A 70,457-nucleotide genomic window follows, 5' to 3' on the forward strand; every position below is an offset into this window, starting at 1 on the left:
GTGAGAGTTTTGAGTGTTCAAGGCAATTATATGTGTGTGTCTATGATAAATATATAACACATATATACGAGACATAGATATATCAATGGTATATGTGTGTACATATAAATTATATATAAATATAAAAATACATTAAAAATATAGAAAACATATAGGAAACCCCCTGCCCCCTACCTCAGGTGTGTGCACAAGACACCAAGGCCGGGTTACAAACACTCTGCACTTTATTTCCACACTCCTGGGGCCCAAAGGGGGCCTTCCTGCCCATTCCCACCCGCTGGAGTCCGTGTGAATCCCATGGGAAGGGCTCTGTGAATCCCATGGGAAAGGTTCCATGAATCCTTGGAGAAGGGCTCCATGAATGCCACAGAAAGGGCTCCCTGAATGCCATGGAAGGGCTCCCTGAATGCCATGGAAGGGCTCCCTGAATGCCATGGAAGGGCTGTGGGCCCTCACAAGGCGTCGTAGTCGTCGTCGTCCTCGTGCTTCCTCTTGAGCGGGTTGGGGTCGGCGGCGCCGGGCGGGACCATGTTGGTGGTGATCAGGATGTTCTTGGGGCCGATCAGGGACGGGTTGATCAGGACGTTCTGCACCGTGGGAGTGGTGGGAGTGGCTGTGGGAATCATGGAAAGGGTTCACTGAAAGCTTGGAGCAACCCCTGTGCGATTCCAGGCTCATCCCAAGAGGGAGGATGGGGCAAGGACACAAGGGAGAGAGAGAAGCAGGAGCCAGGGTGGGAGGGAGCTGCCCAGGATGGCGATGTTCTGGCTGTCACTGCTGTGCTGGGAATGGGAATTAACTCTGGAAGTTCCTGGAACGAGGGAGAGCGGGAGAAACTTCCCCCATCAGCTTGGCCAGAGCAGCTGTGGCTGCCCCAGCCCTGGAAGTGTTCCAGGCCAGCTTGGAGCAGCACGGAAGGTGTCTGTGTCCTTGGCAGAGGGTGGGACTGGATGAGCTTGTCCCTCCCAGCCCAAGCAGGCTGTGGCTGTGTGGTTATCCCTGTTTCCAGCCCCAGGGAGCCCAGGAGTACCTGACTTCCCAGCGGGCTGCGAGGACGGGATCTGGACAGTGAAGCGCTGCCCCGCCAGCGACACCGGCGCTCCCACCTTGGCTGACACCGACACGGTCTGGGCTGAGGGGGTACCTGCATTCCACACAACCCCACCACAAGAAATCAGAATAAATCCATAAACACTCCTAAAACTCCCTCCCTGTTATTAGACACAGTGGGAATGCACAGGAACACAAGGATACCTGATTTAAGGAGTCAGATTCCCAGGCAGAGCTGCACATTTGCTCATTTTCCCACATTTACCCCAGCCCTACAGCACTCCAGACTATAAACACACACTAATTTTTAGGGCACAGTTCTAAATTTTAGGATCCATTTAAAAATGGATCTTTCCTAGTGCTATTTAATTCAGCATCATACTGCCATTGAGGAAAATAACCCTAAATTTAAGTAAAGTTCTTGAATAAAGAAGTAAAGTTCTTAAATAGAGAATTTATCACAAATACAGAACATATGTAATGCATTTATGTTTAAATGTTATTGTAATAATAAAGATTAATTAATGAAATTAACTTTCTGATGCTGTCAAACAATATAAGGTTAGGCAGTCCCTGACACTCCCTCAGGGGCTGAGAAGTGTTTTAGATTATTCCTCTTTTATTTTCCTTCCTAAAATAAAGGTGGGAGTCCCCTGTGGAGCTGTTCCCTACCCAAAGTGGGAGTGCTGGGCCTGCTGCTCACGGCGCCCACGCTCAGGCGAGGGACTGTGATCCTGCCTGCTGTGGAGGAGACCTGTGGGGAGAGAACCAGGGAATCAGGGAATGGCCTGGAATGAACAGCAAAGTCCCCCCACACTGAGGCATTCAGGCCTTCCCAGCAAAGGAAATATTTTCCCTCTAAAGCAGAAACAACTAAGGTAGAAGTAAAAAATACTCTTTAATATCTACACCAAAGCCTGACCTGTGGCTCTGACAACCTGACATTAAACCTGACAGTTTCTCCTGGACATGAGGAGGAATTTCTTCAGGGAAAGGGTGGGCAGGCACTGGAAGGGGCTGCCCAGGGAGGTGCTGGAGTCCCCATCCCTGGAGGTGTCCAGGGAATGACTGGACATGGCCCTCAGTGCTCTGCGGGGGATCAGGCACAGGTTGGATTTGATGATCCTGGAAGGCTTTTCCAGCCTCACTGATTCTGGGATTCTGCAGTATTTCTTTAACACTACAATATTCCCAATACCTTCAAATTTCCCATATTTCAAAATTTCCATTTAAAATCAACCAACAACAATTTGCAAAGCCAGCCTGGAGACCTCCGAGCTGACGTGCACAGGCCAATATTCACCCACACCTTTCAGAGCTGAGGAAAACTGCAATTTAACACCACCCCCAACCTGCCAGGGGTGAATCCCCAATCCCTGAGCAATCCTTACCTTCTTCTGCAGGGATTTCAGGCGGTAGTTGGGGGCAGTCAGGCAGTACCTGTCGGGCGGCAGCCGCGGGCCCGAGTACGGCTTGATCAGCGGCAGCGGCGTCTGGTTCTTCTGGCGGGCAATGTCCAGCAGGAACTGCAGGGACACGGCCACATCCCCGTGTCTGGTGACATCCCTGTGTCCTGGTGACATCCCAGTGTCCCACTGACATCCCCATGTCCAGGCCACATCCCCGTGTCTGGTCAGATCCCTGTGTCCTGGTGACACCCTTGTGTCTGGTCACAACCCAGTGTTCCAGTGACATCCCAGTGTCCCAGCCTCATCCCCATGTCTGGTCACATTCCTGTGCCCCAGACACATCCCTGTGTCCTGGTGATGTCCCCGTGTCCAGGCCTCATCCCCGTGTCTCGGTCACATGCCAGTGTCCCAACTTCATCCCCACGTCCAGGCCACATCCCTGTGTCTGGTCATATTCCTGTGTCCCGGTGACATCCCAGTGTCCCAGTGACATCCCCATGTCCTGGTGACATCCCAGGGTTCTGGCCTCATCCCTGTGTCCAGGCCACATTCCTGTGTCCCAGTGACATCCCTGTCCTCAACGCCATGTCCTGGACACATGCCAGTGTCCTGCCCTCATCCCCGTGTCTGGCTCCCCTTCTTTGTGTCCCACTGACATCCCCCTTTCCCAGTGACATCCCTGTGTCCCGGCCTTATCCCCATGTCCCAGTGACGCCCTCATATCCTGGTGACACCTCCATGGCCTGGTGACAGCCCCGTGTCCCGGTGACAGCCCCATGTTCCTGAGCCCAGCCCCGTGTCCCTGTGACAGCCCCGTGTTCCTGAGCCCAGCCCCGTGTCCCTGTGACAGCCCCGTGTCCCTGTGACAGCCCCGTGTCCCGGTGACAGCCCCGTGTCCCTGTGACAGCCCCGTGTCCCTGTGACAGCCCCGTGTCCCTGTGACAGCCCCGTGTCCCGAGCCCAGCCCCGTGTCCCTGTGACAGCCCCGTGTCCCGAGCCCAGCCCCGTGTCCCTGTGACAGCCCCGTGTCCCTGTGCCCAGCCCCGTGTCCTGTGCCCAGCCCCGTGTCCCTGTGCCCAGCCCCGTGTCCCGAGCCCAGTCCTGTGTCCCGTGCCCAGCCCCGTGTCCCATGGCCAGCCCCATGTCCCAGTGACACCCCCATGTCCCGAGCCCAGCCCCGTGTCCCGAGCCCAGCCCCGTGTCCCGAGCCCAGCCCCGTGTCCCATGGCCAGCCCCATGTCCCAGTGACACCCCCATGTCCCGAGCCCAGCCCCGTGTCCCTGTGCCCAGCCCCGTGTCCCTGTGACACCCCCGTGTCCCGAGCCCAGCCCCGTGTCCCGTGCCCAGCCCCGTGTCCCGAGCCCAGCCCCGTGTCCCGGGGCAGCCGCGCTGCGCTCACATCCCGCGGCGGGGGCGATGTGAACGACTGGTCCGTGCGGCACTGGATCGCCAGGCGCACGTCGTCCGCGTCCACGCTCGACTTCTTGGCGTGGCTCGAGTAGATCTTGGCGTCCTCCAGGATGGTGGTGACGTATCCTGGGGGAAACGGGCTCCGGGTTCAGTGAAATGCTGCCCAGCCCCGTCCTGGGCCCTGAAAACTCTGCGGCCCGCGGTGCCGCTCAGACTGCCCGAGGGCGGCGCCGGGCGGGATAACGGGAAGCGATTCCTGCCTGTCAGCCCTGGCACAGGTGCCCAGAGCAGCTGTGGCTGCCCCTGCATCCCTGGCAGTGTCCAAGGCCAGGCTGGACGCGGCTCGGAGCACCCTGGCACAGTGGAAGGTGCCCCTGCCCAAACCACCCTGGGATGTGCGATTCTGTGATTAAAGAGTGATAGAATTGCAGCTGGAAAAGATCTCCGCGGTCACCGAGTCTGACAGGGGAGCTCCCGCGGCAACACGGATTCACAGAGCACCCCTGCTCCGGACAACACTGCCCGGCTCCGGACAACCTTCCCTGCTCCGGACAACCTTCCCTGCTCCGGACAACCTTCCCTGCTCCACCCGGGGCTTCCCCGCGCACTTCCCGCCCGGCCCCGCTTACTGTAGGCGAACTCCAGCATCTGGTTGATGACGCGCGGCTCGTACTCGGTGATGCCCATGTCCTTGAGGATCTGCGCCATCACCTGAGGGGGGACACAGGCACCGCTCAGCGCCCCGAGCCCCCCGGTACCCCCCGGTCCCGCCCGGATCCCCCCGGTACCTGCGCGTCTTTAGGGGCGCTCTTGGGAGACGCCATCTTGGCCGCCTCCATTGTTTCCGGTCATGTGACACAAGGGGCGCGGCTACGGCGGCCGGGAGGGCGGCGTTGCTATGGAGACGCGGCCTAGCGGGGTTGCCATGGAGACGCGGCCTAGCGGGGTTGCCATGGAGACGCGGCCTAGCGGGGTTGCCATGGAGATACGGCCTGGCAAAGCAGAAATTGATTTTACAGTAAATATTCATGAGAGCAAACTGATGCACAGACCAAATCTGCTGGATTCGAGTGACTGTTTTCCCACTCCCCCTGCTGCAGACAGCCCAGTGCCCTCCATCTGCCCTGAGGTGATGTTTTGTTATTTCATTAATAGCTCTGAAGTCATTTTTTAAATTGCCAGCAAACCCAGGATTAACTAAAAATGACAGTGTGTTCCCACTTTTCTGAAAATAACAGGTTCCACTTTGGAAGCAAATTTAAAAGCTTTTTAAAGCAGGTTTTCATGGCAGCTGACTGGATTTGGAAGCCACTTAGAGCACATGCCATGTGAGTTTTGTCAAAGTTTCTCATTTTCTGAGGCAAAACAGAACATCAAGCTTTGCTGTGCTTTTGTCACGCAGGCGATCAGCAACGTTCCCGGAGCAGTTGCAATGTGTTGTTATAAGCCAGGACGGTCCGACTGCAGCCAGGTCCGGAGGATGTGCTGGGGACTCATCCCAGCTCCCCAGAGACAGGGACAAAGCAAGAGCTGCTCTCTCTGTGGAACATTCCAGCAGCAGCTCTGGTGCTCCCCACGCACACCCAGGCAGGTGTTCCGCACCTGGATCAGCCAGCCTGGCTGCAGACGCCTCCCAAGCCTGCCCTGGGCTCGGGATCAGCCTGGGGGAGCAGGAGCAGCCCCAGGGCTCCGGCAGCGCCCAGAGCTGGAAAAGCCTCACGCAGCACAAGGGGCAGGCACGGGATCCCTGTGCCAGGATCCTGTGCTGAGGCAGCTCTGAGGCCAAGTCATTTGACTTCCATGAGTCAGAGCGTGTTACACAAAAACATCCTGGGAGGAGGGAGGGAGGAGGAATTCCAGACACTGACCTTAGACAACAAACTTAATCCACTTTTCTTTTCCCTTGTTTTAGGGAAGAGGGGGAGAACAGCTCTTCCATGGGCTGGGATCAGGCTGGAGCTCAGCACATGGAGCTGACACCATTTATTCCTGAGGCAAGAAAGAAAACGATGGTTTGCACTTCTGCGGGGCTCAGGATTTCTCCTTAAACCCAGTGCAGGACTCCTCTGCCCCCTCTGTGCCACCTTCTCCACTCACCACAGGTGACTTGCCACGCTGGGAAGCACAACCAGGAGCTCCCTGCAGGATTTCTGTGAGGAAAGCAGCAGGAGAAGACAGAAAGAACCAATTCCCACAGGGCAGCCATCTGTCCCCAGGGCCACAAACGTCTTCCTGGCCATGGATGCTTCTCCCTGTGGACACTGCTGTGGGGCACAGCCATGCTGGGAGTCATGGGCTTGGAAAAGCCCTCCAAGACCATCGAATCCAACCTGTGCCTGGTGTCCATCTTGTCACCAGCCCTGAGCACCGAGTGCCACCTCCAGTCCTTCACTGGACACCTCCAGGGATGGGCACTCCAAACCTCCCCGGGCAGTTCCGATGTTTAACAACCTTTCCCATGAAGAAATTCCTGCTGATGTCCAGCCTGACCCTCCCCTGGCACAGCTTGAGGCCATTTCCTCTCCTCCTGTCCCTGTTCCCTGGGAGCAGAGCCTCCCTGGCTGTCCCCTCCTGCCAGGAGTTGTGCAGAGCCACAAGGTCCCTCCCGAGCCTCCTTTTCTCCAGGATAAACGCAGAAAGACAAATTCCATGGGCACCACACGCTGGCCCAATGGAAGAGCAGCCACCCTCCCCTCTGCTCAGGCACGGGGGTTGTTTTCAGTGCTGGAAAACAGGAAATGGGGTCATGGTGTGTCCTGGCCCGGCGCCGACTCCTCCGTCTGCCGCGGGTCGTTCCTCCCGGGCAGCTGCCGGCCAGCTGGGAATCATCTGTTGGAGAAATCGGGAGCACAGCCCGGGCACGTGGCTCTGCTCAGGGTGCAGGATTTAAAATCCCATAAATTTGAAATCCCTGGAAGTGTTCAAGGCCAGGATGGATGGGGTTTGGAGCAACCTGGGATAGGGGAAGGTGTCCCTGTCTGGCAGGAAGTGGAACAAGGATGAGCTTTAAGGTCCCTCCCAACCCAACCCATTCCATCATTCTATGAAATTTCACTGGGATTTTCTTCCCAGACAGGACTTGTTGAGGTGTTCACGGTGCAGCCATGCAGAGCCCTAGCACAAGGGCAGTTTTTCTTGTTGGGAGTTGTCCAAATCTGCAAGAACAACCCCAGCCAGAGCTTCTGCCTCTTGTAAAGGGCAGCAGGAATCTCCCTAACATCAGCTCTGGGATTTGCTGGACAATGCAGTGCCTGTGCTCAGCTCTGACCTTTCCAGCACTAATCCCACACTATTTGGCTCCACAAAACTCCGGCTTTTGAGCAGTCCTTGGGAGCAGAAGAGCTGCAAAGAGCCAAGCTCCGAGGAGGGGGAGGAGGTTTGTTTTGTAGCTGATCCCTCTCTCATTTCTGCTGGAGCCCCATTCCCAGGTTCTGGAGGAATTCTAAGGACTTTGAGGACACATCCTGCTGCTGGGTGTCCCTGCTCCCTTTGGCCTTGTGCTTCCAGCTTCCCAGAGCCTTCCCTTGGGATCCCCTCACGCTGGCCCCCACTCCCCTTGCCTCCTCCACCCCAGAGTTTTCCAGCTCCTCACCCCTGATTGTTCCTCAAGTGGAAAGTTTACCCAGGCTGAGTGTCCAGCTGTCTCTTTGGGAATGATGGTCAAATAAAGCCTTTCCCATCTTATCAGATCATAAAGGCACTGTCAGGAAAAATTCTGCACTCAGCAGCAAATGCTGGGGAAGAGCTCAAGGGGGAAAAGCCCTGAGTCAACACAAAATGATGGAAAATTGGCAATCAGCCCCAAATGATTCAATTTCCAGCATCAAAGAACTGTTCTACCTCACCTGGGAACTGCAGGTCCTCCCTGCAGTGCGAGGAGAAATGGAAGTGATATTCCAAGGGTCCCAAGTTAACTCAGTTCTTAATGACACTGAAAATTAAATTGAAATTACACATGACACGAGTGACACCAAATCCTACAAAACCACAGGAGCTCCGAGTCAAATTTGAATACATTTGTATTATTTATTGGCTGTATTAAATATATTATCTATTTGATAGTTACAATTTAGTAATACAATGCATGGCAGCTTTAACATACATTTGAGATACCTCAAAAATGACAATACAAGAAAACCAAAGATACCTAAAATACATTAATGCCACGAGGGTACATCCTTCTGGAATGGACAACAGCTGATGGAAAATCTGTATTGCAGTATAAATCCCAGATATTTTCTGGGAATATGAGCATTTTTGTGGCAATCACAAAAGGATTCGATTTCATTTTTTAGCAGTGGTGACTTGTTAGTATTTACTCTGCGATCCTAATTTCAGGACTACTATTGCCAAATAAACCTCTACAAGTTGGTTCTAAGGAGTTAAAAAAGAACCCTTTGGCAATGGAGATTTGCTGCAGGCAGTTTATCTGCTAAAGGGAGACTATGAGGAAAATAAAGACAGATTGTAAACTCTTCTGCAAACTAGAGAGACTAATATCTGTATAAAACTCTGACACTGGAGGGAGAGATTCTATGATATAATAAATGATTAACTTAAAGTTCTGCTACAAGTAGAACAATACATTCAAACATACATTTTTTTTTCTTTCCAGGACTTTTAATCAAAATAAATAGAGTACAAAAATGAAGAGTACGTTTTGAAAAGATTAATTTCAGATTGCACCATCAATCTACTATGAAGAGGATTAAGTGATACTAGATCATAATTTAGGTTTTCCACATCTGAAATACAACACAATGCCTCAAACTCTAACACAACGTTATTCCTCAACTGCTGTAGGAGAAAGACCCTTAAAAGTGATTAATTAATTACTGGAAACACATTGCCTGTAGCTCTGTCACATCCACCCTCCCACCCACAAGTGCATTGCTCTGATGGCCGAAGTGGAGCCACAGACTTTGCAAAATACCCTAAATCTACCGTTCTGTGACATGTTCCAAATGCTGTTGGCAAGACCCATCCTGAAACACTGGAAATTTGTGAGTTCCAGCTTTCAAAAGCTTTGATCTAACGGAGCCAGGAGCTGCCAGGCTCCTCCTCAGGGATTCACAAGCAGATGGAACACAACAGTCAAATGTAGTGCACAGTGTCCACAAAAATATCCCCCAGCCGATCAGGACGAGTTTCAGACAAGTTCATAGCAGGTTGAACATTCCCAACAGGAAAACCATGGAATGTGAAGCTGCTACCACTGGGATAGCAAGTTTAAAACATTGTATAAAGGTTATCTAAAAAGAGTTCTCTCACGTACAATTTGCTTGTTGGGGTTAAGTTAGAAGGGCACCCAAAGCAGGCTGAACTTTTTATTTTTTAGGTTAATAATAGTACAAAAACATTTGCTCAGTTTGAGCCAAATAGTGTAACATTTATCATAAATGCACTCTTTCTCCTTAAAGACAACTCCTGTGCTGTTCTGAGCACGCTGCACAGGGAATTACTTTTCTCTCAGGCACTGAGAGCGAAATGTGGATTGGGCCAAAGCTGCTCAGGACAGCAGGAACATTTCAGGCAGAGCCTTTCCTGGGCATCCCGGCTGAGCTCCACATCCTGCTGGCATTGGTTTGGATTAAAACCCTAAAAAACCCTGGCACCCTCTACTCCAACACTTGAAATGATTATTACTGAATCCCAAGTATTAAAATAACTGTAAAGTAGTAATATCACTAAGTCAATATTCTGCTTTCCTTCTACAGTCTAGTAAATGTGGTATGCTCTAGTAGGCTCTGCAGTTCTGCTCTAAGCTCAAAGCACTTGTGCTGCTGGATTTCATGGATATCAAACTACAGCGAAACTCCATGGAACAGCCATCGCCTCCCGCTGCTCTGGTGGTGCTGGTTCTAGCAATGCCTTCCCTCTCCAAGTGGCTGGGATGGGGAGAGAGGAGGAGTGTGCACACCCCCCGCAGTGTGCACCGTAAGGCAGCTGACTGCTGTTCTCTAACAGCTCACCCTGATTGCAGAGGCCCCAGGATCACCCCTTCTACAGGAAATCTGTGTCCAGCATTTGGAAAGGATCTGCCGAGCCAGCCTCGCCGGCAGCCAGCAGCAGGAGCGGGAACGCACGGAGCGAGGGGTTCCCAGCTAGGATTCCATTGAACTACCCATAAATACCCCAGAGAGCTCTGTACAGACAGCTGAGCGGGGCCAGCTCTGCCCTACTTGATGACGAAGTACTGGATGACCACGGCGAAGAGGATGGCGACCACGGCGAAGCCGCAGAGCAGCGCGATGGCGATGGCGCGCTCCTCGCGCAGCCGCTTCCCGCTCTGCGCCAGCTCCGCGCCGGCCGGGGCCGCGGCGGGGCCCGGCTCCCGGCGCTGGCAGCAGAACACCGTGCTGGGGCTGTAGGGCCCGCAGAGCTCCGGGCAGCCCGGCAGGTCGTGGCACTGGCGGCCGGCGCAGACGCGCGCGCGGTACTCGCAGTTCGTCTGCGCGGCCGGCAGCCGGAAGCACGGCTCGGGGCCCTTGTACACCTGGCAGGAGACAGGAGCTGCTTCAGTCAGGGGCACCGCACTCACCACCAGCACCTGGAACTGCCTGTCCCGCTCCAGGGGTGTGGGCGGCGCTGGGCACAGCCTGGAGTTGCCCTCCCTCCTCTCCTCAGCTTTGTAAAATCACAGCTTAAATCTCTGGACAATTCACGATTCATTGAAGTTTCCTGCCACACCCCCACACTGAGGCCTCACCTGGGCTGGGAGGCTCAGAAAGGAGAAAGTAATCATCCTGCATTTTCTTCCTTAAAGCTCCTCCAGCAAAGCAGAGTCTCTGATTAACAGAGGCAGTGGTACCACAGACCATGAGGATTAAGAATCAAGAGCCAAAGGAATTGCTGGGAGAACAGGATAAACCAGTGCTCACCCACTTCACACTTTCTGAAATGAAAAGTCTCCCTTGTCACCTCCCCAGACAGAATTTCAACCTTCAAATCGTGGAATCGCAGCATGGTTTCGGTTGGAAGAGACCTTAAAGCCCATCTCATTCCACCCTCTGCCATGGGCAGGGACACTTCCACAAGAAATATGCACACCTTTTTTTGTAATAATTTTTCCCAGGAAAAACCCCTCACATTCCTGATGCTGTATAAAAGGTACCTGATCAAACTCTCTGCCAGCAGCAAGCTGAAGGATGTAAACAATGGAATCTCCTTTCATCGGCTGTAGAGGCTCCCATGTGATTTCAAAAGTGTTTTCTTCCAGCTGGATCACTTTGGGTGCTAGAAAATAGAGTGATTTGTTGGTGTTTTAGAAAAAGAACAACAGTCTCTACAAATGTACAGCTGTCATGCTTAGAGGCAACTCATTCCAATAACTTAAAGCAATTAAGATTTGTTTGTTTCTTTTTCTTCTATTTGATGACATGAGCTTAAAACATGATCATTGTTATGTGCAGGTTGTACTTGGTCTTTTTGAGCTGCCAGGGTGAGCCCATGTTTGTAAAGAGCAGCAGCACTTTCAAGTCACTACAGAACCCAGCATTTCTGTCCATGTGCAGAGCTGAAATTATGCTCTAACCACGGTCCAGTCAATCAATTTTGCTGCAGGCACTCAGCACTCTGACCTTCACAGTGACTTTAATGATGACCTTTAATGTCCATGTTAAAAAGTGAAGATCAGAGGAATTAACTGTGCCCTCATTTGCCTACACACTGCTGTAACTTCAATGGATAACCCTGCAAAATGCCTTTCCAGCTGAGCAAAGGTAGGAATGCTCAGTTCAGGGGTGGAAGAGCTGCTGTGCAGGAGGTGATGACAACAAAAGAGCCCTTTTCACACCCAGACAAAGCGAGTTTGTGTCTTTGTCCCTGCAAAGACTGGCTGAGAGTCAGCTTGCAGGATCCAATCCTGCCCACCAGTGGCTTGCAGCAGGTGCCAGGGCAGTGCCAGCTCACCTTTGAGAGGTGCAGGTGGAGACTTGGTGGTGGTGAAAGCACAGACCTCCGAGAAGGCTCCTTCCCCAGCGTCGTTGTACGCCTGGATGCGGAAATGGTACGTGGTGGATTCGCTGAGCCTCTGCACCTTGTAGGTGTGACAGGGACCATTATAGACTGTCACAAACCTGGGGGACACAGAACACACACAGAGTGACCCAGCCATCACCAACGTGTAGGGCAGCATCAGACCTGAAACACTCAGATTTGAGTTAAGGACAATGAAGTGATGCTGCATTCTGGGTGTCCCAGCCTTCTTCCCACTGAGGCTGCAGAGCCCAGCTCCTCTGAATCGGGAGAACAACCCTTGAATATCCAAAATAAATTACAATTTCCTGTTAAAGAACAGCTGGCCAACCCCTGTTTCTTATATGCAGGCTCGACTTTGGTTTTGGATGTCCAAAAATAACCCTGCCAGCACAGGATGGTGGTAAGGTATTTATTCTTTAAACAGTATTTACTGTTTACAAGCAGCAGAAGGTCAAGTTGTTGACAGCATTTCTGGTTGAAAGATGGGATGCAAAACTGCAAAAGGGCAAACTCTGGGATGCTCAAATGACTCAGTGGTGCAAACAGAAGGGAGAATAACATAAAACACCTTAAAAACTTGAAGTGGTAAAACCACAAGACCTTTAATGGTCTCACCTGCCAAACCTGTCCTCCATCTGCAGGTTGAACTGAGTAGGGTTGGGAATTAAAGCTCTGCTGGGCCCTTCTCCCCATTTCAGTTTAAGGCTCTGGTAGCTGAAGACAACACATTCCAGGTGGGGGGGGTCAGGAGGTAGTGGTTTGGTTTTGGCTTTCATGGAATGACTGAAAGGACCCACTCCAAAGCTGTTGATGGCCTGTACCCTGATCCTGGGGATGGAGAGAGCAGCCACATGGTCACAAAAAGCGCTGGGTAACAAAGCAAGAGTAAAAAGGTGTACAGAGCGTAACTCCAAACAGTAAAGCAATCAACATGCACTTAAAAATTAAATCTGAACTCAGTTTTAACCAAGACTGAGGTCACAGGAACCCCTACTCTGCTCTTACCTGTCCATCCATCTTCTTCTGGCCACACACCTGAGCAACCCAATGAAAAATTCTAAACTCAGAAACCTTAAAGTCTTGGTTTTGAGACAGAATGTGAACCTTAACACCAACCACAATCTCACTCCTGACAACATCATGGCTGGACTCTAGATATTTTAGGAGTTTTTTTGGAGCTGCAGGATGAATTAGGCAAATTGTCTGTATGCTGCATAAAAATTGCTCTAAAATTTAAAGCACTACACTCAAAGGACTTTTAAATCCTACAAATGTGATTTCAGAATAATTCTCACCTGTACAGGGTGTCAGGCAGCAGATTCTCAAGGACATGGGTTGTGTTTCTCCCCACAGTGACCAGCTGCTTCTCCCCATACTCGATGTTGTACCCTGTGATCTCTGCCCCGTGGCAGCAGGGCTCTTCCCACTGGATTGCAAGGCACGTGGAGAAAGGAGGGGAGATTTCCACCTGATCCTCTTCAAGTAAGTGGAGCACGGCCACAGCTGCAGGCACTGATGGGGGAGTGGTCACCACGCCAGTGTCCCCAAACAGCCCCACCCCAGCCACGTTCACAGCCTGAAAGACACCACACAGGAGTTACCAAATCCCTGCTTTCCAAGCAGGCAGTCACAGCTCTCACAGCCTTCCATGTGTTCTTAAAAGCAATGTGGAAGAGAGTGGAAAATCTCCTGAATAATTTGTCAACAGGGCAAAGCATCTGTAAAGCTGGTATTTCACAGCACAGGATCTAAACTCTTCCAGATTCAGGGAATGAGGAGGGACTGGGGGACAAGGGAAGTGTTTTTCCCAATTACCTTCTCTATTGCATGAGCAGGTGACAGCACATGACTTTATTCCTCTCTAGCTGGAGTTTGTCCCCAAACTGCAAGTGCACAGTGGCACCAAAAGGCTTTTCCTACCTGGACTCTGCAGTAATAGGTGGTTGCAGGTGTGAGCCCCTTGACCTCATAGCTCTGGCAGGGGCCAGTGTAGATGATGTGCATGGACCCCTCCACCTGGCCCCAGTCCAGCCTGTACTCGGTGATTTCTGCTCCGTTGCACGCCGGGCTCTGTGGGGTGAGGGAGAATTCTGCTCAGCTCTTGCACTTATACACCCCCAGCATCCAGGGGGGAGCTCTGTCACACTGAGACACTGAGAGTCACAGAAAAGGTTGGAAAACACCGCCAAGATCCTCAAATCCAACCTTTGGAAGCACTGGGTTTGAAACCTGAGGTCTGCTCCAAGGGATTTTAAGTTAAAAGGTGACATGTGGCTGTAACACCACCACAGTTCACACCAGAATTTTGACTGACCCACATCTCTTACCACTTAAAAGAATTAATTCACTATACATTAATTACCACACCCTGAGGAGGATTAAATGCCATCCAAATTGTCCAGTTAAGACTGCAATTAATAACTCTCAAAAGTTTACAAACCCTACACAGATACCTATGAAGAAATGGGCTTAAAATATTCCACCTCTACCCACACTATTTCTCTAATTTCTGAGTATCATAAGTATACCACTACAATTCTAAAAGCCAAACACTAATTTGGGTGGTACTGGAAGCCACCAAGACCTACCTCCCACGAAACCACAGCACAAGTTGCACTTTTGCAGGTTATCAGGGGTTTGCAGCACTGCTCAGGGGGTCCTGGAGCAGTGCAAAGCTCTGCCTTCTCAGAGTGGGGGCCAAACTGCAGGAAAACAACACTGCATGAACACAGCAACAGCACCAGGGCAAGAACTGATGTGCAAGTGAAGCAAGCAAACTATTTCTAACTTGACAGGGAAGCAAACAGCAGAGTTCAGGGCTCAGTTTCAGATTCCTTGCAGGTACTTGAAGCTGGCCCATTCCCACAGGATATCTGAGCTCCTCCCACTGCCAGGGTTTTGTAACTCCTCTCTCTCCCAGCCAGGATCTGCCTTCCAGCAGCAGCTGGGCACTGTTTCACAAACACTTTTAAGCCATCAATGTTTATCTCACACTTCTCCCAACGTGGCATGGCTGGCACCCACCCCTCTCCACACAGTGCTGCACCCACCACCAGCTGCAGAGCCTGAGCTCAGGGCAACACATCCAACAATTCCAAAGGCACAAACATCAAGAAGTTCACAGAACTCAGGCTGCAGAAACCCCTCAGCACCATCACTGCTGTCCCCTGTGTGGGATCAGTGAGCTGTGGTGAGCGCTGTGGTTACCCCGACTCTGTTCCCTGCCCGGAGCCAGAAGCTGTAGGTTCTCCCTGGCAGCAGGTTGGTCACTCCAAACTCAGCTGCTGGGCCCTGGTAGAGCACCCTGCGCTCGTCCTGCTCCGAGCTGGCCATCTCCAGGAGATACTCCGTGATCTCAGAGCCTCCATCCACAGCTGGGGGGCCTGGCAAACAAAAACAGATTGCATCTTCCTATTAATTTCTAAATTCCCTGAGTTAGGGCAGGCTCTTGTCATGTGTCTGAGCAGAAATACTTCATGAAGCTTGCTTTCCCCCCAGCACCCAGGAACTGATACTTAGTTTAAGATGGCCTTCATCAGGGTTTTTTCATGTATTTTCCCTGTTTTCTTCACTAAACAGTGTATCATCATTCATTTTTGCTTATCTCCTTTACTGAGATAACAGCAAGAAAACAAGAGTAGATTTTTAAATTGCCAAGCAGGTGTCAGTCATGGGCAGACAGGAAGCTTTCTCACTGGAAAATATTTATGTCTGCTTAAGTCTCACTGTACCACCTTACCAGAGGTGGACAGAATCTTTGGTCTTCTTAAAAAAAACCCACAAAACAAACAAAAAACCCCACCACAAACCCAAAAAAACCCCAAAACCCTAAGGCCACGGACAGTATCTCTATATGTTTATTTTTACCTTTTTTTTTCCCCTGAAGAGTTCTATAGATTTTTGATTTGGATGACTGAAATCAGAGCAGTGTTTTACTCCAACTCTGGTGCTTACCCCACTGCAAAGTGATTTCCTTAGGCTTGGCTTTGCCCAGCAGGGCTGGGGCAGGACAGGGCCCGGGGGGAACGGCTGCTGTGGTGACAGTCGTGACATCAGAGGCCTGCCAGGGACACAGGTCATTGCAGAGCACAGTCATGAAGCATTTTGCTAAAACATGAACAGAAATGGTTTCCCCTCCTGCTGCTCACCTGGCTCTCCCCACCTTTACTGGCACAGGACACGCGGAGTCTGTAGGAGGTGCCAGGCCTGAGGTGGTCACAGACGTGTTCCCGCTGGGCTCCGCTGTAAATGGGCTCCCACCTCCCTCCTGAGGGAAGGAAAAGCACTTTACCCTTTCAAACCTTTTTAAAATCCCACCTGGAAATTCTCTCACACAATTATTAAGGTGGTCAAGCCAGAGAATCAATCTGAAATGATTAATTATACAGAGAACGTGTACAACACACACAAACACACGTGTGAAATCAGAAGTGACTGCTGGAGTAAAGCATCATTTAAGCTGCAAAACATCTCCAAAATCCAAGTCTAAACCATGTCCCACATCTAAATGTGAATTAAATACCTCCAGGGATGGAGACTGGGTACTGTATTAGTACCCAAAGGTGATTCCTTACCAACTGATGCCTCGGAGATTTCCAAGAAGTATTTAGAGATGTCTGATCCTCCGTTATCCTTGGGGGGTTCTGAAAGAAATCAACACCTTAAGTTACAGAAGATTTAATATCAAAGCATCATTTTGTTATCAGCTTTTCCAGTGAACATATTCATATTCATTCAAACAGAAAAGTCAACCAGCAAGAGAAACCAGTGTACTTAATTATTCACAATACATTTTTCAGAGCAATTTTCCTCCTATTATTAATCATGATTATGCTAGGAAGAGTAATTGGGAAAGCACTCCCAATTTCAGGTATCGGTTCTTACTTTTTAAGTGAACATAGGAATTATTTAAACATCACAATAAACCCAGAGGATATTAGGAGAGTAGTCAGTGCTTCTCAGAAGTGAATGAACAACACCAGTGTGGTTCCACAGCCCCAAAATAGACAATTTTTGGGTAAGGTTGAGTATTTCTCCTGCAATAACAATACCTGCAGATAAATAATCAGCCTGAGTTCCCTCCCATTTAATCAGAGAGAGGCTTGTTCACACCCCAGCAGCACTGGAACACCCCAAGGCACCTACCCCACGTGACTCTCACACTGTGGGGATGGATCTTGCCCTTCACAACAGGTTTGCTGGGAGCTCCAGGTCTGTCAGGTTTGGTGCTGTGTTCCACCACCTCACTGGGGCTGCTTTTTCCTTCACTGTTGTAGGCAAAGAGCTGTTGGAGGAGGGAAGAGAATAGAGAATAAATGGTTTCTTTAAGGACAGTAATATATGTTGATAATACATAAGGATAAACATGCTGATGAGTAAAAAAATCTATTAAAAATCCAACAAAAACAAAGACAAACATTAATACCAAAATCAGCTGGTGAAAAAAAATCTGGTTTGTATTATTACTTCACTGAAACCTGCTCCAACAACAGGTAATTGTTGGGACAATGGGTGAATTCCTGCTGTCTCCATACAAAGCTGAAAACCTTGCTGGGAAATGCCAAAGCCCAGGAAAGCACATGAAATTAGGACCAAACTATGGTACAAACCCTGAACTTATAGGATGTACTCCTCCTCAGGTTTCTTAAAGTGCATGAGAGCTCATCTCCATTGTACTGGGGCTGGAATCCATAGCCCTGGCAAGGAGGGAAAAGAAGGATGAGCACAGTCACCGACTTTTAAGGTGAAGCAAAAGCCAGAGCAGATAAATCACATTTTTATTTATCTTGAACTTCATTTCTGTGCCATGAACTGCACATAATACTTTGTGCCATGAACTGCACATAATACTTTGTGCCATGAACTGCACATAATACTTTGTGCCATGAACTGCACACTTTGTCTCTCCCATGAATTCCATGCAATGCTTGCCGACCATTTATCGGAAGATAAAAAAAAGTTCATTTTTACTTCAGCACTATGAAGGAAATTTCCACACAAAGCCCAGCACTTACAGAACCTTCTTCCTCCATGTCCAGGCTGTAGGTGAGGGAGTCATCCAAGGCCCCTCCTGCAGGAGGGCTCCATCCCAGGGCCATCCAGGTCACTCCTGCTTCCAGCAGCGTGGGCGGCGCCGGGGCCAGCGGCACCACCCCGGCCGTGCCGAACGTCACCGTCTCACTGAACCCACTGGGGAGGAGATTTTGAACAAGGGTGAGCAGCAGCTGATGGAATCCAGGGGGAAATCCAGCATTTGGTATCCCTGGGCTCCTGGTTACCTCATTCCAATGTCGTTTTTAGCAGCCAGTCTCAGGGAGTATCTTGTGGAAGGAGTGAGTCTGGTGAGCTTGTACTGCTTCAGGTGCCCGTAGTAACATTCCTTGAAGGGGCCATTCTTCCCCTGGAAAGCAGGGAGATCCAGAGTCACTCCCTGATCCCTGCCAAGGTCACCCTCCCCACTCTACATCTTCCTAAATCCCAGAATCTCAGACTGGTTTGGGCTGGGAGAGACCCTAAAGCTCATCTCGTTCCATGGGCAGGGACACCTTCCACGAGAAATGTCATTTCACTCGTTTAACAGTAATTAAAAAAGAAATTACTGAGCCTCAAGAACACAAAATTTAATGTATCGTGGTCATTCCGAGTCTGCTGATGGTAATAAACCACATTAGGACTGAGATATCTGATTACTGTTGGTACTGGGGATTTGACAAAATGGTGATGAACCATTGAGCAGAAAACAAAACACATTCTGCAAGTTTTTATCCCTTTGCATTACATCTCAGCAAGATGCTCAAGAGCTGAGGGAGATTTGTGACACAACCCAAAAATGCCAAATGCTCGTGCATTTAAAGAGAACACAGGAATTACTGATGCTCTGGATGACAAATGAGGCAGTTTTACACTGTCCCCTTCCACTGATCATTTGTCTCTTTAAAATTGTCAGGACAGTGGCACCAAAATAGCTGCTGTACCTAAGCAAGAGGTATTTTTAAGTGTAATTGCTCTACAGATGTCATTATGTTTTTTTTTTTGGTACTAGAAAAGCTCTTACCTCATCCCATTCTAAAAGAAAATTAGTTATTTTGGAACCATTGTCATTTGAGGACTGAAAATAAAGAAACAATGAAAAAATGAGTTAAAATCAAGTGGTTGTAAATGCATTTTATAAATATTTTTACACATTGACTATTATCAACTCCAACTGCCTTTTAATACAAGGTTGCCATGCTGCTTCTTTTAGTTCTGATAGTTTAGAATATGAATTTATAAATTATTTGATTTTATAAATGAAGCAAATTATATACTTAGAGCTCTTTTCCTGGTGCCTTGCACTATGTGCTCACCACCTGCCTGTGCAATCTAAGGGTTCACACAAGCAACATCTGACACATGAAGTGGGAACTTCTTCATTTTCTAAGCACAGATTCTACAAATAATTTCACTCAAGTCATTTAGCTGGAACCATTTTTCAGCATGGTCATAAGAAAAATATGAAAAATCAAGCAAACATGGCTACCAACAAGCCATCACAGATGGTGGTTACATTCAAAAGTCAGATTAAAAATGAGATTCTATAAAACTGTCCAAATAAATTTAGTCTGAATGAGTCAGAATAACTAAAAGAACATTAAGTCATATCTGTTTATCATCCAGGACCTCAACCAAAGATATAAATAAATAAAAATCCATTTTTTCCTCTCCGCCAGTTCAGAAGAGCCCTGCTACCAACTCTGTCACACTAAAGCTGCAGGGAAGAAACTCAAACATTGAAAAAAAAAAAAAAGAAAGGTAATTATTATTTCATTATTAATCTTCACTGAGAAACTTAAAGGGCAACACCTACAGCACACACTGAATTCCTGACAAAGCTAATTTCAGTCCAGTGCACAGGAATCCAGCAGAGTGCTCACCTTCACTCAGCCCAGGTTTGGTTCTTACCTTCCACTGCAAGCTCAGGCTGTTTTTGGTTCTGTTAATCAGTTTTGGGGCAGCTGGACAGTCTGGCTCACAGCTCTCTGTGGTGAAGCTCACCAGTTCTGAAATGGTTTCTTTGATGGAACTGCTGGTTGCTGAAACTCTAAACAAAAGGGTAATTAATGATGTGGCTGTTGCACTGGAAATGTAAGGGAAGAGCTGGCAGCTTCAGGGAGTTAATCCCACACAGTGGCTGCAGGGTGGGGGTCACACAGGTTCACCTGCTGACCCCACACCCCCATTTCTCACCCTTCATTTACTCTGCCATTACTCTCTGTCACAGTGGGGATATTTTAATGCTGAAATACCTGTGGGATAGGGGATGAAAACTATGGCAGGTGTTCCAAAATGGCAACAGGATACCTGACTGGAAATGAGCCTTTGGCTAAAAACACCTTAAAATTCAAATACAGCCAGCACTTGTGCAGGAGTATGGGCACTAAACAGGCTAAATCATAAAGTATCAATTGTATCACAATTTTCATAGGAATTGTTTCATGTTTTCAGCAGTCCTGCCTCTTTCTGTGGAAAACACAACACTGTGCAGGTGGAGCTGTGCCCAGCACTTCCCACACCCAGAACTGTTCCACAGCTTCAGAGCAGGACTTTGCTGCAGGGAATCTTTCATCTCATCTGCTCCAGTGCTTCAGCACTGAGTGTGACTCTGGTTCCCCTGGTTTGTTTCAGCAGCTGCTCTCTCCCTGGCCAGCCCAACACCTCCAGTCAGGATCATTTACTCCTGATCATCCCATCCCACTGAGCCCATTCCCACTTCCCTGCTTGCACTGCTGCAGGTCAGACAAGAATCTCTGGAAATCAAGCTGACAAGTCAGACTTTCAGATCCAATTTCAAGGCAAAATTATTTCATTTACCACTGACTTCAGCCCACAACAATCTACAGAGTGTTGTTCTAAGAAAAGAGAATAATTTAAAGTTTGTAACTGAGATACCTGAGGAGACAGAGAAGGTGGTAGGGAAGGAAGTGAGGTGGTATTTTAATGAAGTCAGAAGATAAATGGGAATTTAGATAGCAAACCCAGTATCCACAGCATGGTGTTTTTTCAGAGTATTCCTGAACTGTTTGTATCACCCCTTTTCCATGAAGCCACAATAATCCTGCAATTCCCATATCCCCCAAAGCATTATTTCCTTCCCAGCAGCATACCTGGCATGGTAATCAGTGGCTGGTCTGAGATCAGGAAGTGTAATTGTTAATTCTTCCCCACTGTGAAAAGGCAAAAACAAACAGAAAGCAAAGTTACAGCTCTTTCTTAAACCTCAGGGCTCAAAGCTCATTGAAAAGCAAAACCACGTAGTGCACATTTAAGTTTCCCACTGTCCATGTATAACTCTTTAGTGACATTACTTAAAATTTATTTCATGTGAAGTAGGAAGGTCTGCAAGTCAACAAACAGCTCCTGATAGAGAGATTGCTGATTGGTTAATGGTTTAAACATTGTGCTTAAAGGAAGAAACTAAACTTACACATAGACAGATTTAAATTTTCCATTTTTACCACTGTTGGATATTGCTACTTCAAATGTAAATGCTGCTGGACTATGACTATGGCTCTCTCCATTCTGTGAACTAACTGGGAGATTCCAGGACAGAACGGCTGATCTTGCTTGTATATCAGAAACCTATTAAAAGCATAAATAATGCAAGTAAGTTTGCTTTCTGCAAGAAAAGGTTAATTAGTCAATAACATGGCGTCGCTAATTGGCCTAGGAAGCTCCTCACTGGAGGAATTCTTTCCCTTTGGAGTGGGAATATAGAGGCATTCTTTGGATTGCAATGATTTGCTCTTTTCATTTCCAAAGGCTTTCCCTTCCAACACCAAACCAACACCACAGTGGGGCAGGAAGAGAAAATTCCTGCATCAACGTTTTCCATCACTCCCTTGGAGCAAATGTTCAGCTGGGGAGTCTTGGGCAGGACCCCAGACCAGGTTTAGGCACAGACACCTTATTGTCATTTTCTGACAGCTCCCTCACACAGTTTCAACCAGTGATCCTAAGGACAGCACAAGCTCTGTTTGTAAAACTCAGAATTTCTTGTCTGATTTTTTTTTTTTTGCTGCTTAATTCCCACACTCCAAATTCTCTCTGCCCAAGGCAACAAAGCTCTGTGGTAGCTCAAAGTACAGATGTCAGAAGCAGCAGGGAAAAATTACTAAAGGACCAAAAACCCCTCAAAAGCTGGTACAAAGGAACAAAACCACTGTTTGCTGTGTGGATATCGCAGAGAAGAGCTCATTAAACTGGCTCAATATCAAACACAGACATTTTAATTACCCTCACCAGACTCCACCTTCCTAAATAAATCTCTAAATATTCAAATATTTGCTCCAGTTTCTGAATATAACATCAAAAGAGGATCTATTCGTGTAAATTTTATCTTCAACACTCCTAAATCCTCTCTGCTGAGCAAAGGATGGTTCCAAGAATGGACAAACTTCCAAGAGTTTAGCAGGCCCCTGGTTTGCAAGGTAAAGCCCTCTCACACACTGGAAAACTGCAACAGTGGAATATTCTGGGATTACAGGCTGGCAAACTGAGAAATAGTGAATTTCCAGCATGGTTGCCATTTCCCAGCTATGAACTCTGACAACTAAACAGAATTTATCTTCTCTATTAAAAAAAATTAAACCATAAGAACAAAGAAAAAGGGATTGATAAAACACAAGTTATTTTCTAGGAAGCACAGGCCCAGAAAATAATGGGATTTTAAGGCTAATACTTACGACTGGCTTGCCAATGCTCAAGTGAGTATCACATTTCCTGGATTCTGTGTCAGATTCTGCAATTTAAACACAAACCAGATTATCCCAAAGCCTGAGAGCAACCCAGGCTGTTACCAAAAGGCCACCACGAGATGGAGTTGGCCTCATTAGGACTTGAACAATGGTTCTTATTGTGCAAAGTTCATTTCCCCTGTTTGTTTTGGCTGTGTGAGGGGCAGAAACACCAACTATCCAAAACCAACAGTGGTACAAAAACCCTTTTAGTACATCCTGCACAAAGGGGATCTTTTCCTAATGGAGCAGAAATAGGTTTTCTTTGACAACACAAAAACATTCTTCCAAAAATGAGAGGTGTTAAAAAAAATGACAATAAGATCTTATCTCTGCCTGATGTGTTTTCCTGGAATTTCTATGGCAAAACATTCCCACTTTGGAAGAAGCCTGACACTGTCTCAAAGCAAAGACACTGCACAAGGTTTACAGCAGCCACAAGGTATTAAAAAACTGAAATTAGAACTAACTAAACAGCAGCTTCTGCAACTTCTCAAATTTTTGTATTTCTTGAAGGTTTAAGTGGCTCCTGGGTAACCAAAAAGTACCACAAACAGTGACACCAGAAGTTCTGAAGTACCTACAGGTCACCCTCACTGGGAATATTGATCAGTCCTGGCTCAGAAATGGCAGGGAAGTAAAAAGGTTTAAGATTAATCTTCCTGAAGACCTTATTTGATAAATACCAAATGAAAAAACTTGATATTCCAATGATTCCTAGAGGAAAAAAAAAATCTAACCATAATGGATTTCAGGATTCCTCTAATCCTGAACAGCCAAACGAATTTATAAATTCAGTTTTTTCAGAACCTGTTTTGCAATGAGTTTATAGAAAATAACTGAGATTTCCCCCTGTCCATGCCACCTACCTCCCATCTCTGCCTCTGGACTGCTCTTTGTTTTTCCTATCTGCTTCTGCTTTAGTGCTCCAACTGCCCCTTGCTGGCCCTTTCCATTCCCATTGGGAATTGTGGCATTGGAAGAATTAAGGACTTTATGTGGTGAGGAGGGAGGGCTGTTCAGTTTATTGTTGGTGTGACCACTGGCTTGTCTGTCCTTTAGCCTCTTCTTGAGGTGTTCCTGCATTTTGAGACTCCTCTCGTCCCTCTGGATGAAGTTTGTCCTCCCATGGGAACGAGGTTCTGCAAAGAACAGAGAAATGCCTTCATTATTCTGAATTATTCACCTGACATCTGAATCTACAAGCTGGAAAAAATCACTAAAACCCAGCCCCTGGAACTTCCCTGTGCTTTGTCAGTCTGGAAGTGCAGGGATTTTGGAGTTTGGGGTCTTTTTAAACTGAATTTTTGGGGCCTTTCTCCTGTCAGCTGCTCTAGATTCTGCTTTACAGCTGCCTTTCTTCCCTGCTACAGACACATTTACAAAAAATTAAGCAAATTTAGGACCCAAACTGAATTTTTCCAACACAGCCTGAATGCTGTTTTAGCCTAGAGCAAGTCAAAATACCTAATTACCAATTTAAGCTTGAGAGATAATGAATGGTCTTACTAAGTCTAATTTCTGTTTTAAGTCTTGATAATAAAATAAGGATCAGAGCTTGGTTTAATTCAACATAATCCTAGTCCTTCACTGATTAATTGCTTTGTTCAGTTTTCAGAGTGGTCTGCACTTCATCCTCCACTATGGATAACAACATTTTTTGGGGTTGTTTTTGTTCACTTTTCAGTCATATTTGGACTAAAAAAAAATACATTCATGTATCAAATTAAGTTCATTTTCAATAAACTTCATGCCAAGGCTGTGACAAAACTCAGCGGGCAGAGTTTTAAGGAAAGGAGTTTTAGGAGTCACTGCTGTGGGATTTACAGTGGCAAAAGCAGGGATGCATGGAAAATACAAGACTGGAAAACACAACATTCCTCAGGTACAAATGTGCATAATTCCTCGAAAACAGAGGATTCCAGCAGAAGAATCAGAGGATACACAAGCACACTTTGCACAGGGCGAGTCCCTGACCCCCAGGGGGGTTCTGAGTTAGGAACACAACCCCTGGAGCACGCGGGGAGCTGTCCCCAGGGGCTGGGGACATGCTGGGCTCTCACCTTGCTCCTGGAACACGTGTGGTGGCGGGTGCTGGTGCAGGAACTGAGGTGGGAGCTCTCCTGTGCCGGGCACCGCGGGGAACACGGGGTGAGGGGGGGGTGGGAGCAGGGCGTGGGGGTGGTGCATGTAATGGGGCACGTGGGGAGGAGGGGGAGGAGGAGGGGGATGCATGGAAGGATGGAATTCCCCCGAGTGGGGCACCACCACCACTCTCCGAACTCCATTTTCTTCCACCACCTGCCGGGAAACGGGAGAAAGCAGCCGTGAGGCCAGAGACAATCCCATCAAATTTGTACATTTACCAGGGAATTTCCCTGCTCTGGTTCATCTCCAGAACCTGACAGGCAGGGTTTGCACAGCACACTGGATTCCAGTGGAAACCAGGCAGGTACTGCTGGGATGAAGTGGAGTTTGAGGCAGTCAGTCTGAACAATCAAAGTGCTGAACAATCAGAGAATCCCAGGATTTAGGTAGGAAAAGACCTTAAACTTCATCTCATCCCACCCCTGCCATGGGCAGGGACCCTTCCACAGAACAGGCTGCTCCAAGCCCCATCCAGCCTGTCCTGGAACACTTCCAGAGCTGGGAGTCCACAACCTGCTCTCTCCTGAATTATTTCACTCCACTTTGGCAGAATCCAAGAGAACCAGACACTCCTCCAGACACTGGGAGCACAAAGTTATCACCTCATCTGACAAGAGCAGTCCAGGTAACCCAAGCTCTGATTTAAAGCTGCTTTCCAACTTGTCAACCCCTGTCAACCAAGGGAAAACAACCCAACCCTGCTGGTTTCAGGTGACAGCAAACACAGAACAAATAAATGTGGTTTTCAGGCTGAGCAGCTCAGTGCTGCCAGGGCTTTGCCCACTGTTTGCACTGAGGATCAGAAATTGTCTGGGGGAATCTTTGCTCAAGGTCTGCAGAGCTGAAGAACAGCAGAAGCCCAAAATGCAGCTGTGTGCAAAAGAAACTGCCTGGAGAAGCCAAGAACTCACAGTTACAGGTTTCAAACCTACTCAGAACACTCCTGATTTCCAACATTACTACAACAAGAGTTCTGTTTCCACATTTGGTTTTAATTATTTCCTTTTAAAACACATTAATTTAGAAATAAATCAAACTGGGAGTATCTCTGGTAACAACATGCAGGTCTGACCTGAACAACACCCAGGAGTGGAAAATCCATGGGAGTGGAAAAGCAAAGCTGGGAGAGCCCTGCTCATTTCCCAAACACATCACTGGAATCAGTGTTTGCATCACCACCACACTCTGCTCCAGCAGTGCTGCTTTGCTGGAATTTCAGGAGCTCAAGGCTGGTAAAGAAAGGGGCACTGAAAATTTGGATAAATTTTTGTATTAAATAGAAAACCTGCAGCCAGTTGGGACTGTTCACGTGACCCAGCTTCACCCTGCAAACAGGACTGATGAAAAATAAACACGTGGATCCTGTTCATGGAGCTCAGACAGTCAGTTCAGAGCTGTCCTTGTTACTAAAAGTGTCTTTAACTGCTGGGAGCAGGATTAAAAAATTCCTGGAACCTGGATCAGACATTACTCAGTAACAGAAGGGACAGAACCCACAATAAAGTGAAACAGTTGGTCAGTTCAATGGAAAAAATAGGTTTTTTTCACAGCTAAAATTACCAATAAATAATATAATTAACATTTCCCCCAAAACCACAGAGCAGGAGAAGGAGAAATAAATAAATAAATGTACCTGAGATACGTAACCGGGAGGCACAAAAATCGGCGGCATGGAACCGTTTGGTGACATCATAGGGACATGTGCTGGACCTGGCAGGGACAAGGGGCCACTTTTTAACAACCAAGGCTTTTCCCATCTGGAGACACCTTTTTCCAAAGGTGGGAGTTCACCCTGGAGCCTGAAACATCAGGGATTGCATCCCGTTCTCTGTTTGATTATTAGCTTTATCCCAGCCACCACGCTTTGGCCAACGGTGTCTTTTTAATTGCACAAAAATCTGGATAAATAATTTTAGCTCTTAATTTGTGACAGCTAAAAGTCTGTAGTACTGAAGTTAAACACAGGTATTGAGGTAAAACTGATGTAGGAATTTAAAAATTAATTTTAAATCCATTATTTTTTATATTAAGCACAAGGGAAGTATTCCTGTAGGGGGTTTGATGAAAGCAGAATGGACACATTTTATATAATGTCATGTAAAATGGTGACAAATACTCCAAAAATGGAAATACTGCTAAATTCAACTTGACTTACAGGAGATATTTTGCCCTGACTAGGGTTTGCTGTCACTCACTCAGAAGGTAAAAAGGAATTTGCAGGCACAGAGTGGAGCAATGACTCCCCCACCTCACAGCACAGGGAGATCCCAGTGCCTGTTAAAGTTCTTTAATTTATTGTGCATTAAATGCCACAGAAATCATGTGTTAAGATCCTGGGAAGACACTTAGTCAAGGATCACTGCAAACCCATTTATTGGGAATGAGAATCCTGGCAGATTCCCAGTGCTGCCTCCTTTGTGCTTGGACACAAACTGAAAAATCTGATTTATTCCAGTGCAGAAAACACATCTGACATCACAGAAAAAAACCCAGTGGAATAACCCTAGAACCAAAATATTTGGATTCAGGACCTGAGCCTCCCTTTACCTTGAATGCACTGAATGTGTCCATCTTCAGTTGTAATTGTAAATGTTTCACCTGGGTTGACCTGGACAAGAATCACCTGCAGGAAACAAAGCACAGAAGAGGGGTTGGGGGCTTTTTAAATTTTAGGGAAGTTTTAAGTTTTAGGGAAAACTCCCTCTCTTTAGAGACAAACAACAACAGAGCTTTGGCAACCTTGGAGTAAAACAGGAAAATGGGTAGAATGCTGGGTAAAATTAAAATATTTCTTCCTACTTTGACATAAAATCCTTGTATTTTTCCTCTGGTTACTCCATGAAGTGCCTCACTTGATATACATGAAACATGCTTTTAATTTCATGTTTTACACTGATTTTCTTGCTTTTACTGAGGCAATCACTGCAATCCAGGCTTTTCCCAGCACCTCTGCCCTGCAGCTCCTGTGAGCCCAGGTGTGTTTTCCCTGTGGAAGGAATCCAGGCCCCAGTGACACCCTGCAGGTCCCCCACGTCCTCCTGCACACAAATCCACGTGGAGCTGGGCCAGGATCACTCCTCAGGCAGTGCTGGGATCCCAAACCATCCCCTCATCCTGCCCCAGCCTCAGGGGAATTTTGGCAGCTGCACTTTATTGTAACATCTATGATATTCCACAGCTAATCCTTTAATAAAAGGGGGTTTGGCCAGGTAAGAACTGCAGGTACACAATTAAAATTCCACCCTGGTGACAGCTGGCACTGATGTAAAAATGGAAAGAAAACGTATTTGTTAAAGCAGCTGTGAAAATCAGTATAATTTTCTTCAATTCAATTTTTATAAAGTGTTTTTGCACTATTCATGGAGTGACATTTGTAGCAGGTAGGTGAGACCTGAAGAAATCACCTGGTCATTTAATTCCTGGTAAGATGAGCTACACATGACATTAATGAATTAGTTTTTCCTGTGCTGGAGCTCCCTGAACTCCCCAGGCACCAGTTTCACTGCTCTCATCCCTACAGACTCCAAGGATAAATGATAAATGCTATTTAACACTGGTTTTGCACCTTCTGCATATTGGTGTGTTAATCTTTGATTTTATTTTTCATAATTTCCCTTGTAGAGGAGAATTGATGCTCCATGCACTGGAGAATTTACTTTGGGTGGATGATTTGTTTCTGGATATCAGTAAGCCACCAAAATCCCTGAAAAGGCCATTTAAGCACTCAGTAATATTTATTATGGTTCCAGGAGGAGAGATGGCAGAGAATACCTTTAAACGTGGCATAATTTGCATTAATAATGAAATTTATGCAGATTTGTCACTTCAGAATGCAAGTTAATGCATGACCTCAATGCTAATAAATTCCTTGGAGTAAAGGGAGAGAAGTGGTGTTAATTGTTTAAAGAAAACCGACAATAATGGGCTGGGGATTTGCCAGAGCACAAGAAACAGGAAAAAGTTTTGCTGTGGATCGAGGATTCCACAGGCAGGGATTGACCTCAGGAAAAGGCTCATCTTTGAGGGCAAAACTCAGCAAGAAAGGGATTGTTTGAGAGATTCAGAGCCTCTGAGGGTGGCACATCTTCAGCACAGGCTTCCAGGAACTCCAGCTCTCAGCAGCAGCTCAGGAGAAGCAGGGAAGGATCCCGACAGTGCTGCAATCCCAGGGCTCAGCAGTGGGAGCCTGGAATCCCAGGAATGCACAGGCCATGTCTCCGAGCAGTGACTCACTGGAATTCATGAAGCAAATGCAGTCCCAGGCACCTTCCAACAAGGAACACTTCCAGGAAGCTGGAGCTGGGCTGAGGGGTGGATCTGAGCCAGGTGAGACACGGGCAGTGCAGAGCCCAGGAGCTGCCAACCCCTCCCGGTGTCCTGAGCGCCTCTGCAGGGCTGGTGGCACCAGCACAGCCAAAGCTGCTCAGCCACAGCTCTGCTTTTAGCACTAGTCACACATTTTTTGGATCCAGAAACCCTTCCAAAAAACTTCCAACTTTTGCTTTAATTGAAATGGAGCTAATGGATTCACTGGCCAAACACACAGGTTTGGTTTCTGGAAACAAATCTCTCTACAATAATTAAGTATTAGCACTGTCCTCCACAGCACTGGCTGAGAAATAATTAAAAATCCTCTGCATTAATAAAGATTCTAAGTCAAGACTCTCTTTGAAAGATTCTATTTAAATTTCAAATGCATCTCCACAATACAACTCTATTTTTTAATTTTTTTTTAATCTCACCCGATTGCAAAGTCTCCTCTAGGTCCTAAAAACGTCAGTGACTGTCACCTCCATGTCCCCCACACACAGCTCGGGGGACAGGGGCCAACTAAATCTACATGATCTCCTTTCCTCGTGAAACCTGAACCACCTGAGCCACCTCCCAGCTGGGCAGGGCTGAAATTTCACCTTCTACTCCCAGAACTACAGAAATACTTTGGAGACTTTGCTCATTTCCAGACATACTCATTGTACTTCCACCTCCAGGGTCTGAGGCAGAAAGGGAGATGGACTTTTTATTTTAAAAAGCCCATTTTTCCAAGCATACAACTGAAACAACACAGATTTCTCCTTCTAACCTGCAACAATGACAAATTAAAGGAGATCTCATGTAAACTTTCAGCATTTATGGCCTACCAGACCTCAAAGGATGGGAAAAGCTCCCAGTATTTGTAGTACAAAGCACTCAGCTCTTTCTGCTGAACACTAAATTCACATTTACTGACAATTTACACAGACTTGAGCTTCAAATTTGTTCTGCTGCCACTTTTTACCTGTATTTTTAATCCTACCAGGGACTTCTGAAGGGTTGTGTCCAATAAAGCTCTAAAGTTTCAACTAAACACACTCAGGTTTCACCACTGCACTGTAATTATTAATGAAGACACTTAAAACCAGGAAGCCAAGGTCTTTCCTTTCATTTTCCTGTAATAGATTTCCTCTGCAATCCCTTGCTAATCTTTATTCATCACTTCACAAGAGCTTCAAAAAAACCTTTATTAACCCCCAAATTTTTCCTTTGATTTTTTTGGAGTTTGCAGCTCCATTTTAAAGCCCTTTTTTTTCACACCTGTGCTCTGGCCGGGAGCTGAATGATTTTTTCCTCTCTCCATTTGCACTTCTGTTTAACTCCTGATGTCAGTGCTCACAACCTCATCATTCCCCAGCTCTCAGACCAGTGGCAGAGCTGCCTGGTTTTTGTGGAGCCACCATCCCAGCTGCTCCCAGTGCTCCCAGTTCAGGGCTCACTTGCCTGCTGGATGCTGTCCCCGTTGACCATGTGAGGTAGAAGTGGCACTTCATTCAGCAGAGGTGTGGCTTCCAGGGGGGGCGGCTGCTCAGCCATCATTTCTTGGGATCACTCATGGACACCTGCTCACCTCAACCACCTGCTCCAAGAAAAAACAGGGATGAGGTCAGATCCAGCTCTCCCTTCCTTAAATCGTTCCCTGTTTGTTTGACAAACTCGGCTCTGCCAACTCAGAATATTCCAAGTGCACACAAACAGTCCAATATTATCCTGTTTTTCACTTTTAACTCCTTTCATGTAAGCAATAAATGTCCTTTTTCCAAAATTCTCCCCTTTAATTATCAGGAATGTTCAGTCACGAGTGCTGGAATTGGTACCTCAGTGCAGCAACTACACAGTAGAGAAATTTACATTTCTACAGCAATTTATTCCTAAATTTGCACTTCAAATTCCTAAATTGCTTCTACTCCAGACCCCAATAATGCACATACCAATTTACATTTCAGTGATGACCAAAAAAACCCAAACCATGCCATTTCTCCAATACAAAATCTGCCAGGGTGAAAACAAAGCTTAAGACAACACAAAATCCTGCTTTGTCCCAAAATTTTTGACTGAGAACTATGGGGAAATGTGAATGGAAAAATGGTGCAGAATTGTGATCTTCCAGGGAATAATCTGTAATTAGAGCAAGTCAAAATACACATGATACAAATTAATTATAGTAATTAGAGCAAATCAAGCTACAAGCTCCCAATGGTAGGGAATTTTCAGTGTATAGTTAATCCTGCATCCATAAAAAGCACAAGATAACAGGATACAGGAAATGCTGACACTTCCTGCTCCTTTCCCATTACCTCCCATAAACCAGAAGGCAAAATGTGGTTAGGAGGGTCCAATTCCTTAAAAATAAAAAGCAAACCACAAAACACCCCCCTAAATCTGTGCATGAACCGAGTCAGGCTACTTCAAAGTGTCAAATCTTTTTTTAGTTCTCCACAAGCAGCAAGGAAAGGGCAATTTTTGGGGAAGAAAAAAGGCAAAAACTGATTAATTCTGTACCTGTGGGACTGCATTTCCAGCAGATTAGCAACAGTAGGAGAAATGTAATATAATTAACATAATTTCTTCTGGTTTAAACTGATTTTGTACAGAAAGATCTTTAAGAAAGCTGAGATTACAAAGGTTTTTCCTGTGTTATCAAGACAAGGCAAAGGAGCTGGTGGAATCCACTGATAAAACACCCATTCCTCCTTTGCAAAAGCATCTCAAAATCAGAGATGCAATCACACAGCCACAAAATGCAGCACAACAAACTCCTCAAGACTTCCCAAAACCCAGCTCCTTTCACAAGGAAATTCTTTTCCCGGGCTGCTCCAGTAACAGCTTTAAGAAGCCAAACATCACTGCAAGGTGCAAGGGCTGGACAGGACCTCAAAGATCAAATCTGCATTAGGTTTGGCCTAAATACACTTCATAAATACACTGAACTGCCTGAGCATGGTATTTATTTCCTGAATAAAATAATCTCCTTTTTGTCAGGTTTGGAATTGCCTCTGCCAAGATGCAAATTTTAACTACTCCACTTAAAAACCCCTGCCTGGAACAGTAAAATTCAGGCAAAGGTTTCTTCCTCTACACCTCTCCCATTTTTTGAGGTTGGTTCTAAGCCTTAAGAGCCATTACAGGAATTCACTGTACACAGGCAAAATGAAAATTCTTTATTTTAGATATGCATATTAATTTCCTAAATCTCAAAGACAACAGAAATTAGTACTTAAAATAAAGGGGAAAACCCTTTACCAGAGGGCAACTCCTTCTGCATTGAAATTCAGCTACCCCAAATAAGCAGCTGCAGAAAAACGTGTTCTGAAACAGGACCCAAAGGCACCTGCAACTTTAAATAAAGGTTCAGAGTTTCTGTGCTCATCCTCTGCAATTTCAAATACAGGTTCAGAGTTTCTCTGCTCATCCTCTGCAACTTTAAATAAAGGTTCAGAGTTTCTGTGCTCATCCTCTGCAATTTCAAATACAGGTTCAGAGTTTCTCTGCTCATCCTCTGCAACTTTAAATAAAGGTTCAGAGTTTCTCTGCTTCTCCCCTGCCTTGGTTGAATTTAATTCTCTCTTTAGGACAAATTATAGAGCAGAGCCCCAACAGCCCTGTGGTTTTTAGAACCCTTCATCTCTTGCCTAATGACACAGAGAGGATTTAATTTACGTGGACACCTCCACACACTTTCTGCTTGCTTAGTGCTGTATCTTCATTTCTCTGAGGAAGAATTTAATATTTGGAGTATCAGGAAATAATTGGTTTTAAACTGTTAATGATAAACTCAAAAACCAGCCAATTTTGTGTCTTAGTACCAGTGGCCATATGGTCAGGGAAAACAGAAGTATTGACAGGAACAAAACCATCTCAAGAGGTTTTGGGGCAGTTACACCTGGCTCAGAACGTTGATATTTCCCTGTGCAGCTGGGCTGGGGTGGCTGCAAGTAGCAGAACACTGAGGACAAAGAGGGACATCCTGACAAATTGGAAAAAAGTTATTTTGGGTATTGAGCACTGCTTCATTCCTTGAAAACACTGATAAGAGCAGCAAAACCACCCTGCCCTCCAAGAGAACACAGTCAATGAATGTGGGACTCAACCCCTCCTCATTTCAACAGGTAAAACTTTTCCAGGGAAATAAATCCGTGGATTCACCTCCCCAAAATCTCCATTTCACTCGAGGAAGTAGGTGGTATTCGGGTAAATAAAAAGAGAATTCCTGAAAAGTTATTACATACTCAGCACAATTTCCTGCAAAACAAAACAAAGACAGAGCTCTATCTTGAAAAGCCATTTCCCAACACCCTCCCACGGCTGGCCTGGAGCAGGGAATGCAGTCCTGCTCTCCCTGCAGGGCAAGGCTGCTCCCGAGGGAAAGGTGGAGGACAACCAGCACAGGGGCAGAGAGGAGACTGCAGGATCCCAGGTCTGCCTCCATCCTCACTCCCACACTCAGGCATCAGGGAATCCAGCATGGTTTGGGTTACAAGGGACCTTAAAGCCCATCCAGTGCCACCCCTGCCACGGGCAGGGACAACTTCCACTGTCCCAGGTTGCTCCAAGCCCTGTCCAAGCTGGCCTTGGACACTTCCAGGGATCCAGGGGCAGCCACAGCTTCTCTGGGCACCTGTGCCAGGGCCTGCCCAACCTCACAGCCAGGAATTCCTTCCCCATATCCCATCTAACCCCACCCCCCAGCAGTGGGAAGCCATTCCCTGTGTCCTGTCACTCCTTGTCCCAAGTCCCTCTCCAGCTCTCCTGGAGCCCCTTCAGGCCCTGGAAGGGGCTCTGGGGTCACCCTGGAGCCTTCTCCTCTCCAGGGGAGCACCCCCAGCTCTCCCAGCCTGGCTCCAGAGGGGCTCCAGCCCTGGGAGCAGCTCAGTGGCCTCCTCTGGACTCTCTGCAGCAGCTCCAGGTCCTTCCTGTGCTGGGAGCCCAGGGCTGGAGGCAGCTCTGCAGGTGGGGCCTCACCTGGGCAGGGCAGAATTCCCCTGCTCCTCCTGCCCATGCTGGGAACGAGCCCTGGAATCAGGGGGTTCAGGGGACCAGGGCAGGCCCAGCCTCTCCTCCACCAACACTCCCGAGTTCCCAAGTTTCACATCATCCCTAAAAGTCTGCCAGGGGGTTCCAGGCTTCCTCTAAACCCTTGGATTTCCCCCAAACCAAGTCAGGTTGGAGAGGCAAATGCAGCTGAGGGGGTTGTTCATGGACCCACCCACAGGGAGAACTGCATCAAAGAGCTGCTTGGTCCCTAAAGCCACTTTATTCCAGCAAATCTCAGGAAGAGCAGCTCAAACTGCTTTTGCTGTGGTCTGTTCTTGGCACTGAGGGATTTATCATCCCCAGGAACTATTCAAGTGGTCAGGGAAAAAAAAAAGAAACCAAGGAAAAAAAGTACAGTCCTGGGAATTCACGGGCTGCACTGACATTAAAGATGAGCTAATACACTAAATCTTACATTCTAGACTAAAAATAAGCAAGAAAAATCCCATCTGGAAGCATTAAAGACCAGGCAAATTTTGTAATTTATAGGAATAAACTGGAATTTAGTGACTCATTAAATATGAATCAATAGCAGAACTTGTAGAGGAATCTCTACAGCTTTGTCACCCTGTCCTGAAGATTTTTGACTCAGTATGGAATTACAGAGATTAAATTTTAGAAAGGTTACATTTTGCAAGGGCACTTCTGGCCTGATTAATTTTTTTGCAGTGGTTTCTATTACACATCAGCTAAAGGTCATTCCCAAACCTGGGCTGAGCTGAATTCAGCCCACAGAGACAGAAAAAAAAAATAATTTGCATTAATCATCTGAGCAACAAACCTGAAGCTGGAAGAAGTGACAGTGGGTAACAAACACATTTCTAAGTTAAATAGCTTGAGCTTTTTTTTTCAAAGATTATTCAACATCTAAAAATCTGAAATACAGCAATTTTTCACAACAGAACATATTTTAAACTAAATAAACCCAATCCAAATTATAAAAACGGACCCTGAGATATGTTCTGGACTAATTCAACAATATCATGTAAGATGTTCCTGTTCTCATATTCAAAAGAAGGTAGCATTTTCTAGGGACACTCCTGCAAAAGCTCCTAAAAAACACCAGAAAAACTCCAGGACTGCCCTTCCAGCAAACAATTCCCATCCACAGCGCTGGGCCTGACCTCACTTCCTGCTGCAGCAAAAACCTGAGCTCTGCAAGGCTCCAGCATCAGCCTCCCTCCACTCCAGCCCAAATTCCAGCTGAGCTCTGCAAGGCTCCAGCATCAGCCTCCCTCCACTCCAGCCCAAATTCCAGCTGAGCTCTGCAAGGCTCCAGCATCAGCCTCCCTCCACTCCAGCCCAAATTCCAGCTGAGCTCTGCAAGGCTCCAGCATCAGCCTCCTTCCACTCCAGCCCAAATTCCAGCTGAGCTCTGCAAGGCTCCAGCATCAGCCTTCCTTCACTCCAGCCCAAATTCCAGCTGGGCTTTGCAAGGCTCCAGCATCAGCCTTCCTTCACTCCAGCCCAAATTCCAGCTGAGCTTTGCAAGGCTCCAGCACTGGCCTGCCCTTGCTCCAGCCCAATTCCAGCTGAGCTTTGCAAGGCTCCAGCACTGGCCTGCCCTCGCTCCAGCCCAATTCCAGCTGAGCTTTGCAAAGCTCCAGCACTGGCCTGCCCTTGCTCCAGCCCGATTCCAGCCGGCACAGCCGCTGGAGCCCGGCCAGCCCCCGAGGAGCGCTCGGTGCTCATTGATCCCAGCTCACATTCCATGGAAAACTGCTCAGCAGCTCCCTGCGAGCTCCTGAGGGCTGGCTGATACGGGATCATCCTGCCCCAAGTCTGGAAAACATCAGGGATTCACACCAGACTGTTGGAAATGCTAAAATTCACAGAATTCATGGAGTGACTTGAAGATCATCGAGTCCAACCCATGCCCTTGTCTCCAACCCAACTGTCTCCGATGGTTTGGATCCCAAGTGGAACAATGAGAAATTCCAGGGCACGGGGGCAGTTACTGACAAATGGTTGGAGTTGGGGATCTTAGAGGTCTTTTCCAACCATAATGACTCCATAAATGTTTTGTAAACTCCTGGGAAGAACTCCGAGCATTCCTGAGCTTCCTTCAGCCATTTCCAACGCGCTCAGGATGAGGCACCACGGCAGCTCTGCCACTTCCACTTCCATGACACAGGAGAAACAACTTCAAAATTGTCACAGCAATATCTGGAAGAAATGCTCTGGCCAGAAGAATCTTCTTGGATAAACACAACACTCCTGTTTTATCAAGGGTTTTTGGAGCAGTCACCACTTATTTACAACCTACAATTTACAGACGTGTTTCTCTTTAGGCACTGACAATGAATTTGCCAGTATTTACTGCAGACATGCCAGCACAAAAAGGTTGTGCATTTCTTAATGGTAATATAAAAGAAATAAGAAAAATTTAATAAACTGAAAAAAAAAATTTCATTGGATTGTATCTTTTAGTCATGTTATCTATTGTGCAAATGTGTTGCAGTATTACAGATTTCGCGAGTTTCAAAGTTCCTGTTATCTCAAATTAATGCATTATATTAAAAATTGTATTAATATAATATATTGTAATATATGAAATAATATTATATTAAATTATATTAAAATGAATTGTTTAATAATATATTAGTATATATTAAATATTGTATTAAATTATATTAAATAGTAAATAATGTTATATTAAAAATCTCAAATTAAAATATTATATTAAAAATCTCTCTCCAGAAAGATCTCACACAGACTTTAAATGGGAGGAACACTGCAGACAGGCATGGATCAGCTTTATTCCATTGTCGAGAGAAGAAACCAAACAGATTACATAAACAGTGAAAAATAAAGTTTATAACCCCAGAGAGAAGCTGTCCTAAAGGCTGGATTTTCATTACAGTAAGTGCTGGCTTTAAGATGAGAAAGTTCCTATTCCAAGGAGCTTATTACTTAAATAGAGACTTCATTTTTTTTTTTTTTTTTTTAATACAGCATGCCTGAGTTAGAAAGAACAATGTCTCCAGGAAGGAGAGCCTGAAATTCAGCAGGGACTTCCTGATTTCCAGGTTCAGTGCTTTATTCAACCTGCCAGCCCGATCCTAAATTTTCATTTATTGCAGGAAGTAAACTACTCTAATACTGCTCTTTACTAAAAGCAATATTGTATAAACAGTTAAAGCTTTACTTACACCTTTTTATACTGACAGAATTACTAATTAGTATTACAAATATTCTATAATATATAGAAGTACAGTAAATGTATTTTCTCTGAGCAGGGGGAAATCCCATGCTCTCTGATAAAGAATATTATTTGTTACTGCCATGCCTTAGAATTCAGATCTCCTGCAAACTGAAGCTGTGAGTGTTTTACACTCCACTCTGTCAGTTCAATTTTCCATCATTCATCTCCAAAGGCTGTTAAAAAAGAACAACCACAGAGCCATCCCAAAGCCATCCCCAACCTCAGGCTAAGGAATAACCTTGTCAAAAAGATCCAGCCTTAATTATAAATCCTAAAAACCCCAGATACACCCCACACAGTTCTAAAGCAGAAAAAAACTGGGGAAATAAGACCCAAGCTGCCCTCTCCCACCCAAATTTTTCCAATAAACAGCATTAACAAGGTGTTGAAGGTACCATCCCACTCCTAAAATAGTTTGTGCCCCAGGACCACACGTGAGACCTGCTGGATGGACTGGGTTTACTTTGAGCAAGATTAAGGCAAGGAGAGATTTAACAGAAGCTCAGTTACAACCTGAGCTCTGCAGGGACCACCCCTGCTCCATAAGTCATCTGTTCCCCACTAAATCCATGTTTTGATTAAAATCCTGGAAATCATTTCTAACGGCCCCCAAGGGAATTAGGCCACAGCATCTTGTGGGAACTTTGGCTTCCAGCCAGGAGGGCAACACAGCCTTCAGCCTGAAAATGTTCCTCATGATTTACCCAAGAAATGGGCTCAAATATTCTGAATATTGAGAGAGCCTGTCTGAAAATGTTCCCCATGATTTACCCAAGAAATGGGCTCAAATATTCTGAATACTGAGAGCTCACCTGAAAATGTCCCTCACGACTTACCCAAAAAATGGGCTCAAATATTTTGACTATTCAGAGCCTGATCCAGGGTGGCTTTGACCCAGTGAGGTCTGTGACCCCAGGAAAGCTTCTTGGAGTAGGAACTTTCTCATCTTAAATCCAGCACTTACTGTAATGAAAATCCAGCCTTTATAGGACAGCTTCTTTCTGGGGTTATAAACTTATTTTTCACTGTTTATGAAATCTGTTTGATTTCTTCTCTGGACAATGGAATAAAGCTGATCCATGCCTGTCTGCAGTGTTCCTCCCATTTAAAGTCTGTGTGAGATCTTTCTGGAGAGAGATTTTTAATACAACAGGAAAACACTTTAATATGGGGTCACAGACCCCATATTTGACCTCACCAAAATTCCAGCCCATCTCCTCACACACAGGACAAGGCTCCCACACTCTGCTCCAAGTGTTTGCGTTCAGCACTGACCAAATTACAGGAGGATTTTTAATTTACTATTAACACTCATCTCTCAGGCCACCGTGAGACCTCAATGCTCCTAAAATCCTCCCTGGAAGAGGACTAAGATTGGGATGGAAGCTTTCATTTCCCAGACACCAAAACCCCTAAATCCACCCAGAACCAGCGGATCCAACCCAGCAAGGCCACGGGAGCTCTAACCCGAGGGATGTGATCGATTTTCATCCCAGCTCACCCCTCTGGATCGGGTTCCTGGGGGAGCGTGCCAGGAAAGCCATCAAACAATTGTCCCCTGCAGCCTCCCCCAGCACTCCAGGATTGTTTTCCAGCCTGAAACTCCATCCCTCAGGATTCCAGCGCCCACCCTCCAGCCTTACACTCTCGTTTTTCCAGGGGCTGCACAACTCCCTGCTGCTCTTCCCAAAAGGAACTCCACTGGGAAGAGCTGGGAGCTCTGGGCAGAAAAGCTCTGTCAGTGCCCAGAGTGCATTAATTTGATTTGAGTTCTTATTTAATATTATGCTCACGTTAAGGCCATGCCTGCTCTCAGAATTATTCATTTAGGAGGCCTGTAAAGCTGGCAATAACACTTGCTATAATGCAAACATGACATGACTTTTAGATAAGTATTTTCCTTTGTTGTTTTAGTTCTTTTCTGGCTTTTCTGTTATTGCCAGAAAAGCAGATTTGAATCCTGAGCACTTGTGTTCGGCTTCCTAAGTGACCAGTCCCATAAGTCAAAATCTAGGAGTCCCTGAAAGCTTCTGTTCCTGTCCTAATCCCAATCCTGCTTCTAGAAATGTTCAGAGAACAGAGCACCTCAAAGGACTGAGCTATTAAGGTGCTTCATTCTTATTTCAGCTTAAAAAATAAAGGGATTAGGAATTTTCAAGCTGCAAAAATGTTGTTACCAAAAAAAAAAAAAAAAAAAAAAAAAAAAGAGAGAGAGAGAAAAGAATTAAACCTAGAACTGTCTTTCTTTCCACCTGTTAGGAAGGTGACACTTTCTGGAATAAGCCAATGTGCTCATTTTAACATCTTAATGCTACACAAAGCAAAAACTTTCAAGCTTAGATTAAAAAACCTTTATTAAATGCAATTTAACAATGGGCTTGTTTTAAATATGATTTTCCAAGTGTAAAACTGTGAATTTAAAACATTATTCTGGTTTTTTTAGGCCTTGAAGCAAACCAGTTTATTTACACATTAACCATATAGTGTGGAAATTCTATATCCAAATGGTTCTCTAAATCACTTGGAAGCTATGGAAGTAACAGACACCACAGTCCATGGAAAAGAAATCCAAAAAACTTCTCCCCAGAGGCACAAGACAGAGCACAAGCCCTTGTGTGTGCCTGGAATTCTCTCTTGGACCTGAAATGGTCAACAAAAAGGCAGCTGGAATTCCCACCTGGAAGTACCACAGAGGTGGGCAGATGAAACAAAGAATTTCCAAGTGTGCCAAGGTTTGCCAGCTGGGAACTGCAAGTTCCTACAGGGAGCTGCACCCTTTCCCAAGGCTCTGAAATCCAGGAGAAGGATCTGCACAACTGAGCACAGCTATTCTCCACGGGACACATTTGTCTTGAAGTGGGAGGTAAAATTGAAGGCATTTTATGGTAATTTTTTTCCTTGAAAATAAAAAAAGTTCTGCCCATTTACCAGATTGCAGGGGGAAAGTTCTGTTTGAAAGCCTGGAAGCAACCCAAAGGAATGGCTGCTGTGTGTGCAGACACGTTCCCTCCAACAGGAACACATCATTCCACAGCACCTTGTTCATCCCAGTCCCTCCCTCCACCAGGAACACCCAGCTGATGGCAAGGAATAAATATGAAAGGATTTTGAAAGCTTTTTTTAGAATCTTTCAGTGAGGATTAGGAAAAGCAGGGAATTTAAGTGCACCCTGAGCTTGGCTGCTCTGCTTTGTCCTGTGCCATGTGTGTCCAAACCTGGATGAAACCTCCTGGGATTGAGCCAGGAAAGCACCAAAACTGAGCCCTTTTTAGTGCCAGAGCTGGGTGATACCTCCATGAATTTGGGAGCATTATGGGATGGCAGACACACACACAGCTGGTATGAGACACAGGTGATCCAAAAGCTCTTTCCCAAATGCTTGCATTCTGCATCTTCACCGATTTATTTACTTTAAACTCGACTCAGGGAGGGCAGTCATGTAGGTTATGAAAACCAACAGCAACCAGGACATTTCCAGGAGAGGTTCCCTGCCATGAGACAGCTCAGAGCAGTCAGCTGCTGTCTAATCCAACAAACAGGAGGAAAATCAGGATTTCACAGGTGGAATAAACAGGAGTTTGCTCCCAGGTTTCTGCAGGCTCTAAGGAAGCAAAGGCTGATTTTCCACCAGCTCCGATCTGCAAATCACCAGTGCTGGATGCAGCACAAACAGGCCTCTCTCATTTAACAACCCTCTTAAACCAGGACTTCAAAACCAAGCAGAAAACCCCAGCAAAAGCAAAGGATTTCTTCAAATTGGAGCAGATTAAGCAAACTCTGAGCAAGGAGGAATTATTTTGATACAGCAGCTGAAGACTTTTCCTTGCACAACACCAGAGGTTGGGGCTGTAACACTTTAGCTGAGCACTGGGTTAAATTTGGCTGGCTAGAACAGGTTATGCTTAAACCCAGGGCTAAAACACACCAATAAATGACTGCAATTACCATAGCTGAGCAGTCTCGTGGCATCAGACCATGTGCATTTTTTTAGTTCGTGGAAAATGCAAGGGAGAAATGCAAGTGTCAGATCATCCCCATGAGGCTGGAGCAGGAACACTTCCCTCAGTCTGGCCAGGACCAGCACAGAATCACTGCCACAGCTCAGCTGATGGCTGGCAACACACTGAAATCATTCCTTTCTGTACCTGAGCTTTGGGTATTTATTTGCAAATCAATGAACCTGCTGGAAGTTTGGGGATTGAATCACATTTTTATGTAACTGTCTAAGTAGAAATTATCGGTTTTGAAGAACCTAAGGATGATAGTTTATGTAAGTTTTTATCAAGTTTATATTTTAAGAAATCCAGGCATTAAAAAGCAAAATGACAATTTACAATACACCAAAAGGCTGTTTACATAATATCTTCCAAATCTGAATGGTTCCTCTAAATAACTCTCACACCTCACACTGAAATGGACAAAAATACACACCTGGGTGATCAGATTAAAGCTTTTTTTCAAGCAGGATCTGCTTAAAACCAACATGAACATCTTGCAAGTCCTTCAGGAGCATAAAACTCCTCCCATGCAAACATTAAACTGCTTTCACTCCTGACTGGAGATGACAAACCCAAGTGACATCAGTGGGCACTTGAATACCTCACTCAGCAGAACTGAAAGTAACTGACTCCCATGGAAGAGATATTAATGCAGAAGTTATTTAATAAAGGGCGTGGAAGAGCAGATGGAAAGACTTCATCTGAATTTATAAACCTGGAATTGACCTGGTGAAATGCTTTTCCTCCCAGAACACCTGTACAGATCCAGGGAATGCAGCATGATTATCACTTCTTTCTTTATCTCTTGTATGAAATCCATCTGCTGCTGATGTTTTGCTTTCCAACACTCCTCCCCACGTTTTGACAGATTCCTTTGTGCTTTTCCAGAAGATCAGTTCCCTGACCTGACCAGTTCCATGAAAAGTAACTCAGTTCCATGATCTCCAACTAAAACCAAAGGATCTGAGCAAGGCAATACCAGAATGCTGTCACCCACCCCAGCTGTTCTCTACACAGGAAATGCATTTGGCTAAAAGCAGAATTTACTTTCTTTATCCAAAGCCAATTATGCAATTCTCTCCAAGAGAAAACTTCCAGCTAAGTGGGTGAAGGGAGAAGAAAGAGTAAGAAATGTGAAAATAGAGATAAGGCTGCCACCCTACAAAATCAATAATGCTCCTGTGGAACCTGAAACTCTTCTGACCTCAAGAACTCAATCAGTTCTTCCTTCCCTAATTCATTTTTTCCATTTGATAAGAAGTTGTCCAGAACTTTCTTCCAGAATAAAAAAAAAAAGTCCTAAGTTTAGAGGTCTATCAAATACATTCATTTCAACTTCAAGTGTTACTTAGAGACTTAATGAGAAAATAAAAATCATAAAATCCAGGAGAATCCTAAATTCTATGTAATTACCGTAGTCACTCTCCTGACTTGGAATTCCTCCTGGCGAGTGTTCCAGTGCCTGCTGCAGAGTTAGCAACGTGTGCTGTCCTCAAGCTTCTTTCTGCAGGCAAAAACCCCACATTTTCATGTTAGTGCCTTGGCAAACATGAAATCTGAAGAAAAACAAGCTGCAGGGAACACAAGAGATCCATGGAAAGAGCAGGAGCCAGGAGGGGACAGGCAGTGGTAACTCCACTGGGGAGTTCTTTGGATAAAACTGGATTTATTTAGTTATCTACTATATACCTGTTCTACTCCTCTGCATGGCAATAAAGACAGAAAAATCAGGTTCCAAACATACCCAAATTTAAATTGCCATGCACACATTTTCTGTCTGATAAGGGACATAAAAAGACATAAATTGTACATAAAGCTGGAAATACAATCCCAGTTTGCTGTTAAAGGGCAGCACAGCTTTATTCTAGAAACTGCTCCACTAAAGATGCTCCAGCAGAAGGAAATGAACAGCTCCAGGAGTCGTTAAACCACTTCAGATGTTGCATTTAATAATGTAAAAATCACCACCTTTCTCAAGCTGCATCCAGCACTAAAACACTTCCTAAACTGAGCCTTCTTTTGGCCCCCAAAGACAGGAAGTTTTTGCAGGGATCAGTCAATCCCCAATATTGTTCTTCAGGGAACTATTAAGGTTGGAAAAGGTCTCCAAGATCATAAATTCCAGCCTGTGCCCAACCCCACCTTGTCACCAGCCCAGAGCACTGAGTGCCACCTCCAGTCCTTCCCTGGACACCTCCAGGGATGGGCACTCCAAACCTCCCTGGGCAGCCCCTTCCAGTGCCTGGCCACCCTTTCCATGGAGAAATTCCAGCTGAATCTCTAAAGATAAGGCCCAGGCAGGTGCAGGGTGTTCTGCAGTTTTACTGGAATGCTCCAAAAAAAAATCTCAGTCCAGGTGGCTCCTCAGGCTGCCTGGAGGAGCTCCCACACAGCAATCCATTGTCATTGTCACCAGAAAGGTGATACTGTCTTCAAGTCACACTGATGACATCACTTGAAGATGTTTCAGAAGTCACAATCTAACAAATGTTCCTCCTGAGCAACTTCAAATGAGACACTGGAAAAATATTGAATATAAAGCATCAGGCCTCAGAGTGAATCCTGGGCAAAAGGAGGCATTTTCCACATCAATCAAGATCCTGGGAACAAGGGGAGATTTACATTAGGATTGAAAGGGCCCAAGGGCTGGGAGCCAGTGGTCTGTCTGTGCTGGTCAATACACAGAAAGGATTGTGTTAGCACCACTGAAAGAATAAATTATCGCTGCTTTTACAATAAGCTCTTCAAGAATGCAATAAAGAGTTCAGTGTGTGCTCCTCACTCAGGAATCCAAAACTTTTCAGTGAAGGTCTGGCTTGCAGCAAAGATAACAGCTGAAAACCAACCATCTTGACCTTGGGAAGCTTCATGACAACGTGCTAAAAACAGGTGAAAAAATGCACAGGTTCCTGCTTCCACATCCCCCAGCCTTGAGGCCAGAGCCTTGAGCAACATCAGGTTTAGATACTGAGAGTTCAGACCTGATGCTTTCAGACAGACCAAAATTAGAAGTGAGAAATGTAATTTTTTCCCCTCAAGCCTCTTGCCTGTTGCAGGGTTATTAATATTGAGGTTTTTCTCATCTGCTTTCAGAGATAATTTTAAAATTCATCTCTGATTCAATGAAATCATGACAGGAAATTAAGAAAATATGGAACTAGGGAAAGAATTGTTACAATATTTCATAGCAGCTCCTGATTTTGATGAAAAATATTATAAGAATGTCTTCCCAGTCACGTATTTCCTTCTGAATCTGACAAGTTTCCCAATTGTGGAAATAGCAAGTCACCAAATAAAAATGCTACTCTTTCAAGCTTAAAAGATAAATTTTAATTTGCATGAAATTCACCCAAGGCCAGGCAGAACAGGAGCAGAATACTGGAATTTCTCCTGTCTGCACAGTCCATATGAAATATTTGTTTTTTGAGGACTCACCAAACCTCTCCTAAAAATAACCATAAAAGATGACAATTGTTGGCAGGGGTGGGACAAGCCCCACAGTTAACAGGACGCCAATGCCAACCTCCAAAAATGACAACCAAAAGGTCATGAAAAGAGTTATACAGAACATTTCTATCCAGACTTGGTGTCAGTGCAACATCAAAGAGAGATGCAGTTTGTGATCAAGGCTTGTGGCAGGAAATGGATTTGTGTAGACAAAGTTATTCTCTCTCAAGGTGAATCCACCAGGAGTTATTGTTTTAAACCATTCTAACATCCAATTCCTCAAAACCACTGAAGAAAAATGAGCGACCAAATCACCACCAAAAATGAGCTGTCCCAAGAGAAGAGCAGGGCAAGGTGGTATTTGTGCACAAGGAGCTGAAGTAATTCCACTGCATTGTCAAAGTGCTGCTTCATTCCAGCTGAAGCCAAGTTTTCCGAAAACTTGCTGCAACAATCCTGAGCTACAGCTGAGTGAATAACTTGTAAGAGCTTGCTCCAGGAGCCGTGTGAGCCATCAGTCCCAGCCCTGTTTATCCACAGGCTTATCCCCACATGGGTTTATCCCCATGAAGGATCCCAAATAGAGATCTGGGATCCAGTGAATTACTTCAGCTCTCTAGAAAATGAGATTTATTTGATCCCAGCTGAGAACAAAAAGATTCCCAGACAACAACAGCACTCCAAAACTTTCCAAGATTTGGAAACAGGAAGGTAAAAAGCCCAGAGAGAGGAGAGTGTAATAGCTGGCTGCCTTTCAACACCCATGATCACACACTGAGCCCTGAGAAAGTCAACATCTTTCCTATTTTACCACCTTATCCTCTTTCACAAATTACATAAACCAAGGGAAGGAATGCGAGTGTGGGAAGCAACTCAGGCTGTGCTTACTTACACAGATACTGAACCAAACACAAAGTACTTTCTTCTACACTGGATCTTAACTCCAAGGTCAATTTATTGGCTTAAAATACAGAGAGGATGCTTCCCTGGTTCAAATGCTAATCTGAGGCTCAGGAAATCTAGATTCAATTCCCTGCCTCACCACATACTTCCTGTGCGACCTTGGGCCATAAATATTTCGGTGCCTCAGTCTTTCCATCTGTGACTGAGACAGTGTTCCCCTATTGAACGGAGTGTTGTAAAGATAAATACATTAGGAAAACATCAGGAATCACAGGCCACAGCCATACATGCAGCGGGCTGTTGGGGAACTTATCTGTGTGTCAATATTCCCAAACGGGCAGCAGGGAAAGCTGCCAATGGAAGGGCTGCCAACGTGAAAAAATTTAACTAGCACAGGACAGAGAGAAGACAAAAGTAGCAGCAGAACGGACAGAAACTGAAATCACAATTACAGAAAATTTCCATCATTCCAACCAAGTTTTGAACAGAAACGAGACTCAGAAACCAGCTGGGCGAGCTGCTGAAGGGAACAAATACACCTGCCATCATTGCATTATTGCCCTGTTTTCAGAGATTATCACACAAAACACTTCCACACTGGAGGTGGCAGAGGGGCTGCTGAGTCTGGGGGCAAAGAATCCCTGGGGACTGTCCCCGAAGGGAAGCACCCGCTGCTGAAATCCCCAGCCCTTTGTGAGACGCATAAACAGGAGCGGGCAGAGAGTGACCCCAGTGGGGTCCCCACTGCCGCTGCCCCAGGGCGGAGAGGGGGACACAGCGGGAAGGGGGAGGGCAAAAGATGGTCACCAGCCAGGCAGGGGCTGACAGGAGTGACCTCCCCCTGCCCCGAGCCCAGGAGGACGCGGGGGAGGTGTCTGGGACCGGAGCTGCGGAGCAGCCAAGGGGAACAACTACAAGGCTACGTGGCATTCGCAGGCAGCGGCTGCCGGGGAGGGAGCACGGGGGGGCGGCCAGGGGGGACCTGGGGGGGACGACTGCACATCGCAGCCCCTCCTGCCCCACGAAGCAGGAGGATAAGGAGAGTTAAGGGAAAGGAGACGGAGAATCTGAGCGCCGGGGAGCGGAGCGGGAACGGGCTGGGGGAAGCGCGACCCGCGGCGCGGGCTGGCATTAACCCCATCCGGGCAGGCTCGGCGGGGAGCCCCCGCTCGGCCCGGCCCCCCCAAGCAGCGGGAGTCCCTTCAGGAGCGGCTCCCCAGAACCCGCGTCCCCCAACCCGCCGGGTCTCCTGGGGGGATGCCCTCACTGCACAGGGCAGCGCACCCGGACTGATCCCGGCCGTCCGTCCCCGACACCGTGAACCCTGCCTGCCCCGCACCCCGGGCACCCCGTGCGCCTCGGGCACTCCAACCCACCCCGGGCACCCCACCCCACCCCATCCCATCCTATCCCAGGCACCCCATCCCACCCCACGTCCTGGGACATCGGATCTCCCTGGATCCTGCCCCCACCTGCCCCTTGCGCCACGTCCACCCCGAAGCTGCCCCGTGGCCCGGGCTGTCCCCCGCCTCAGAACACCCTTCCCGTCCCCGGGGTCCCGCCTGTCCCTCCAGCCGCCCCCGCCCGGCTCCGCGCCGCCTCCCGCCCTCCGCTCCGCGGGGCTCCGCTCCCGGCACTGCCCACCGCGCCCCGGCTGGGCACCGCCGCTCTCAGCCGCCCCGGGGAGCAGCGGAGCCCGGGGAAGGGGTGCTTGGGGAGCGGCCCCCGTCGGTGCCCGTGCGCTCCCGCCGGCACTGACCGTGTGTGCCCCGCGGGCTCCGCCGCTTCAGCGCCCGCCGCCCGCCCGCGCCGCCATCATGGAATGCGCGCACCGCGCTTGCGCCGCCGCCGGCCGGCCGGGGGCGGGCGGGCGCGCCAACCACAGCCCGCGTGGATCCGCGGCTCCCGGACACCGCGCCCGCCGAAAGCTGCGCGGGGGGGCGGCCCCGGCGGGCCGCGGTGGTGGCACCTGGGGGCGGGTGACCTGTCCGGACACTGTCTGTCCCTGCCGGACACCGCCCGCCACCCCCGGGCACTGTCCCCTGGACACTGTCTGTCCCTGCCGCACACCGCCCGCCACCCCGGGCACTGTGCCCTGGGCACTGTCTGTCCCTGCCGGACACCGCCCGCCACTGTCCCCTGGGCACTGTCTGTCCCCCTTGGCCAATGTCACCGCCAGGCACTGTTTGTCACCCCAGTGCTCCGCCTGTGTCACCAAACCGTGTCCCGCCCCCCTCGGGGGTCTCCCGTCTCTGTCCCCCCCGTGCCACGACAAGGAGCAGTGGGAGGTTGCCCACTTTGTACAATCTGGGGGGGTCACAGCGCGTCCCTGACCCCAAAACTGTGTCATGCCACAACAAGCTTTAATGGTGACAGCGTGAAAGCGAGGGGACGATCCCGACTGAGCGGGCAAAGAGAAGAGGAAGGAGAGGTTTCCTCGCTGGTCGTGCCAGGGGAGGTTTAGTTGGATATTAGGGAAGATTTCCTCATGGAAGGCGTTGTCCGGCGCTGGCACGGGCTGTGCGGGACACCCATCCTGCAGAGAGCCCATCCCTGCAGGCATCCAAGATCCCTGCGCATGTGGCACTTGGGGACACGGGTTAGTGGTGGCCTTGGCGGTGCTGGGGAATGGTTGGACTCAGTGGTCTTGGGGGTCTTTTTCTAAGCTGAATATTCCTGTTATTCCACGATCCTGCAGCTCCATTCCCATGTTCAGCCTCGGAGCATCCCAAGCCCTGCTGCAAAGAGGATCAAGGGCAAGGGTTGAAAAAAAGCCCTCCTGGGCTGCAGAGCCCCTCTGGCACATCCATTTTTTTTTTTTTCCCTGGCAAATAATGTACCAATAAATCTTACACTCTTCACTTTATTTCCACCAGGAAGTTTACACCAATATATTTCCATTAATGTGTTTTTAAAAATGTGCCTCAAACTTGCTTAAAGCAGTGATTTCGGAGATATTCTGAGTGCAATTCAGCTCCATGTGGATGTAAAATAAATGTGACAGCTGTGCTTTTATACAAACCCCACTAAACTGTGGATCACAGCAGAAAAAGGTCACACTTGACATTTATATGCAATATAATAAATGTGTATATATTATCTATAAAATAGACATAGAAAGACTAACCTTTTAAAATGAATGGGCTTGTGTTTACCCCCAGCTTGATCTTAGATGTGTTCATAATGAATATAGAAAATGTTATGATGAATAGAAGAAATTGTTCCTTAATGTCAGAGAATTTCTCTCTGGAGAATGCTGGAAGGGGTTGATTTGCCAGAAAGAACACCCTGTGCTGGACAGGACTAAAACAAATTCCCATCCATCTTTTTAAACAATCAGGTCCTGGTAAGAAAGGACAGAAGAGGTGGTGGCTGCTGAGTTTTTAAGCAATTAATAGGTTACCTTGTTAAATAAAGGTCAAAACAACTCTCAGAGTAACTTTACCATTAATTTTACTCATATAGGCCCATAAAATTGTGAATATATTCCCTTTGAATTGGGAGCAAACAGTGAAAGAACATAAAATCTGTTGCATCTGAAAAGCAAAATTTTATCGCTGAATCCACAGCAAATTCCAGGTGGAAAAGGCAGGAGAAACCTTTTCCTGTTAACAAGATAATTGGTAAAAATCTCTGCACTGAAATTTCTCTCCTTTCTACCCCTTCCACAAGTTTTCCTGCACACGTGTGACTCCTGGCCTGATTCTTTTCCCTGTGGAATAGTCTGGATCAGCACAGCCTGTGTTTTATTATGGTTGATAAGAAACTATAAATTTGCCTATAAACTAGATTGAAACCTTCAGACAAAGATTTAGGGGAAAAGGAATCTGCTCCTTTGTTTTGAGTCTCACCATGCTTTTGTCTCTGATATTAAACTTGGAATTTCACTGATGACACCAAATGGAATTCTTTCATCCCAGCTCCCGTTCAAGTCTGGGAACACCTCGGGAAAGGTGGAAGACCAGAGCAGCACAGGAATCAGTGAGTGCAGACCTGCTTTAGGAACAAAAAGTTGGTTAATAATTTCACCTTTGAGAGAATTCCTGGAATCTTCAGCACTCCAACTCAGGAATCTTAGAACTCCACAGGCTCCACCTAATCAGCAGTGCCCTGGGGATTTCATGCTGAAGTGAAATATTTGGGCTTAGTTTTTGGGAGATCTCCTGCAAGTGACCCACCAGATGGGATTTGGAAATCTGAAGCACTCTGCACCAAGTGAACTTTGCTGCTGAAAGCAGAGATTCAAGGACTGTTTTGACTTCCCAGGCTCGGTATTTATCCACTGCCAGCTAAACCTCACACGTTGTGACTAGTGGTGGCTGTGATCCCCCGTGGTGATGCCCTGTGCCCGATATCCAGAATAAAGGAGGTCCTTGGGAGGGAATGCTGAGCATTCTTTGCTCTGAAAGCTCCTGGACCCCCCACCCCAGCTTTGATAAGACAAGAATTCCTTTGTGGGTAATAATGCAGTGCAGAAAAATCCTTTTCCCTTAAATCAATTTTTTTCTCCTTAAATTTCCATTTAAAATGCATCTTCTATCCAAACAAGGTCATTCCAGCAACGTGGTGGAGGAACTCCTGGGGTCACAGCTCGTTCCCACTGAGCCTCGGGGTGAAAGATCTCAAAGCTGCCCACACCCCACAGGCTCCAGGGCTCCTTTCAAAATCCAAGTGCCACAGCTATTCCCACACCGTGGAAAAGAAATGACCCAATGTTTGCTGCCTACACCCAGCATGACAGGGAGGGAAAGCTGTTTTTTTACAGCTGGAACTGGAAAGGGAGGTGAGGCTGGAGGCAGAGGCGGGATGTTCCAGACGGAAAAGCCGCACGGGAGGAATATTTGGCGTGAGGAACACGGTGACCAAACTGCCTGGGAGGAAGGTCTGATTAAATGGGTCAGGAATTACATGGAACAAAGCTGAGGGCAGCTTTAACTCTATTTTGAAATTCCTGGAGAGCCACAAGGACCGTGCGAGGACAGCGGGTTGCACACACGGAGGCAGCGAGTGGATGGGCACAAGTTGGATTTTGAGGAAATTTTTGTCTGTCCTTTCAGTCTGGAGAGGAAGAGGACACTGGGTTGGGGGTGGATCCAGGCCTGGGAAAGAGGAATTAAAAATAGCAGAATATAACATCAAAGAACACTTGGCAAAAGGAAAGGGAAAGAGAAAAGAAATGGGAAGTGGAACTGAGTCAGGAGGGAGGAAAGAGAGGAAATGGGAAGAAATCTGGGCTTATAAAGGAAGGGCAGGCTCTGAAATGGAAAAAAAATGGCAAAGAGGGGAATTGAGGAGAGTCTGCCTTAACAAAACAATGGCAAAAAGCAGTGCCAAAAGCATGCTCATTCTCCCACTAGAAAATTTGGAATTGCAATTTCAGTTTTTTAATTTGCTGATTCAACAGCCTTAGGTGAGTTAATAAAAATAAAGGGGCAGGGGGAAAGAAAAATATTAAAGAAATTGAAAAGAAAACCCTTTGATGGAGAGGGGAGAAAAGAAAGATAAGAGGAATATTGCAGTTACAACATACCCCAGTCTGAACAGGGGTTGGGGAGCTTGAATTACAAAAACCTGGATGCACACCCCCCCTCCACGCCAACACCCCACTTATCAGGGGGATTAGCAGCCATCCTGGAGTTTCAGTTCCAGCCCATTATAAAAATGTTTGTTTTTCCATCCTTGGACTACAATAATAACGATTCTGGTTATTTGAACTCGTGTCCAGCAAAGCCTCCCCTCTCCTGCCTTGGCTGGGAGCTGCGAGCGCGGGCTTGGAACGCATTCCCTTGGTTTTGCCTGGCTCCACACAAACTCCTGCTGCCTGCACTCCAGGAGGGAGAGGAGCAGGACAGCCTGGCAAACAAACTTCCCTCCAGCAGCACTTTGCTGGGAGCTGTGCTGGGATCTGCAGGAGTAAACAGCCGTGCTGGAGCAGATTTTGCAGCCGTGTGCGCTGGCACCGCTCCTTCCACACCCGGAGCGTTTTCTCCAGCTGTGGGATCAAACCAGCGCTCTGGGCTGTGGGTTTGGAGGGCAGCACAATGGGAAAAGCCCGGAGGGCATCGGGAGAGGGGGTTTTCCTCAAAGGTCACACGCCTGCTCCTCTGCAGGATGAGGTGCCCTCATCCCTGTTCCACAGAGTCGCAGCATCCCGGGATGGTTTGGGTGGGAAGGGACCTTAAAACCCATCCAGTTCCACCCCCTGCCAATGGCAGGGACACCTTCCACTCTCACAAGTTGTTCCAAGCCCCATCCAACTGGTGTTCCTTTGATGTTGAACCACAGAAGCAAATCAACACGAGCAGAAATGCTTTAGGGTTATGAAACACCCACTAAACAAACAGGTGACACTGGAAGAGGCACAGGGTGGTACCAGCACCGGTGACCACTCACTGAAATCGAGTCATTTGAATTGAAGAAATTGCACCAAGTTTGGAGGTTTTCTTCTGGGATCAGTAATATTTTCAGAACTCTCTGCCCTCTCGGTGATTTTCAGTCCTGCTTCAGTTCTGGTGGTGCCTTATAGCAAAAAAAGAGACGTGTGAAGAAGAAAATGCAGGTGTTTGTGTGAGTATGGACAGGCCAGCATGGAAGGCAGGGAAGCCTGGCAGGGGGTGGCAATGCAGGTGGACACCACATTTTGCTGTCTGTGCTTCTTTCTCCAAGCAGGACCCAGAACCCCCCAAGAACCCTCGCTCCAAACCAGGAACTCCTGGCACAGACCTGCTCCCATAAAACCCCCCTGAACATCAGCCCCGAATCCACAAACCTGCTGGCACAAAGTCACCATAAAAACCAAACCAAAAGCCCTCTGCAGCCCACAACAAACACTGCTGGTGTTTATGGCTGCTGGAGGTGGCGAGGGATGAAGTTCAGCGCTGGGGAACACCTGGTTTATGATCCCTTCACTCGTTATGTGGCAGAGCCCACGAGCAAACACTGCATGTCCTGACCTCGAGCTGCTTCCACACCTCCCTCTGCCCCATCCTGCAGGCTGCAAGCACAACAGGGGCTGCTTGGAAAAGGGAATTAAAACCTGGCCCACTGAAGATCTTTCTGTGAGCAGGGAGGAAAAGCTGAGCTCGCCCTCATCCCTCTCCTGTACAGGAGGGAGGGCTGGAGCTCCCACCTTGCCACTGGATACCTGTAAATGGTAAAAGCCTGGAGCCGGGAAGTTGCTCCTCACTCCTCTCAGCCCCAGTCTGGAGCTGCTGTCACCACCATGTGAGGAGAAGGCTGTGGAACACCTGCCTGGTCTCTCCCACCTTCTGCAAGGTCTTTCTGCTCCGTTTCTCCTCAGTTTATTCAGCAAGGGCCCTGATAGGAATCAAACATCTCATTTCAGTCCAGTTCCAACCACTGGCTCTGTTTAGCCATAAATCTATAACTCTTGCCCCAAGCCAAGAAGCAAACAAGACAGAAAAAAAAACCCAAATCCAAACAGGCTGAAGAACTCTTGCCTCAAGAAATTGTTGGGAACAGGCAGGTCCAAGCAGAGGCCTTGGGAAGCAACGCTGGGGCTTCTGCTCCAGAGCAGAATATTCAGCTGGGGAAAACAGGATCTGCTTGTGGGATGGAGCCCATCCTGCCTCCCTCCCTGGTGCTGCAGCATCCCCGGAGCCCAGGGAAGGTGCAGCAGCCGTGTCAGCAGGGCAAGGCTCAGGAGCAGGAGCAGAGCTGCTGCCAGCTGGGCACAGGGACAGTTCTCCAGCTGGCCCGGTCACAGCACAGCAGGGCTGGGTCAGGTCTGGTGACCCACACCTGGGAGTGTGCTCACAGTTCCAAGGAAATCAAAACAACCAACATTTAAACATGTTAGATTGGAGATTCTCGTCCTTGCTCTGGTGATGAAAGAAGGAAGCCAAAATAAGTTCATTTATAAGATTCTTCTAAATCAGAGTGAAGCTGTTTAACAAACCATCTCTAATGTGCTTTCCTGCTGCTCTGCATGAAGAGAACATTTCCAGGATGCTGCAGAAGCACCTGAATCCTGTGTTTTTATCCCAAAGAGGAGATTTCACTCCCTGGGCTGGGCAGGGGCTCATTTCCCTGCATGGAATTCGGCTGAGAAAGGTCTTTGGCGAGCAGAACAGGCACCAGAGCCAATGTCTGGAAAACAGAGAGGAGGGGAAGGACAAAAAAAAAAAAAAAAAAAAAAAAAAAAAAAGGAAGAAAGCAAGCAGAATAAATCTGAATTGTAACAAAATTACAGCCTGTATTGAAATCTCCACATTTGGAACTGATTTTTTTTTTCCCATCAGACAAAAGGCTGAGTTTAGTTGTTGAAACGCTGATCTCTTTTTTAACTTGTTCTGAAGGGCACATCCAGGGGAGCTGCAGGTGAACCCTGAGCAGTGGAGGACTGATAAAACCTGAAATATTCCTGTGTCAGGTGTAATGTGATGCTCATCCCTTTGTTTGGGCTGTTTCCTTCCTGCTGGGCACTTGGAGCAGGTTTCCTACCTTTCCACAGGTTCACTTGTTTTTCTGGCTGCTGCCCTTGTTTTAACTGCCCCCACCTCACTTTTAGGGCATGAAAACCCTTTTCCCTTCACATTGGCACCAAAATTTCCCTGTGCACAGGAGGCTGAGAGTGCTGGAAGCTGCAGCACCTTTGGGAAAAGCTGCCCGTGCTCCCTGATCTCCCTGCTCCCTGTCCACATGGGACTTCAATTGTTTCACTCCAGTTCTCCATTGTCTCTCTTCAGAGCTCTATTTCTTTCCTATCTGGCATTTTCCTCCCTGTCCCCAAACAACCTCTTTTACTTGCTCTCTCCTACAATAAGCCCATTCCTCGTGATTGTTTCCATTCCCTTTTTTTTTTTGTTGTTGTTTTATTTTTAATTTTTCACTTGATGGAGGCCTGGGGGCCCCTGCTCTGTGCTGGGGTCTCCTCTTACAGCCACAAGTCCCCTTCCCATGGGGTGGGTGTCCTCAGCACTGCAGAAGGGACTCTGCCCACCCCAATGAGCATTTTCTATCTGATAGATTTCATATCAGTGCACAGCTAAGAATTAGGTCTGGGATGCAAATAAGAAGCAGCCACATGGCATGAGGCACTCGGGAGCACTTCAGGCTAAAGAGGAAAAAAAAAAAAAAAAAACCAACCCACCCAGCAAAAGGCAGAGATGCAGCTGTGAAGAATTCAAATATTGGCTCCTCCAGGAAACCTCCACGTTGTATCCATTACTGAAATCTTCTTATTTGTTTGGGGCTAATGATCTCCAGTTTGAGATTGGCATGGATCTGGTTTCCCATCCTCAGAGGGAAGGTCCAAGCACTGATATTCCATGGGAGGTGGTGGCACAAGGAGCAATCCTCAGCTGGCAGAGCAGATCTCTGGGAGAGAACCTGCAAGTGGAATTATCGAGGACACTTTAGGAGAGAAAGCAGAACAAAACCCCAAACTGGCCCCTTCCCACCTTCCCCACTTTCTCTTGCTGTGAAAAAATCCTCCTTGCTGCTTTCCCTGCTGCTGTGCCTGGTGCTGGAGGCTGCTGGGAGTGGGGAATTTCAGGGAGCCCTTGCAAAGGCTCTGCTCCAGGAGTGCTGGCTTTGCCATTTCCCTGCTCTGGAAAAGGGGCTGGTGGCTCCAGAGGCTGCAGATGAGGCCTGGAGCAGCTGCCAGCTGAGCTCATCCATGGGGATTGGGATTGATGTGGGGATTGATGTCTGTGACGCTCCAGCAGTGAATTTTCCAGTCACTGTGAGAAAAGCAGAAGGAATAAAGAGGGCTGGAAGCAGAGTGACATTTCCTGGGATGTGCCTTGGGGCTGTCTCTGCAGGGCAATGCTCCTGGTCACCACCCCTAGTGCTCACCCTGAGCTGGTGGTGAGCTCAGGATGAACTTTTCTGCTGGAAAAGGTGGTGGAGAATGGCCTGGTGCTCCAGCATCAATCCCTGCCCCTCTGCCCCACTGACACACCAGGAATAAATCGCTTTCCGCTTGCCAGGGCAGTCAGGAGTCCCCACTTGTTAGGGGTGAGATAAGGGGTGAGATAAGCACGACAGGATGAGGATGGATTTGTGTTAGAGCTGTGAGAGGGGGCTGAGCAGCTCCTGTGTGCCAGGAAGGGCTTTGGGACCCCTGATCCTCCTCTGCCTTGGAGAGGATTGGAGTGGCTGAACCCCAGCAGTGGCATTGCCCCATTCCCACCTCCTGAGACCAAGTGTTTGAGGCACCTCCTTCAATAAAAACCTTGGAATGTCTCTCTTTGGTCTTTATCATGCTCAGCATTTCTACTGGAGCCGAGGGAAAGCTTCCAGATATGGAATATTTGTACCTGTGAGTGGCCTCCTGTGACCAGTCACCCTGCAGAGCCACCAAATCCTTCCCCCAGTGACCTTGGTGGCCTCGGTGTCTGTTCCAGCAGTTTCTCCAAAAACAAACACACGTTTTGAGAGAACTACAGGACCCTTGTTTCATAAAGAAATGAAGCAATGTCCTTTTCACTTCCCCTCTTTGCTGTTACTTCATCTTTTCTCCCCCAGCGGTGCCGGCAGCGTCCTCGGGCAGCGCGTGTGGGACATGCGCAGGGCTGGCCTTTTGTCACGGCGTCACTCAAGGAGCTCTGTTAATCCCTGCTCTTATCAAAGGTTACTGGGCTTGAAAATCCTCCTTCTGATGGATAAAATGCTGTCAGTGCCTCCTCAGGGGGCCCTGACCCCTTTAGCTTTGGGAGAGGGGACAGAAAATGTCTCACCAACATCAGGGTCTTGCTCAGCACTGCCTTTTCACCGCTGCCCCTGGTCTTCTTATTTATGTATTTCTATATAAAATCCAGCAAAAACATTCAATAAAAGTCTTTACATATAGATGCCTCCATCCAAAAGGAGTTGAAACTGTGTTTGTGTGAGCTGGGATGGCAAAGGTGATGCTCTCCTGTGGTGTTGCTGCACTGAACTTAAGGAAAAGCCCCTGAAGTTTAACATAAAGTAGAAAGAAACAAAAATATTCCCCAATTTACTATTTTCTAACAGCCCCAAATGTCCTCCCTCTCCCTACAACTCCTGCAGTTTGTATTGACATAATCCTTGTAGTTTGGATAAAGAGCTGGTATTCTGTAGAAATTTCAATTTTCCAGGGAAAGCAGGGACTGAAGAATTTACATATTTTTTCTTGTAACATTTGGGGTTGAAACTTCAGCTTTAACTTTTTGTTATCACTCTCCATGGTTCATGGAAGAACAGTATTCTCCTGGCTGTGTTGTTTTGCTAGATTTGATAGCTAATAAACCATATTTCTACTTTTCCCAACTTCCTTCTCAGAGTCAGTTTAGCCACGAATTGTGCCCCTCTCTGAGCATGAAGTGTAAGAGCTGCCTCCTCCTCCAGCAGTCCTTGCTGGAGCACAGTTGTTTCAGAGGAACATCCAGTAGAAATAAACAGGGAAAAATCAAAATATACAGCTCTGCTGAGGGGTCAGTGCTGGTGGAGGAGGCCACGAGCTCAGGCACCTCTGGAAGCCGTGGAGGCTGTGCCTGAGTTTACATAAACTCACTGCAATATTGGACATTTGCTGGGGTTGTTTCACCTGCAGAATTCCCACCATGGGATAGAGTTATCATAATTAGACATTTAATTTGAGTTGAATCATTGGTGCCACTCTCTGTCGCTCTGGAGGCTCCTGCTCAGCACTGCCCAGTGGCTCCAGTGTCCTCTGCCACGTGCAGATGCACCAGGGACATTTGCTGACCCTCAGAACAACCTCGGATTCTATTGATTACTTTTAGTTTTAATTACAGTGGCAGCAAGCTCGACCATCAGCTGGTGTTAGTGGCACAATTTGGACCTGAACAGATAGATCCCAGGAGGATCTACCCCAGGAGCTGAGGATGTGCAGGACTGTCCCCCAGGGCTTTGACATCCGTTCCTCAGCACCTCTGTTTCATTAGTTCACATCCTTGAGGGCTCTTTTTCCTCCCACAGGATGTGATTAACCCTGACTGGAGTCACCACACTGCATCCCGAGAGGAAAATCCACCTGAGCTCAGCCTCTGCCCACCTCGAGTCCTGCCCAGCCTGGGACTCCTCGGGCACGGCTCGGGAATCTGCCCTGGGACACGCCTGGGCCACCTCAGCTCTGGGGCTGGGCTGCCCTCCCCGAGGGCTCTCAGCCCTGCTCCAGTCTCTCCTCTGGAGCTGGGGACCACAAGCCCTTCCCCAGAGGTGAGGATGCTGCTCCAGGTTTGTAGGGAAGCTGCTGCCCTGCCCTGCCCTTCCCACCTGGGTACCAGGAAATGAGGAGGAGCCCAGAGCAGCTCTGGAGTCCTGTGAACTCTGGCCCGGTGATTCAGGGTGATGGAGGACATGGGGAGTGTGACAGGGGATGCTGCTGACAGGAGGCAGTGGCTCAAGGCCAGTTTGGGGAAACTTTTCATTCCATTTTCCTTGAAAATTCGCAGTGAAAGGTCAGCGCAGCATTTTCCAGCCCTCGCTCACGTAAGCAGCTTCCTGCCATGAGTAACGTGGGGAGGACAGGGCAGAGAGAAGGGGCTGTCTCAGGGTTACTCAGAAAGGAAATAAAGCCTCTCTGATTCTGGGACAGATGCAATTCTAACAGTCCAGCCACAGGCTGCCTTTTGCAATAACTGCTCCCAAACCCAGAGTCAGCCCTTTGCAGCCTTCTGGGTTGGTCAGGCAAAACACCTGCAGGAACCTCCTGTCCCGAGTGTCCCCACAGCAGGGACATGGGGACACTCCTGTCCTGATTGTCCTCACAGCAGGGACATGGGGACACTCCTGTCCTGATTGTCCTCACAGCAGGGACATGGTGACACTCCTGTCCTGATTGTCCCCACAGCAGGGACATGGGGACATTCTGCTTCTTGTCCTTGAACCCTCCAGGTGTTACTGGGGGGCTCAGGGGCTGTGGGGATCCTTCAGAGTCATACAATACCCCAAAAATCCCACCCTGTGCATCCCTGGGAGCATTGTCCAAACCCTCCTGGAGCTCTGGCAGCCTTGGGGCTGTGACCATTCCCTGGGGAGCCTTTTCAGTGACTGACACCCTCTGGGGGAAGAATCTTTTCCTAAAATCCAGCCTGACCCTCCCCTGACACAGCTTCAGCCATTCCCTGGGTCCTGTCCCTGTCACAAGGAGCAGAGATTGGAGCTGCCCCTCAGGAGGAGCTGCAGCTCCTGAGGAGTCTCCCCTGTGTCCTCTCTCCTCCAGACTGAACAACCCAAGTGACCTCAGCCTTGCTGATATGAAACTCAAGCAGATCACCAGGGAGTTGTGCTCCTCGCAAATAAAGGGATTTTAACAGGCCAAACCCAAACCAAACTCTGTTTAGTCCTTGCCTGCCCCAGCAGAGACCTGCAGCAGTGGTCCTGCACTTGGAGCTTTTATTAATGATCAAAAATGTGGGGTTTTGCTGCCTCGTTCCTTCTATCCCTCCCAACCTGGTGAAGATCCACCAGGAATGTATTTATTGACCGAACAAAGGGCCCTTGCATTGCTCCCAGGGCAGCCTGGCTTCCTCTGAAGCGTAAGAAACCACACTGACAAGAACAAAACAGGCACATTTCCCCCTCCAGTGAAGCCTGCAAATATTCCAAAGAGTTGTTTGTACATGCAGCCCCTGGCAGGGCTGGAATTAAGAGTTTGGGAGAAGCAGGGTTGAGTTCCCAACCTTGCTGGTCCCAAGAGGGATTTGTAACCCCAAGCGTCAGGCTGGGGTTTGCTTTCAGGAATGTTTCTAAGAGATTTTATTGCTTTCAGGAATGTTTCTAAGAGATTTTGGTGCTGATGGTATTTCAAAATCTGATGGGTTTTCCTTCATTTTTGCTCCTTAATTTTTTCCCCTGGTAATCAGGTCATAGCTTGTGTAGGAGAAGGATAAAGAGCCTGGTGTTCTCCCTCCTGCCATTGGGAGAAGTCCCTTTCTTAATGTCAGACCAGAGTGGAAATTGGGCAAAAATGCTAATTTAAGGTTCAGCTTGAGAATTAACTGCTGCTTAAGGGACCCAGAGCTTCTCAGTGCACAGATCCCTGGGGAATCCAGCCAGTGGGAATGGATTGAGCCCCTCCAGCCCCAAAATTCATGCCTAGGGATGGGGAGGGCCAGGAGGCACCATGCTCGAAGCAGGAATGAGAGGAAATCTCTCTTTATTGCCAGTGCTTGGACTTTATTACTCATTAAACTGAAGGGCTGCTGGCTTCTCACATCCTGCAGGAGTTTTATGGGAAAGCAGTTTATGGAATTAGGGTGAGCATGTCCCGTGTGCAGTTTCTGATCTCCCCAGCTGTGCCTGTGTGGCAGCTCCCTTTCCTTTGGTGGGAGACAGGCAGGACCATTCCATTCCCACATGGATAACCAGTTTCTTGCAGAGCTTTTCACGCACAGCTGTGCTGGTTTGGTCAGAAATAACCCTCCCAGACACACCTGGGCCAAACTGGCACGAGGAGGTGATGCCCAAGGGCTGTACTCACCACCAGCTCCCAGTGGAAGCTCTGCAGGTCCATACAGTCATCCTATGGAAAAAGTCATCATGGAACAGTCATCCTATGGAAAATCAGCGGGTTTTAGGCAAACTCGAGAGTGCAGTTGGAGCCCAAGGCAGGAGGAGGGTACTGGGTCCTTCCCAGCTGGAGCATCCATCCTGAGAAATAGGAAAAACCAAAAGGAAGGCAGAGAGGGGAAACCCAAAGATTGTGAAATAAAATACAGGCAGGGGTGGGAGGGGAGGAACGAAGGGGTCAACACCAGAGGAAACAGGACAATGACAGGAGAGGAACTGGGACTGGACTAAATGAAAAGAGGAAACCTCGGCAGCCACAGGCGGCAGCTCCGGGAAGGGCTCAGCACTAGGGGACACCATTGGACCAGAAACTGCAGCAGAAAACAGCCCCGTTTCAAGCAAAAACCCAACCCACTCACTTTCGTTTTCTCTGCGTCTCTGTCACCGCGCCAGGGTGACGCTCGGTCCCCAACTCCCAGCTCCGGACACGTTGCACAGCCCCAAAAACCACCGCAGCTCCTAACTTGCCCCATCCCAGTAACAATCCCTGTTTCTCTGCACAGCTTTCCCTCCAGGTTCCTATTCCTGTTCAAAACCTGCCCGGGATTTGCTGCCAGGGTGGCGCTTTGCTGTGTCCACAGGGCAAAGGCACACGCAGGGACACTGTCACCTGGAGCTGATGGCAAAGTCCCTCCTCACCCCTCTGGGCTGAGCTTTATACACCCCCCTGCAGACCCTGCAGCTGCTCTGGGGAAATCCAAGGAGAAAACATTCCCAGCAGACTTTTCCGTGCATTTGTGATGTGTGACCACACAGAACAGACAAAAATCCCGCTCACCAAGAGCATCCCTGTCCCTCCAGCTGTCTTCCCAGCATGTTCCATCTGTAAGTCCCAATTTATCCATGTTCCAGATGCTTTTTGTTGGGCTGCTCCACCACTGCAGGGTCTACCAAGACCACCAGAATTATTTTGGCTCCAACAGGTCCCCAAACAGCAGCTCCAGGTGGTGGCTGAATCCTGGGAATTTGGGCTACAGCAAAGTTCAGTTTGGCTGGAGCAAAATAACTCCCCCAACATCTCAGCAACATCTGTGCTGCTCTAAATATTTGTTACACCATTATAAATTATTATTATTAAGCAAATATTACACTCTGGTGCTATGTGCAAATAAAGTTTTATTGTAGGGAAGAAGAATCTGTAACAGACTTTCAAACAAGCTACAGAAAACAGTAATTAAAATTTCACTTGCAATGTTTTCGTTTGGTTTTCAGTAAAGTTTTTTAAAACAGGCATTCCTATTGCACAAAAAAAAAAAAAAGCTGCCATTTCCTTTGCCATTAACATTGTCACATTCAAATAAAAAAGGCAAAAGGTCAAAAAATACGTCTGGTACAATAAAAACACTTTGCAATATATACATATATTTATACACACTTAGCTTTACTGTACAATATTTTAAACTTTGGGAATGGGCATGTTCTGCATATTCTGATTAAAAATCCATGAGGATTTTTTACAGTTTTACAATGCCCTTAAAGCCTGGAGACACAAGTGGAATACTCAGTGCTGACCCTTGAAAATGAGTTTTAGGCAATTCATTCACATTTTTTCCCTGAACAATTTGCAGTTCTGGCTTTGAACCCTTGGCTCTGCCCTCCTGGGGGTTTATGGGGTCTCTAACTCTACCCTACAGCAGCAGCTTTCAGCCCTCTACTGCTTTATCCTTCAAATTTTACAAAGGAATTTCAGATCTCCTTGGAAATTCACATCCATCATTTCTCCTGCAGGTGAATTTGGTTTTTTTAAGTGCCTTTTGCTGAGCTAGGCCTGTGGTGCCAAGAGAGAATTCACACTCCAATTATCTGTACAGATAATTTCTCCAGCAGATGCCTGTGCAAGCCAAACTCCTTTTGCTCACTGTTATTCTTCACTACTAAAACTGTTTTCTTTATTCAAGATAACATCGAGTAATTTCATAAATACCATGTCCAAACACACTTTCAGTTGGAGAAGGAGTTGATAAATGAACAGCGAGGTTTAATCCTACAAGAATTTCTATTTCTGTCGGGATGCGTCGCACATTTCCGGCCGGGCTCTGCTCCAGAAGAGCTGGAGCTACCTTCCTGCAGATCTCCTGGAAAAGTACAGGAATGTTTCCCTCCATCCAAGAGTTTGAAGTTTTTCTTTACAAAAGAAAAACAGCCCAATGTTTTTTGCAGCATCACATCTCATCCAGACTCAGATTTTGAATCTCCAGCTCTTCCTAAAAGTCTTTCCAAGGGCCTCGTGTTGCCTCTTTGCTGTGAGGTGTGGGTGAGGTGAACACTCTGGAACAGAATCAAACATCCTGGAGGTATTTTTTTATATTTATTATTAATTTAACACCCTTGGTCAATAGTCAAGAAAGGCAAATCTGACTCCAAGCATGCAGAGCTCCACTTTTACCTAAAACTTCCCCAAAAATGGAGTGATATTCTGAATCCTGCAGCCATCACTTCAGGACCAGTCCCACTGAAATAAGGTTCCCTCTTATCCTTATTCCTAAGTTATCCTGCACAGTAGGATACTGCAATTTTACAACTGATCGCACAGATTTCTCTAGAAACTGGGAAAACACTGGCAAATCTGCTGCCCACCAAAGCCTCCTGAACTGCTCAGTGCAGGTGAGAGAGGGGCCCACCCTGATCTGCAGCCCAGGCACAGCCCTGGGAGCCTAAAACACGCATAATGATCATAAAAACCAAAATCCAGAGGCAGCTGGGAGCAGGGCAGGAATTATCCTGGCCTTGCTGTGTAAATAACTTGGTGGCTGTTTGAAGTTCCAGTGAAAACTCTGCCCTTGCTGTTTCTCAGGAGCTCCCCACGTGCCGCAAGCTTTGTGTACATTTCCCGCTGGCTCGGGGAATTAACGCTCTTGGAAAGTTGTGAAACGAAGCAAATGCCCAAATACAGCCTTGGAAGGGGTTTGGGAGTTCAGCAGCAGCTCCACAGCTTGCTGTGCTGGTGGTGGCTGCTCTGTCCCCCGTGGCTCTGGGGGTCCCAGGGACTGCCCAGCCCCAGCAGTGGCTCTGTCACCAAGTACCACAAACCAGGGACTGTCCACAGTTATTTAACTGCAATGAAGGCTTGAAAGCCTCCATCCCGTCTTCTGGAAGAGTTCGGAGATCTCCATCCCCCACCAGAGCTCTGAGGGGAAAGTTTAGCCTCCTTACAAAGGCACAACAGCTGCCTTTCCATTCTCCCTCTGGCTTTCTCCAGAGGGTTCCTCGTCCTTGTCCTTCAAGGAGATCTTTTTCCTGAAGGCTTGCGACAAGCTGGAGGAGGACGCCTTCCTCAGCGTGGTGAGTCTCTGCCGGAAGTTTCCCCCGGAGAAGAAGTAGAGGAGGGGGTCAAAGCAGCAGTTGGCAGCTGCCAGGGGCAGGGTGACGATGACGGCTTTCTGCAGGAACATGGTGTCCCCGCAGCCGGGGCCGCGCAGGCGCAGCGCGTGCAGGTGCACCGTGCGCAGGACGTGGTACGGCATGAAGCTCACCAGGAACGTGGTGGTGACAATGACGATCATCCACACGGCCTTGCGGCGGTTGGCCTCGTTCTTCCGCAGGGAGTTCCGCAGCAGGGTGCGGATGATCATGGTGTAGCAGATGGTGATGGTGATGAAGGGGAAGATGAAGCCCACGAAGAGGGCGATTAAATTCAGGATCACCACCATGTTTGTCTTCTGGGAGTTCTCCGGCGGTTCGAAGCACTTGGTCTTGTTGCCGTGCTGGTACGTCCCGTTCCGCAGGAAGGGCGCGCTCGTCAGGGTGACGAACACCCAGATGCCAACACACAAAAACTTCGCCTTCTTCTCCGACACCAGCTTGATGTTGCGGACCGGGAAGACGATGGCGATGCAGCGGAAGAAGCTCATGGCCGTCATGAAGAAGATGCTGCAGTAGAGGTTGACGTAGAGCGCGTAGGACGAGAGGCGGCACAGGAAGTCGCTGAAGAACCAGTGGCCCTTGTGCACATAGTAGATGACGCGCAGGGGCAGGGTGAGCACGCACAGGAAGTCGGACAGGGCCAGGTTGAGCATGTAGATCTGGAAGGCCGTTTTCTGCCGGTACGTGCGGATCAGCACGTACAGCACCACACCGTTCCCCACAAAGCCCATGATGCTGATCATGGAGTAGAGCGTGGAGTAGACGCTGTTGCGGAAGTCGTCGATGGAGTGGTGGTGGCACGACAGGTTGGGGGACAGCGCTGTCATGGTGCCCGGCTGAGGCACCAACTCCCTGGGGATGGTGTCAGGCCTGGGGGGGGGAAATGCAGGTGAGGTAAAGCAGCACAGGAAAATAAATACCCATGATGAAATAAGAGGAAAAGCCTGTCATCTCTCTCAGGAGAGAGCTGAGAAGGGGTGTGGATCTGACCCATCCCCACTGCATCCATTCTTCACCAGGTACCAATAACTGGCTATGAGTGACAAAATGTGGCAGAGTCACGGAATCACTTCACGGGACCATGGAATACTTAAGTTTGGAAAAGACCCTTGAGACCATCCAGTCCAACCATCAAGCACCACCACCAGGATCACCACTAATCCATGTCCTCTAGTGCCACAACCGTACGTTTTGGAACATATGATGGCTCCAGCACCTCCCTGGGCAGCCTGTTCCCGGGCTTGATGAGCCTTTTGGTGAAGGAATTTTTTCCTAACATCCAATCTAAACCTCCCCTGGTGCAACTTGAGGCCAAGACATCAGGACATTAAAGCATCAAAAAATCTCTTAACTCCTCATGGACTGAGGCAGCTACTCAGCAAAACAGCAGAGAGAGATAACAAAGGTGACAACAGCACTAAGGAATTTAAAATAGGAGGAGTGGTCCTGGACCCTAATAATTGCTCAGCCCCGATTCTCCTCTTTTTTATTTTTTTATTGTTTTTCAGTTTCTAATGGTTCAAACACAGAACTTCCCTTGCAGCTTGAGACCAGAACTGCAGGACAAGAGCCAGCTGAAATAACAGGACACCACAACAACAGCAACAAAAGCAGAAGCTGGGTCAAGATCAGCCATGAGAACCCACAACACTACCATGAATAAGCTTGAAATTGCTGATAAATGCATTTTCACCCATACAAATAACTTGGCAGTATTAGATTCTCTGTCTGTCCCCAGGACTTACTGAAGTCAGAATTCAGAACTGCTCTGGGATGCTCAAGGCTTCCAGGTGTCAGTTAAATTTCAGCTATTTTGGTGTTTGTACTCTTTTAAAAGAGTCCTTTGATTATCTGCAATGCACAAACGAATGAAAGCGGAGCAGGTGTCAGCGAGGGGACTGTCACCACCCGAGGGTAGAGGAAGTGATGTTCATTAGAAGTCCTGAACAAAGCCACCAGTCCACATGTCAAAGATCTTTTATGCTTTTATTCCATTATTACATTATGGCACTAACTCCAGCAACCAGCCCACAGTTTAAACAACTACTCGACATATTTGTCCAAAAGACAAGCAAGACTTGTTTTCTATTGTATTTCTAAATATAATTTGAGTTTTGCAACCAAAAGGAAACTGATGTTTACAATCCAACTGCTTAAGTGTGAAAGAACATGACACCCAGAAATGCCTCTGTAAAAACCAACAAGAATCCCACAAAAGAGCATTTCCCAGCTGAGGCTTTACATTTGCATCGTGAAGTGAAGACAAACATTGCTTCTGCCACTTTTTTATTTGTACTTTTTAATTTGTGTGCTGGTGAATTCAGCTCACTGGGTGAAAGGGAACTGCAGTGGATGAGAAATGGTTCCCAAAGGGAGCAAACCCCTGAACTACTGCTATCCTCCCAGTCTGATGCAGCACAGATAAATTTATAGCTTGTCATAGAATCACAGACGGGTTTGTGTTGGAAAGGGCATTAAAGCTCATCCCATTCCATCCCTGCCATGGGCAGGGATACCTGCCACTATCCCAGGTCCCTTGGACACTTCCAGGGATGGGGCAGCCACAGCTTCTCTGAGCACTCTGTGCCAGGTTCTCACAGGAAAGAATTTCTTCCCAATATCCCATCTACCCCTGGCAGTGGGAAGATATTCCCGTGTCCTGTCCCTCCATCCCTTGTCCCAAGTCCCTCTCCAGCTCTCCTGGAGCTCCTTTAGGCTCTGGAAGGGGCTCTAAGTTTTTCTTGGATCCTTCTCTTCTCCGGGTGAGCACCCCCAGCTCTCCCAGCCTGGCTCCAGAGCAGAGGCTCTCCAGCTCTCGGAGCATCTCTGGCCCCCAGTAGATGACACTCCATTTAATTACACAACCCAAAAGCACAAAGCCGCTGCTGTCGTTCGTTCCAAGCACAAACACGAAGCATCCCCATCCCGAGGAACGCTCCGGGCTCTGCATTCCCCATTTGAGGAGGGACGGGAATGCCCCAAAACACCAAACTCCTCTCACAAGCCCCAGATCCCCTCTGCGAGGGGACGGAGCGGGGACACAGGACAGGAACGGAGCGATCATCGCGGCGAGCGGCCGCTAATTAACGCCGCAGCTCATTAGCGGCGCGGCTGCGCTCCGGGGGGGATCCAGCGGCTCAAACCGGGACGCGGCACAACCGGGGGGCACCGAGGCAAAGCCCCCTCCCCTCATCCCAGGACCCCCCAGCCCCAGTGCAGCCCCAGTGCAGCCCCAGTGCAGCCCTTACCGGAGCGCTGCGGGGTCGGAGCGGGCGCGGATCTGTCCCGGGCGCGCCCCCGCCGCTCTTAAAGCGGAGCGCGCCCCCGATCCCGCCCCCGATCCCGCCCCGGCCCCACGGGGACCCCGAAACCCTCGGCTTTTCCAGGGTTTTCCCACCTTCCGAGGGAATGGCACTTGGAAGCATCCAGCCGTGCCCACGCCCCCCGGTCTGGAGGGAACTGGCGGGGTCCCCTCCCTGTTTTTGTCCTGTGAGAATTTTACTCCTGCTTGTAACTGGCAGGGAGCTCACCTCTGACATCAGTGTTAACAACATTGTTTAGAAATAGTTTTTAGGAGACTTTTCGATGTTGGTCTCTTGAGAAGGAAAACAGAATTCTCACGAATTCTCACGGATGTCTGTTCTTCCAGCATCTCAAAATATTCTATATTTGTCTTTTTTTAAACGACTGTGGCTTTGTCAAGAAAAAAAAAAAAAAAAAAGAAAACAAAACCAAAACCAAAAAATAACTAAAAAATCCCAAACCAAAAATAAAAAATACCCCCCAAACAAAACCAAACAAACTCCACGGCTATATCAAATGAAGTATTACTTTTCTAAATTTTGAATATTTTAAGTATGGGCTGTCCCACTCTGAATTTTCAATTTATTACAATGGCTTTCTTTTGAGGACGTATAATATGCTGCTCCTACCTTTTGCTAAGGAGTTAAGGAATTCTTCAATTCTACCATCCCCAGATTTGATGGAATGTTGATGGTCACAGGGGGTTGGGTAGTGGGCATCTCTTGGCAGCAGCTCTTCGCTTCTCCAGGGCAGTGGGGAATCCTTGGGGGGAAGAAACCTTTATCCATGGTGGGAACAGCTCCAAGCAGCGCAGGAGCATCTGGAAGTGTCCAGGGCTGTGTTGGACAGGGCTTGGAGCAACCTGGGCTAGTGAAGGTGTCCCTGCCCATGGCAGGGCTGGGGCTGGATGGGCTTTAAGGTCCCTTCCCACCCAAACCATTCCATGATTAAAGCCAGCCCTGCTGAACTCACCACGTGGGTCACTGTCCTCATGGACATCTCCCTGTCCTCGTGAGCATCCCTGGTTCCCACGTCGTGCTCATGTCCCCACGCTCAGCCTGTCCAGCTCTGTTCCAAGTGCTGGCAGCAGTGACCCCACGTTTCTGTGAAGCTCTGAAGCCACACCAGCACAGCTCTCCCACGGTGTGTGACTACCTGGGAGAATTCCCAGCCATTTTTCCTGCCCCAGCTCCATTTTTATGGCTGCTTTTGGAGTTTCCAAAGCCACGGTGCTGTGGACGTGGCAGTTTCTCTTTGACCTCACTCTCCATGAAGAATGAAGGTGTGTGAGAAGGAAATGCACCTTTTCCCTCTGCCCTTCCCAAAAGCTTCCCACCCTTCCTCACCCACCCATGCCCACGAAGCCCATCCAGCTCCCAAGAGCTGCTTGGCAGCATATTGGGAACAGTCACATTGCAGGATCACAGGATAATTCAGGCTGGAGGGCACCTTAGGAGATCTCCAGTGCAACTCCTGCTCGATCCAGGCCAGGCCAGGCTGCTCAGGGCTTTGTCCCACCTGATTTTGAAGACTTTCAAGGATGGAGGTCCAAAAGCCTCCAAGGCTGGACAATTCCTTGCACTGCCTGCAATCTCCTGTGCTGGGAGCTGCCTCTGGAGTTTGTTTTAATTATGGTGCACATTCTGCTGTTACTCCATTCAGCCATTCTTCTGCTTTTTTGCTACCCTTTTCTGGCCGTTCCTTCTGCTTTTTGCCACTCAGTTATTCCTTCTCCTTTCCTTTTTATTTTCTTTGTATTTTTTCTGTTCCTTTTTCTTTTCTGCCTTTCACTCTCAAGAACAGGAAGATTTCTAGTTGCAAAGTCACACTGAGGTTGGTGTGGGATCGAGGAGGCTGCTGCTGCTCCAGATGTGCTGGAATTGCAGCCAGAGTTTTGGTGGGAAGGGTTTCCAGGCTGAATCCAGGAGGAGCTCAGACTGCAGCTCTGACACAATGTGGCAAAGATGACACGTGGAATGTGGGGGGTCAGGACTGAGCTACCTCCCTGATTTATCAACTTGTGAGGAGATCCAGAGGAGAGCAAGGGGAGGGGAGGACTCCTAAAAGAATCTTGGATGAATTCCCAGAGGAATGAGGGTGAAGGAAACCCCAACAAAGCAATTCCCATCAGGTCTGAAAGAGCGATTTGATGCTGGGGCTGTAACTCGTCTGATTCACTTTCCAGAGGACAATGGGATAAGGAATAAAGACACAAACGAGGCTTTGGAAATCTGTCTGGGACCATCCAAATCTGGGAAAAGCTTGACCATGCTTTAGGTTTGTCACTTAGCACTGATTGACCCTCCATTGCCTTCTCCCCCTGGACCTGAAATTCCTTCAACTCCTGCCAGATTCCAGGAAGTTTCCAATGGCACCAGAATCCAAGAACTTGAGTCCTTCCTCAAGTGTCCTGAATGCCACTGATCCAGCACACTGCTTATCTCTTTACTGCAGGACTTCCAGACAACTTCCTAAAAGCCTTAATACTTCCCAGAGTGAATGAAAAACCCCTCCAGCATTGGCAACTTCTTCCACTCTGGCTTTTTAAGAAGGGGAGAGCAGAAAGGTGGAGTTTCACAAGGAAACAAACATCTTAACAAGTCGCATTCTCTTTCCTTCCCTGTGACTTCCCAAAATAATCAATTTCTCTTGGAATCTCATGGGATAAGGATGGTGTCCCAGCTTCAGACTTGCCCTAAGGTATTTGGAGTGTGCTGGGCTGTGTGACACTGGCAGGGAACTCCCAGGGGCAATATCAGCTGCAGGATTTCTCCAGAAAAGCAGGACTGTGGTGATGCCTGAATTCGGGCATGGAGACCTGGGAATGCTCTGCCTGCCCTGATCAGCTGGACTCAGCCAGCCACACCTGGAATGTGCATGGCTTCAGTCATCATCCCAGGAATGTCCCTCCTGGAAGTGAATAAAGCACAGGAGGGAAGCAGAAGGGGTAAAAAAAACAGAGGGAAGGAGGATGGAAAGCTCTTGGTGGGGATTAATGAGGGCAGTGCCCCTGGAACAGGGATGAGCTTCCACTGCACAGGGGTGGAAAAGCAGAGGGAAAGGGGAGGTGTGGAGGTGTCCCCCCAGTGTGAGTGGAGATGAAGGGCCTTTCAATGCAATAAATTCCGTGCCCTGAAGGCCAGCAGCCCACAGTCATTCTGAAACAGGTGGGCTGTGCTCCAGGAAGTGCTGGCTCAGGGCCACCCCCCGAGCAGGGTCAGCCCTGGGCTGGCTGAGTCGTTGTTTGGGTGACACAAAACCACACTGAGGAACAGCACTGTCAGCAGCTGCTCTGGGATGGCTTCGGCTCCCTCCTCCTTTGCTTCCCCCTGTTTGGAGAAGTAATTTCTGCTGCTTGCCAAGGATGTGGAACCCCTTTGCTGTATCAGCTCCTTTCCCCCAGTGGGAGCTGCTTCTCCAGGGGATTATCCCTTACTCTCACCTGAACTTGGGTTTCTTTATTCCCTGGACTCAACACAGAGAATTCACAGAATCATGGAATATTCTGAGCTGTAAGGGACCCACAAGGATCATCAAGTCCAGCTTTTAAGGGAATGGTTTATCCAAGGACCAAACCCACGACTTGGTGTTATCAGCACCC

At 47.7% G+C, this 70,457-nt stretch overlaps 3 protein-coding genes across 3 annotated transcripts; all 3 read right to left on the reverse strand.

Moving 5' to 3' along the window:
• Positions 1-206: 206 nt before the first annotated feature.
• TAF9B (TATA-box binding protein associated factor 9b) lies at positions 207-4,760 on the reverse strand. The gene is made up of 7 exons (XM_053955538.1): positions 4,658-4,760; positions 4,499-4,580; positions 3,859-3,995; positions 2,442-2,576; positions 1,723-1,804; positions 1,031-1,144; positions 207-613 (listed from the first exon to the last, which is right to left on the reverse strand). Exons 1-7 carry the CDS (start codon positions 4,706-4,708, stop codon positions 453-455), a joined length of 762 nt encoding a protein of 253 aa, XP_053811513.1. The 5' UTR covers positions 4,709-4,760; the 3' UTR covers positions 207-452.
• A 3,110-nt stretch (positions 4,761-7,870) lies between these two features.
• On the reverse strand, positions 7,871-47,470 carry LOC128795078 (fibronectin type-III domain-containing protein 3a-like). The gene is made up of 27 exons (XM_053955537.1): positions 47,427-47,470; positions 42,731-42,821; positions 30,524-30,659; positions 27,317-27,392; positions 26,403-26,479; positions 24,685-24,922; positions 23,491-23,763; positions 22,571-22,626; positions 21,313-21,467; positions 20,993-21,052; positions 19,791-19,929; positions 18,904-18,957; positions 18,128-18,249; positions 17,864-18,038; positions 17,459-17,545; positions 16,995-17,133; positions 16,424-16,492; positions 15,998-16,116; positions 15,804-15,909; positions 15,057-15,232; positions 14,438-14,551; positions 13,770-13,919; positions 13,145-13,425; positions 12,465-12,677; positions 11,781-11,947; positions 10,984-11,105; positions 7,871-10,365 (listed from the first exon to the last, which is right to left on the reverse strand). The coding sequence occupies exons 3-27, from the start codon at positions 30,617-30,619 to the stop codon at positions 10,048-10,050; spliced, it is 3,582 nt and encodes a 1,193-aa protein (XP_053811512.1). The 5' UTR covers positions 30,620-30,659; positions 42,731-42,821; positions 47,427-47,470; the 3' UTR covers positions 7,871-10,047.
• Positions 47,471-61,324: 13,854 nt separating this feature from the next.
• Positions 61,325-66,816, reverse strand: CYSLTR1 (cysteinyl leukotriene receptor 1). Its single transcript, XM_053955763.1, has 2 exons — positions 66,802-66,816; positions 61,325-64,423 (listed from the first exon to the last, which is right to left on the reverse strand). Exon 2 carries the CDS (start codon positions 64,378-64,380, stop codon positions 63,340-63,342), a length of 1,041 nt encoding a protein of 346 aa, XP_053811738.1. The 5' UTR covers positions 64,381-64,423; positions 66,802-66,816; the 3' UTR covers positions 61,325-63,339.
• Positions 66,817-70,457: the final 3,641 nt, after the last annotated feature.

This window comes from Vidua chalybeata, chromosome 14 (genome assembly GCF_026979565.1).
Source record: "Vidua chalybeata isolate OUT-0048 chromosome 14, bVidCha1 merged haplotype, whole genome shotgun sequence".
In the NCBI taxonomy this organism is placed as follows: Eukaryota; Metazoa; Chordata; class Aves; order Passeriformes; family Viduidae; genus Vidua; species Vidua chalybeata.

Excerpts from the sequence above, each read along its gene's own strand:
- CYSLTR1 (XM_053955763.1), bottom strand. The coding sequence starts at position 64,380 with ATGACAGCGCTGTCCCCCAACCTGTCGTGCCACCACCACTCCATCGAC.
- LOC128795078 (XM_053955537.1), bottom strand. The coding sequence starts at position 30,619 with ATGATGGCTGAGCAGCCGCCCCCCCTGGAAGCCACACCTCTGCTGAAT. Across the intron at positions 16,117-16,423 it reads AATCTCCGAGGCATCAGTTG|GAGGGAGGTGGGAGCCCATT; the intron begins GTAAGGAATCAC and ends TCCTTCCCTCAG. Across the intron at positions 13,920-14,437 it reads GTGCTGTGGTTTCGTGGGAG|AGCCCGGCGTGCAACGGAGC; the intron begins GTAGGTCTTGGT and ends CTCACCCCACAG.
- TAF9B (XM_053955538.1), bottom strand. The coding sequence starts at position 4,708 with ATGGAGGCGGCCAAGATGGCGTCTCCCAAGAGCGCCCCTAAAGACGCG. Across the intron at positions 2,577-3,858 it reads CATCGCCCCCGCCGCGGGAT|TTCCTGCTGGACATTGCCCG; the intron begins GTGAGCGCAGCG and ends GTGTCCCTGCAG. Across the intron at positions 1,805-2,441 it reads TGAAATCCCTGCAGAAGAAG|GTCTCCTCCACAGCAGGCAG; the intron begins GTAAGGATTGCT and ends CTCTCCCCACAG.